This window comes from Rhipicephalus sanguineus, chromosome 4 (assembly GCF_013339695.2).
Source record: "Rhipicephalus sanguineus isolate Rsan-2018 chromosome 4, BIME_Rsan_1.4, whole genome shotgun sequence".
NCBI lineage: Eukaryota > Metazoa > Arthropoda > Arachnida > Ixodida > Ixodidae > Rhipicephalus > Rhipicephalus sanguineus.
In genome coordinates, this window is record NC_051179.1 from 66,444,443 (window position 1) to 66,516,531 (window position 72,089).

A 72,089-nucleotide genomic window follows, 5' to 3' on the forward strand; every position below is an offset into this window, starting at 1 on the left:
GCGGCGGGTATAACGCTAATCCATTCAGCGCAGGTTCATGCCGTCTTGTATGGTATCATGCACAGTTTTTTTTTGTTTGTTTCTTCCCGCAGTCCTTGGTACCAACGCTACTCTTCAGAGACAGCTTGATAAATGCCGAAAGCAAAAGAAACGGGACAACAAAAGTCACGTACGGCGACACCTGTTTTTCATGGAATTCAAGAACATGTTCTGTGATGTTCGTAGTTGACTGTCAATTACCCTCAGAGTCATCATACACTTTAAGAAAAAAAAGAAAGAGAGAGAGAGAGAGAGAATGCCTGTTACATTTTTGGTGAAGCAGCTGATTTGCCACATATATATCTCTCTTTAAGCTAAATGTTAATTCTCTTTTGACGGTAATTATACTCTCTTGGGAGGGTCGTGGGAGGCGTCACCCCCAAAAATGAGCTAACGTGAATCTTTAATATCGAGTTAGTCCTCGTTATTGTATCGATATTCTGTGTGCAATGTGTTGATATGATTATATTGAACGTATGTAATATAGTAGCCTTCTGTCACTTGTCATAGTTAAAACAACGATTATTTTTAATTTTAGTTCACTTAACTCAATTACAGCTGAATAAGTTGGTTGACAATGCTGTTTTCCTTGCTGCAATATTATAACGCCACACTGTTGTATTTACTCTTGTATTAGATGTAAGATATTCGCAATTGCCACAATTTTTAACGAAGCCGGAGCCTCTGCCGCCTTTTACTCTTGCCGCCGTTGATGCAGAAAGAAAGAAAATCTTCTTTTTCTTGCAGAGCCATTACACGCTTCAATAGGTCCAGGCCCCTCCAACTTTCTTAACAAAAAAAAGAAAAAAAGAAGTCGAGGAAAAAAAAAAAGAAGATGTGCACATACTCATTTAGAGACGATTTCACGAGTCACTTCGAAGATTGCACGCTTTCCACGAAGTACCTTAACTGCTTAAGCTGTGGATCTCGATGAATGACCGCCCGCACCGGCTACGCATTTTGCTCAAGTTGTATGCACGTCCAGAGAGAAAAATAACGGGGAATGCGGGATGTCGGCGGGAAGTCAGCAGGTTGTTGGGCAAGCATGCCCACTCGATCGGGACATTACAGAACTCTCGCGCGCGCCGCTTCGTGGTATCGCCGGATATCGCAAGTTTCTCGACGCACGCGCCGATTACCCGCGGGTAAGAGAGCACGCTCTCTCTCTTTCTGTCACTTGCACACTACACAAAGGCGGCATCACGTGCCATGCCAAACTACCGTAAACAATCACGCTTTACACGCCTAAATATATATGCCTTACCATATTTTTATTTTTTTATTTACGGCGTTCGATCATGTGTGTTCTCGTGTGTGCAAAAACGTTAATTAGTATTCTTGCGAGTGTTTTGTCTCATATCATAAGCAACTGCCGTTCACTTCCGACCAGCCCACCGACCCCCCCCCCCCCCCCCCCCCAATCCCCACTCTCTCCCCGGAATATGATGTCCTGAACCATACAATAACGTAAAATGGAAGGACGACAGCCCGAAGTTCAAATAAAAGAAGGCTGTTGAATTCTCTTTTTTTTTTTTTTTTTCAGGCAAGAAGTTGTGTCTGAAGAAGAAAAGTGGAAATAAGTGGCGAGACAGCCTATGTACCTAATATATATGAGAGAATGCGGGGTATCGGTTGTAATGCAGTGGTTTCTTGCAAGACTCGCGAGACAAACAGCTCTCGTGAATGACTCGCCTGGTCTTTCCGCGCGGAGTATCGCGACACGCGCCGTACGCGCGGTGTGTCTAAACACGTGTCCCCTAGTGAATTACCAACAGAAAGAAAATAATTGTGCAGCCGCGGTGACAGAAACAAAACGGGAGGAAGGGGCAGGACATGTGGCAACAATGAAGGACGCCGGCTTCGTGCCTTTTCCTTCTTCGTTATTTATAGTTCTGTGTACTGCGGGGACAGCATTCGGTACTTGAGCATTACGTTGACTAATTGCCAAGTTTCCCAGTGTGTATTCTGAAGTTAATAAACATGCGGATAGCGACAATTGAGATAAGAGTGTTCTACTGTTTATTGAGAAAGGCTTGGAAGCTCGGCATACAAGTTACAGAAACGGATCCCACAGCACGCAAGCATGGTCATAATTACGTGTACCTAAACACCAGTATGAGTGAATGAGAGTGAAATAACTACTAATTAATTAATTAATTAATAATGTGATTTATTCATATGTCCTAGCTACGTTCTTTCGGAGGATATGTGGTCCTGTGGTCGCTTGTCCTGTCGAAATTGTGCTGTTGAAACTGAATCATTACCAATTTGTCCCACATTACAATCCTAATATGTTCTTTATTTATCGTAGACTGTATCCTTGCCCAAATCGGGAAAATGACATGGATGGGTACATATGGAAAACTGACGGAAGATTTGGCGCGTCAGCAAAAATTTTCCTTCGTGCGATCGACGACTCCAGCAACCTGGTAGCCTACCACAAAAGTGTCAGCGCGTTGGCTGTGCGGAAGTGCTACAGCACTCGTAGTTTGTTACTTCGAGAAAGCTCAGCCGAGGTACAGGCGGGAGTTGCTGAAGGAAGCTAGATTGCGAAGGTGCGAGAAGAAAACCACTTTTCCCCCCGGACACAGGGACGCTCCTAGCACACACAACGAAATTACTAAATTCTTTTACTTAGAAGGGTCTTCCCGCCGCCTCATTCCAAGCTATAGCAGGCCGCAGGCGGTCACGCTCAGACTCCTGCAAACTAACTCCTACCCAAATCCGGCGTCCCTTAATAGCATATATCCGGAAATTTACCCGAATAGTTCTTGCGCGGCCTGTGGCGAGGCTGCTACTTTATCTCACATGCTCTGGGAGTGCGGGTCGTTGGGCCCGAAGTTCACCAAGGAAGAGTGGGACGCACTCCTACGAAGTCCCGTCTATGAGGACCAAATCCTGGCCGTCCAGCGCACCCGTGATCGGGCCGGCAGGCTAGACCTGTCGATCCCGTCGTGGTATTAGCCGGGTGCGCGATTAATCGCGCTTTGCTGGACCAAATAAGCGTTTATTCACTCGCTCGCTCACTCACTCACTCACTCACTCACTCACTCACTCACTCACTCACTCACTCACTCACTCACTCACTCACTCACTCACTCACTCACTCACTCACTCACTCACTCACTCACTCACTCACTCACTCACTCACTCACTCACTCACTCACTCACTCACTTTTCATGTGCTCAGATGCGCAAGTACATGCGACCACCAGTGATTAGTAGCATTACCTTCTACAATGCGTATGAGCAAGCCTGTGCTTTAATTTTATCTCGCACATAATCCACGAAAAGTGTTTGTGAATGTAGTCCTCGTCAACTGACATCACGAAAACCACACAAGCGGCCGAAAGGCCGTTTGCGTGGTTTCGGTTTCGGCATGTTTGGCTTTCGATGGATCGCGTACGGCGTACGTTATTCAATCCAAGTCATATCCAAGTGGTGCATCAAATATGGCGTCAACCATGGCGTCGAAAACATGCTCTTTCGTTTCGCGGTGGAAGCATTTATTACGACAGCCGGCTACTAACGCAAAGTCTTGGACGCTTCATGCTAAAAGGACATGCGCAAACACAAGTTGGTTAACATTCTGCTTAACCTAAAGTGCGATCCACAGCGCTAAAAGAAAGCTTTCGCGCTTGCGATCCGAAAACGCAGATCGTGAATGAAACCGTTTGCGTGTCTTCTCTCTCATGCTTTACAGGCGGAACCGATCCTTACAAGTGTGCCGATAAAATAGACATCGAGGCCTTGTTCATCAGCCCTAAAGTGCAGAACTTTCTTCAAAAGCTTGCGGGTTTTGACATCGATAAAGTCTTCGCACCAATTCCTGTGCCGTTGAACACGCCGCGCTACAAGTTCCTCACCGATGAACAACTTGAGCAGGTACGTTCAAGTTCCGCTTCGCACTGTCACGGGTTTCGCTAATTATAGTAGACAGACAGTGAACCTCTTTGAACTGTTGCCGCCGTATCTTGAGCAACGTACTGATTTTTGGACACAGTTGCAAAGGAATGTTACTTTCTGTATTAGTTCTCCGTACGCTACACACTTGTGAACTGTCCTGCGTCTGCACTCTTAATTGAAGAAAGCTTGGAATGAACCACGGCAGTGCGCCTAAATGTATTTTTGAATCATTTAGAGCTGCACTTTTGAGGTAGATAGAGGTCGCATGTTCGATCTTGACTGCTGCGATGAAGGGTCGCGAGAAAAATGACAATACATTGCGTGTTCCTAAATTTAAGTGCATGCGAGAGAAAGCCCAGGATGGTTAGCATTGATCCGGCTTCCCCTACTGCGACGTGCCTCATAAAGTTGTGTTATTGACTCGTTATACATCAGAAACACACTTATTAATATTCTTACCGATTTTTTTTTTTTTCAGCCATCTGTGCCAAAATTGCTCAGCCATATCTTATCGAAATTTACTGTAACTCACGCAGTGCGTCACTCCCGTTTTCAGTTACATTTCACTCTGAACATTATTTGATTAGTGTAGTGTCCTATAGTCTTCCTCATAGCAGTGAGCACTTATACTCGATCACACGACTCATGCTGTCACTCAATTTCAAAGCTCTTTAACAACCTTGTGCGAACATGAAAACATGAAACGACAGTGGTGACATGTGACTTCATGGCTACACGTGGTTGCATACATGTGCAGGGTGTTGGTAGTTAAGATTTAGTGTTAAATAGGATAATGTAGATAATGCATTGTGAAAGTATTCTAATTGCACCTTACACGTGTGCCCACTGTACCTTGTTCCTTCTTCCCTGTGTACCACTCACAGGAACTACAAGATGCCCACCATCGTGCCCGGCAAAAGCTGCAGATGCCACCAGTGCTTCGAGAACGCAAACCGTGCGAGAAAGTACTTTCCAAGGATCCTGAAATTCAGGGCTTCACTAGTAGCTCATACATCTTCACCGACATTTCTTATGGCTACAAAGACCGGGTATGTTTAATGAAACATCTTGCGTTGGTGTCTCAGGCACCCCTTGGCATCCAGGCAGGCATTAACTAAAGCTGTTAATTCAGTAGATCAGGATGCCACTATAATTACAGTAGCAGTCAACAGTGCTGCTAAATCCTGAAGAGCATGCAGTCTTTATACTCAGATGACTTCAAATGTCTCCCGGCCCTTGGTTCACCAATTTCTCTACGGAGCTGTATGGTGCACTAACACAATTTATACTAGCACTTGCATTTAGAGCACCAGTAAAATGGGAGCTGAACAGTAGAGCTTACCCTTTCAGCAGTGGGCTGCACTGTACAGGAGACTTAGCTTTAATTGATAAAGCTCAGCCCTTACCCTTTGCTGTTGCTTTGAACAAAGGGGTACCATATTGGTATCAACACATTCATTTCATTTTTGTTTCTTGCAAGTGCATGTTTTTAAGCTTGTGAATATCTGCTGCCCTTTTACCATATGATGTTTCATCACATCCTCATCTGTGTTAAGCACAGCTGCCTCATTTTTGCGTTATGTTAGTACCTTGCATTCTATCCCTTTGGCACAGAAGCCTCAGCGTAACCTTTTTCTCTGTGAGACAGCTGAGTTTAGAGGCCTTGCAGATTGACTACAGGATTGAAATGTGATACTCTAGCACTCCAGCTGCTATGTTTGTCCTGTTGACATCATCCACGAACATAATGGATTAGAGCGGGACCATGTGTGGCATACATTCGCGTATATTTACAGGAGCGCCTGATTGTCGTACGAGAACCCGAGGGTGTACTACGCACCGCCAACTGGGAGGAGAGGGAACGCATGCTGCAGACCTACTTTACTAATAAGCACAAGTCCTTCTACATGCCCAAGATGTTTGAGCCTGGTTATTTACAGGTGATTGTTCAAGTCCACTTAAAAGCTGTTCTTGTATATCCACATTGATTGTAGTATAACACATTTGGAACTTGTCTCAGGATTCCACTGTGACATGTGGTGTAAACACAAAGGCTTGAGTAGCACGAAGTGAAAAGCTGGTGCACTTGGTCATGGTTTCTGGGAGAGTTGAGGGATGGTAGCAGTGACGACTGTGTACTTTCTTAATGTGATTTGACAGGCTGCTTTTTATTGGTGGAAAATTGCCACCAATTGGAAATTGGTAGAAATTGCCACACCCATTTGCTGGATTTGGCACTTATCTATTATCGAAGCTGTGTTCAGGGTCTGTGTACACCCTAAGAAAAGATAGAGTATTTTGGGAGTATTTCTGCCACACAACTATAATCGTCATCTACCTCGCATACTTTTCTCGCGCTATCACCACGGTCCGGGCACTTCCCGGTCACGAATGGCATGCACATTATCAGCGTGACATAGCATTCTTGATAGAAAAGTGACGAGAGCCGGGTTTTCAAGAAAGGAAACGCGAGCAAGCCAGAGGACGGTTATTGTTTTGTGGCAGGAATACTCCCCAAATACCCGATTCTTTTCTTAGAGTGTTAAAAAATATCAGTAAATTTCTTCTCTGTGAAATGATGCTAGCCAATTAGTATGTGTTGTGTTTATGTCTTCAACGCACATAATTTTGCAATTTCTTGAGTGATTTTAAAAACATTACCACCGTTAATGGAGAAGCCATAGTAACAACTCTGGGTTAGTTGTGCTGTTGTCCTCAGAAATGGTTGCTCTTTGTTGAAGATACTACTGCTTACAGCAGTGAGCAGTATCTATACCAGAAGATACTGCACCTTACCAATTATCCCTACAATATAATTAGTTTTCCCAATTGCAACAAGATTATCAGTTATCTTTCACTATATGACATGAGCTGTTGAAGCCTAATACTACTAGTTAGGTTTGTTCACTTTTCGTGAGAGTGAGCTAGCCCACTCCGTGTGCAGCAATGTAGAAATAACCATTCTCTGCTTTTGCCAGCCACGAGACTGCCTGAAAAGTACATCACCTTCAGAAGTGCCAGCCAATTTGTAAAAACCAACAAAGCTTGCGAGAGTGTCCTGCTCATAAAGATCTTTGTTCGAAATCAGGTTAGAGATTTACTGGATTTAAAGTACAAGTGCAATGAAGGCTTTAGTTAACTCAATTTCCTTCATTCTTTACTTGATTTTGACAATTTCTGTTGGCCTTTACTAAAAAATATGTCTAGGTGAGTTCACAAAACATCGTTCTATTCAGCAGGTTTGAAAGGGGCAGGTGATAGGGTGAAAATTGGAAAAAAGACAGGAACGAAGGGCAATTTCAGTGTGGTGTATTTTGATGAAAATTTTTGAGGCACTAAATTTTGAGTAAACTTGTTTGGTGAGTGCTTGCAGTGTCAACATATATATGATGATATTTCTTCTGTTTGTCTCTTTACTGTTCCTCGCAGGATGTCTTAGACAAGCAGTGGTATCGGTTTGTGTTGGACAGGGCCTGTATTCAGTTTGAGCCCGACGATGCCAATTACATCAGGGTGAGTGTTCTTTTTTTTTTTCGATAGCAATTACATGGGCACTCTCGGCTGGTTTTTGACGTCGTCATCATGTCCCGTGTATCTAAATGTATGTATATTGGCCTCGAGGGCCACCACAGGAGAGACCAGCGCTGCTATCGCTATGACATGTTAAACGACATTGCGTGACTCGCCTTTGCCGTCGAAAGCCACGCCAACACTGCTCGCTGCATCTCACCCCCAAGGTTGAAGTTCTGTTTTTCGCTTCAGAATGGTTTATTGCTCTGTGTCCCGGTGCCGAACGTATTTGACCGAGTCTTGTGTGAGTCTCCATGCATACCCCAAAGCCAAGAAGCAGCGAGATGCATGGTTGATAAAGCTAAGATTGGGCAAGCAACCTACCCTTCATTATCGCGTGTGTAGCGAGCATTTTCGCGAAGATTTTGTGTAGTGTGCTGGAACTAAAATGTTCGGTGAGTACGACGTGGAACTTTCCGGAGCTGTACACATAGGAATTTACGACGTTTATTCGCACCAGGCTGCAAGGCTTATTCCAGCTGTTTGCAGCACAAGGGCGGCGAGAGTGATTCTGTCCTGATGCTGTTCTTTTGCATAGCTATTCGATCGTGGTCACCCACATACCCTGTCTTCCCTTCTGTTGGCAGCCGTGATGTGATATGCTGAGCTGCTAGTCCACGAACTCCAGAGACCGCCAGAGTCACTGAAAACGAGATACGGTAATTCTGATTAATATTTGAGCGACCGATGCATACAGGGATTGCAACGTGCTTGCATGATATCACATAAGTCAATACACCTTGCGTGGAGAAGCACATGTAGTGGAAGTGTGGATTAAGGAGACAAAAATATGCGTGGTTGAAGTTCCACTTATTAAAATGTATCTTTCATAAATCATCGAGCGGAAATAATGCAGGTGAAAGTGGCAAGCCGCACAAACCATGGTTGTTGTGAACAGTACTGTTATTGCGGCAAAAGAGCTCATGCCTAACTTTATGAACGGTCACGTGAACTTAATAAAGAATGTCAAAGCATCGTTTGCACTCGGCGATTCGATTACACGCTGAAAAATAGGGCGAGGTGTTGCCGTGAATCGCGCGCGGCAGTCCACGCAGATCGGAACGTTCCCTCTCGGCCGCGCACCTTCCGCGCAATAGCGAGAGAGAGGTTTGCGAAGTCGCGCTTGCCTCCGTAAAAATAATTTACCCGAGATGTGAGAATGCTTCGAGTTACAGACTACTTGGTGAATTTCATAACAACTCACCTTTTACCGGAGTGCTGTTCGGCATCCATGGTGCCGACGGCAACGATGACCGCACGTTGGCTAGCTAAAAAACCTTTGTTGGCAAACGCTAGGTTGTTTTGCTGCTAATGAAAACACATTCAGCGCTTGCAAAGCAAGAAAAGCCGAGGCTGAACGGCCTGAATCACTAGATACGTTGAACACTTTGCGCAGTCGGTACCATGCGATGTCATTTTACACGTCACAGAGAGGTTCCGGTAGACGGCACCACGGTATGTCCTCGCCGCCAATATATATAAAAGCCACAAATTCAGAAGAAAACTTTTCTGAAGTGTGCAACCGGGGATTCGAGCCTGTGACCCCTCGCTCCGCAGCACGCTGCCTTAGACGATGCCACCAAGCAGTATACATTCTCCAGCATACTAATGGTGAGCTATTTATAGACGCCAGTTACCGCTGGCTGTACCCAGAGATTGGAGGTTTTTCAGTGTGTTCGTTATCACCTGCAAGGTGGCGTGGAGGGCGCGCTTTAAAGGCCATCACTCTGCTAGTAGCTGCATTGGGTAGGCTGCTCTTGTGTTCGGAGGAGCTGCGGCGTTTGAGAGTTGGATCAAATGGAGGTTGCATTGCGCCAAACGCACGGGATGCCACGTGAAAGCGCTCTTTCTGTCTACTCTGTCCTTTTTTCCTATGTTCGCGCGCCGCAAAAGCCTGCCAGTATGCCACACGTAGCCAAATTAAAATTATGTGAGACGCGGGCAATGCTGCATCGTTGCCCGTGCTGCGTTAGCGTTGTCTTCCTGGCGACCCAAGCTAGTTTTCAATTTTTGTGTCTTGGGACAACACGAGCGCAAGAGCCCAAGAGTGGCTTGGGTTCTGCGCTTGCACCCTGGCGGCTCGCAAATTTCTTGGGTCCCCCACCTCCTTAGGTCCCCAATTCTAAAACTCTCTGATGTTTCGCCGAGTTGGGATGTGTGCCTTTGACTTGTACTTTGACATACATGGTGTGGTCGCTCATGTTCTCTTGAGGGAGGAGGTTTGTACGTCTTGTGCTTTCATCGCAAAGTTTTTGTTGAAGCTATAAACCACACGGAGGGCACTCTGATCGCTGCAGTGGTCGCGTTTGCGAAAGGAGTGAGCTGCTAGCTAGAAGAGCCAAAGTAGGGGCCAATTGAAGTAACAACTGTGACAGTTAGTTTGCACTGATCCTGTGCATACCTGTGCATTCTTTTCATGCGTCTTGTTTTGTGTTTGAGCAGCACGCTGCAAGTGTCGAGCTGTGACAGTTGTTCGCTCTCACCCTGTGTGTGTTCTTTTTCGTCCTTTGTGCTTGAGGAGCGCGCAGCAATTTTCGAGCTGCTTGCCATTCTTCCTATGATCTTCCAATTAGTTTCTATTGCATTCATTGCTTCGCCATTGCAGCAAAACTGTGACTTTTTCTCCAAGAAAGATATTATTTCTTAATATGCGTAATAATTTCTTAATAATAAATTATTGCACAATCAGGACGATATACTAGGAGACAAATTGAGGTGGTGCTCTCAACTGGCATCTTTATTGCGCCACATTCTTACTCGTTAACGCTTTAAAGGCTCACTCCAACAGAGATATGTAGTACCAAAATTAATTCAGTCACAATAAATTTCACAGAAAGACCCCCTTTGTGCCAGTACTACCTCACAGACTGATCCTTGCTGCTAGAATGCATGTAACCCGCACCAAAAAACGGAAATATGTGCTTAAAAAGTGGGGGTGCAAGTTATATTCAGCGGTTATATGCATTTTCTTTTTTTCGTTTTGTAGAGTTAAAGTTAGGGATGCAGGGCGGCTTATATGTGAGAAAATATGGTATCTTGCGCATAACAATCAGAACATAGGCCACCTAGTGAGTCATCCTTTGTGGCAACTTTGAAATGGTGCGGGTCATATCCTTTCAATATGGCATATAAGCAACCACTTGAGGAGAACGGTTCATTGTCGAGGAACTTCTGTATGTACTCCAGAAGATTATCTGGCAATATGAGATTGAAAGTCTTGCATGGAACGGCCAAAAATGGAAACCGAGGATCAAGCTGCATCCACTGATGAGCACTCGTAATGTTCGATTCAGAGATGTTCTCATCATCATAAGAACAATTGCTTAATTCAGCATCATCGCTGTCGTCTTCACTCTTGGACACATGACAAACATTGGTATCCGAATCATCTTCACTGAAAGATGATGGAGATCAAATACTTTTTTTTCGGGTTTACGGGCCAGCTATGCATGTGTTGTGGTCACCTAACGCTATGTTTTCACAAAAAATTACACTCTTGACACAGAAGAAACTGAGGTCATCAAGTAAGTACTTCGATGTGGTGGGCAAAACGCAATCTAAGCTGTAGACGAGCGCTTCTTGTCCTGAACACTCAAGAGGAAAACCAATTCTGGTTAGATGAGCTCTGCTCGCTTGTACTTCGCTCGTGAACTACACCTATCCCGCATAAGTGGAACTTTTCATTAACCTTGCCAGCCACTTTTGAAAATGTAAAGCTGCTGCAGTAAGGCTGCATTGGTGTAGTACATACTTTTCTGATTCCTCTGTGGTCTGTATTTGCTAGGGGTGTGCAAATACTGAATAGTAGTAGCTTGCAAATCGAATGCTGAATGGAATTAAGAAAAGAGCTGAATATTGAATATTAAAAATATTATTTTCAGATGCTTCAATTTTCAAAAGTTTTTATGCAAAATAAATTTTCATTGTAGTATGCGGTCGCAGGTATGCTGGTTTTTGTTTGTTTGGTTGACGTGCGATATTAGGGGGGAGGGGGGGGGGGGTAAGAGTTGTGCAAATTACTGTACTGTGTGGTTTTTAGTCTGCCGAACTATTATGCAATCGTAAAAACAGTTTAAATAGATCAGCCATTCGAATGATCGAATTATCAAGCAGCGACAGTAGAACCTCCTTAATATACGTACCTGCTTTAAACATACTGATGGTGAAAAAATAGTTGTGAAAGATCCCCAACCGAGTCCAATGGAGCCTGATGTATTTGCTAACCCCTTAAGCTGTAGTTACTCGTCCAATACCTATGGGTTAGTGCATTATGCGATCACATTTTGTTGCAAAAGTGTTTGCTGCGATTTTTTACTTTCTGTGTGGTCGAAGCCACAATGTGCCGCTAAAGGTCTTCCGCCTTTTCGGTAACTGCAGAGACGAGTTGACCAATGATATGACACATTATATTTCCATCAGTGAGGCTATATCAAGTCATGCTGAAAACATTTGTCTGATCCTTAGTTTGTATAACAAAGCATTTGGTGCCTTGCCAGCTACGGTTTCTCTTGTGATGAAAAACTAATGGCGAAGTGTTCGGAATTGCGGTAATTTAAAGCTCCTCCAGTTTCCCTGCTCTTTAAATGCAGGTTACGCACGCCACTTACGACCACATCGATGCCAAGCGTGGCTTCCAAGAGCTGCGGTCGACGCGGCACTTTGGCCCCATGGCTTTCTACCTGGCCGTCGTCGGCAAGGTGGACAACCTGCTCATCGACCTGTTGCAGAGGGAGATGTGAGTAGTAGTCTGAGCTCTGGCTGCCTCATTAGGATGCGTGCAACTGAGATGAATAGGGATGGTCATATGTACCTGCTGCGGTGGTCTGTGGTTATGGTGCTCGACTGCTGACCCGGAGGTCACAGAATCGAATCCCAGCCGCCGCCGCATTTACGTAGATGGAGGCGATATGCTAGGGGCACGTGTACTTAGATTTCGGTGCACGTTAAAGAACCACAGGTGGTCGAAATTTCTAGTGCCCTGCAGTATGTTGTCCTTCATAATCATCTTGTTGTTATGGGACATAAAGCCCAACAGTTATTAAAGACGGTCATATGTACAAACATACTGTGAAGGCAAAAAAGAACATAGGAGAAATAATTATGTTCGATGGAAATGTGGAAATGGAAAAGGTAATGGAACTTGGAGCGGAAAGAGTGGTAACTTGCTGCAGGGAAGGCTGAATAAAGACTATCTGCTTTACATGTTATATTAGACAGCTTTGGCATTACATGGGCAACACGTGATGCAGCAGCTCCACCATCTCTCTCATGTTGGGGGGCTAGTGGGTAGAACAATAAAAATGCTTTTAAAACTGTGCAGCGCATGGAGCACAAGTACAAAGAAGAAATTGATAGAACGAGTGCAGTTTTGTCTACTGCGATTGTACTGTCTTCTTCTGCGTGTGTTCCTCCTCTGTGCAATTTTACACTAAGAAACACTTGAAATGTCAAAGGAGCCGGAAGAAGCACATTCGAAAACACTTGAAACCTCTTTACATGTTTCTCTTTTACATAACACCTTAGTTTTTTATTGCGGGCGTCATACCTCTCGGTTTTTGGACCGCGAGTGGCTTGACACCGTCAATTACAGGTAATAAGTTTGTCCAGCTGCTTCCCATAACCTCTAATCAGTTTTTGATTTACGTTAACTTGCGCTGAGCTAATCACTTGGAGTTCTTAGCAAGAAGTATCACTTTGTGGTTGCGATGTATCTCTGCTGAGACACAGATGCACATCACTAAGAAAAGGCGCAGACCGGCACATCACACAGGCACAAACTCAAACCTCATTATTACGAAGCCGCATCTGACTCGAAAATAACTTTGTTATACCCGAAAATTTGTTATAAAGTATGTCATAACACTGTATCTATGAGAGTACTATTCTTCATTAACTTCTTTATAACCTATAATTCGTTATATCCATGTTTGCTATATCGAGGTTTATTAAGTGTTGATACAATCACGACATGGCTACACAGAAAGACGCACGGTCGAGCTCGGCCGCGCATTATAACTAGGTGACGTGGCAGAGCACTTGCCGCCGCCCTGCTTGGTGACATGACCAATGTCGGTGCGGCAGCTGTGAAAGTTGCATCTGAGCACTGTGGCTTGAGTGTCACCTGCATTCTTACCAGAGGCAACCATGAGAGGGGCTGGCCACCGTGACAGGAGAACTCCCCTAGCTCGCTTAAAATGTACTTGTGGGCTAGTTGGTTGATCATTACGGTCAGCGCATGTGTTGTCCCTTTCTTTTCGTGTTCGTCAGTTCAATACCATAATCACCTAGCTCCAGATTTTTTGCTTTGTTCACGAAAATAGGTTGAGAATCTTTAATCACGAATATTGGTAGGCCAAAAGGTAAGATTCATAAAAAAAAGGGGGAAATAGATCTAATAGGTTATAGCAAGAATGAATAAATTCTGCTATAATTTTATTTCTTTAGAAACTTCAAATTAAAGTTCTGTTGTGATAATGTGATTTCATCAAAGCACTCTGTCTCGTGTCTTCTTGGTTTCTTGTTACGTTCATGCTGTTATACCTATGAACAATATAGCACAGCTTCGGTTGAAGCTGTCAAACGAAGCATTGAATCAGAACAGCAGTAAACAATGTGACATGGTGGAAAAATGAGCAAAGTATACTCTCACTGCAGGTGGCCATTTGTTAATTGATTAGAGCAGGAACAGGATTGCCACACCGATTCAAGAATGCAAAAAGTTTCTCTGTTGGACATGCGCTTTCGGCAGGAAATCGTGCGTGACAATTTTTTTTTCAACAATCGACTTTGGGAGTAGGATTCGAAGCATGAGGTGTTCGTGCCGCTGGATTTACTTTTTTTGTAAACCAGCAGTTCTTGTGAATGAAATTTAGGTTTCCACGAGTGGCCGAGGTGAACCCAACCCCAACCTCCACTTCAACAGATTTTTACATTACTGTTTGGATATGTAAGAGGGCCACGGCACGCATCCACACTGTCGTAGTCTTCACGAAAGACCATCACAGCAGCAGCAGCACACAAGACCACTTGATTTGTAATCTGGCAGTTGTACTGTGTGTTCTATTTATGCTGGCAGTGCTAAATATCCACAGTCTATTCCCATACTTGACTGTGGATGTTCGCCATGCTGAATGCCACTTTCCAATCTTAACAGCATTGCTTAGAATGACTTGTTGCCGATGTTGTACATTACACTGACCTGTGACAGTCTTGCAAATGGCACATCGTAACGGACTCGTGGGAGATAGTGTGTGTCCATACAGGCCGGTTTACTTCCACATAGTTTTGATTTCTTCTGCATTCAAGAGCTTGACAAAAACCAGTCTGGTGAGGAAGGAACAAGGAACAAATAAAATGAACACTTGCCAAGGAGTAAAATTATAACGAAGTGACAGAAACTTGACCTAAGTATAAGTTCACCAGAATTTTTGTGTTTAACTCCCATCGAAATGCGGCTGCTGCAGCCATGGATCTAGCTCACAACCCTGCGCTTAGCAGTGCAATGTCGTAACCAATAAGGTTGCGTAGTGCAGTTCACTGCTGTTCAGAGTGCACGAATTGCATGTTATAGAGTGTGCTGGGTTTGAGATGCATCAAGGAGCGTGCAAAGCGTAGGGAATTTTCGCATATTGCTTCTCAAGATTGATGACATTGATAAACACATTAATTTAAGGGGACAGACTCACCTTAGACATTTTTTTTACTTATTTCTTCAGTGATCTTGATGAAATTGCACAGGTGTCTGCAGTTTTTAAATGCGAAGCATTTTTCTGCTGATTTCAAATATTTGATTACTTTTCCTGTACCTCATCTTGTTCCTGAGATAATGGAAGTTCACCCCCCTATTGTTAAGGGCTCAATAGAAAAAGTGCTTAATTAAAAGTGACATGTAAATATGGCAACATAGACTAATGACTAAAGATTGAAAGTATGCAAGAAGCTTTTTTTTTTTTGCCTTTCACAGTTATGTTGCAGCAGAATGAACTTTCCATTCTGAAAAGCAGTTGGCAGGTTGTTACAATTTTGATGAGTAATTAATTAAAAAGGTTTGTGCTCTTAACTCCGCTCCCATACTTGTATATTCTACACACATATAGGTTTCCATTGCAAAAAGAATTATTTTCGTACTTGCCCTAGCTGCAGAGATATAGAGGCCTCAAGATTGAACAGTCATGAATTTGCATTTTGAGAAAAATGAAAAAAAATGAATGACACAGTTTATTCAAAAAACAACCATCAGGATGTGCATTATTTGCGATGCGGACGCCAATAGACACCAGAAATATAATTTGACTGCTGCTTAGCATTGCAGTGGCCCTTATTTAGTGCCAGCCGGACACTCTTGGCTGCAGCATGCTTGAGATTAGACTCAGCCGCTTGGTGCCTGTCCTTCTCACTCATTCATCTGATGCTTAGGAGGCTGGGTTTCGGATTGAGTCCCACTAAGATACCTAATGAGGTTCTGAAATTACCACAATTGAACTTCATTACTGCCTCGACATCTGCACTTTCAACAGTAAATAACGAAACATGCTGTTCCTTAGATGCCAAAGCCCAAATAAGTGAATATAGGCTTTTATTTATGCCATTGGAACGTTTATAGAAGCTTTCTTTCTGACAAGGAACTCATAAATTGGTAGCTGAGCGTAAGACACAGGTGCTGGCAACTTGTAAAGATGCCTCAAAGTAGGCTGGCCATTTTTTGCAGCTGCTGAAGTTCGGCGGGAACAAGAATCTGGTCAGTCAGAATGACATTACAAAAAAATTACCGCTGGAGTATGAAAATTTGCAGACAGATAGAAAAATGCTGGCAGAAAAAAAAAGTCATTTCTCAAATATGGATTCTTTTGCCACTTTTCAGTCCCAGAGACTAGTCTGCCCCCTTAATTAACTGGATGTGCATTTGACCATGTAGCACAGCCTGCACGCACTATTTCACTGTCGTACAGCACGATGAGACATCACCCTCAAGCCGTGCGCCGCACACTTGACAATGTGAAAGTGCTTACAGACGTTAGCGCGTGCTTCTTCCTGTGTGTATTATATCAGACCCAGAAGCCACTACCAAGTGTTGGTCTTTGTACTGGGGTAAGCCTCTTGTGCATTCTATGCAGCACTGAACTGCACCGTACAGTGACTACTATAAGAGAACACCTGCTGACACAAGTTTAAAGTAGCCACGTGCAGATGTTTATTTCACTGTGCTTTCTTTTGAGACAGGGTATTTTCGTACACTATGGCTGCAGACAAAACTTCTTTTTCTTTGTCTGCAAATAATTCCAGGATCGAAGACACTGGTCACCTACTGAGGCTGTTCTATCACATACATCCGCCGGCCGATGGCACACAAGTGGATGAAAACACAGAAAACATTGAACTCCTCAAGGTGAGCAAACTAGTTGGTGCATTGTTGACTCTTCGACATCAAGCGTGAGCCATACTTGGCATGCAACTTCATAACAATACAGTATAGCCAAGAGCTAATCCTGTCTGTTCTCACCTATTTGTTCTTTGCTTTGCCCTGCAGCAACAAGTCACGCACATTAGCTTATTCTACTGATGAGTACTTGCTTTGAGCACTCAGCATGTCATTTTAGATTTAGTAAATCGTTTTGCTGCCATGAACGTAGAGAATTTCATCATTGAGTTTTAAATAATACCTGAATAACGTAAACTCTCTGCTGACATTTTACACAACAGCTTCACCGAATAAAAGATAAATGGCGGAATTGTTATTTCTTCTAATGAGAATTCAAAAAAAAAAAGAAAAGGCAAAGTAAGAAGCTAAAAACTTGAGAAGTTCCATGCCCCTACCTGGTGAAGCACATGGGAAAAAAAGTTATTCCATTACTGTTATACAAAAGAAAAATGCCGGCATTCGTTGATAGCGGTGTAACCTTGATCTGTGCAAAGTGGACATATGCATATCTGCCAACTCTCCCGATTTTTCCGGGAGGTTCCCGAATTTTTACCAATCCTCCTGATGGCATGGGCATGGTCACAAACCTTGTGAGAAACGGCCATGGCCCCACTGTGAAAAAAAGGACGAGGACACCTAAGCACTTGTTATGAGTTGTGAATGTGAAAGCAATTTGCCTTTGAAGGCAGTCTGCGGTGCCAATACTGCATGCCACTGGCTTTCGCAGCTAATAGTTTTTTTATACGTCAATTTCATTTCATAGCGACTACTGAGGCGAAGTAAGAATGCAAGCATGAGTACGTGTAGACAAGAAAGATGCGGATAACACAGGCCATGGCTGCACATCACGTCTTCCCTGTAGTCCGGCTGGAATGCACAGGCTTGCGAGAACAAGAGTGACGTGGCGTAGTGGAGATGCGCTCTCCCCTCAAGCAACACCTGGTGTGCCGACAAGTGTTTCCTTCCCCCCCGCCCATCTTCTGGGAAGCACACATGTGATGTGGCGTTGTAGCCAGTGGAATTGTAGGTGCTTTTTTGCAAGGAAAGGCAACGGCTTTTTCACTCCCAGTCAACGAATCTACCGAATTTGGAGGTCCCCAGATTGGCTGATATGGCTATGTAAATAGTACTGTCAACATTCACTGCCTTTGCTTGAAAAATTGGTAGATTTCAATGTCTCTGAAATTTATGCCTACCAGTTTCATGGTTTGATTAACAAGTGGGTCTGGCAAGCCGGGAAACAGTAGCCCAGGCAAGAAGAGGGGGGAAACATTATTAAAAGAAAAAACTGAGTTTGCTTATTCAAATTAAATTGTATCTTTTGTCCCTTTTGCCTGGAATGAAGTCCCAAGGTTGGGAATCTGGGTTTGATGGCACAGCATAAGCGTAGTGCATCGTGTGGAAGTGAAAATGCAATTGTAAAACGCATTTCATTTCTTTTATGTTATCATTCATCACACTGAGTGCCTGATTTCAGCAACAGTGGCCTTGTGACTTCACCAGAGCTAATGATGAGCACCGAAAAAAATAAATAAATGGAATTGTTATAAAAATCAGTGTTCATAAAGAGCTCCTTAATGTTGCGATTGTTCACAAGAGCAAATTTCTGCCAATCCTGTACGCATGTTTAGCAAGAATGGAAAATCATTTGCAAAGAGCACTTCCAATAAGGAAGCATTGTGAATTTCATGCCAGATTATTATGGGCACAATTGTACGGCGTAGCTTACGTCAAGTGCAGTATGCTGTGTCCACAAAAAGCTGGCGGCAATGGTAGAGTGCAACAATAGGCATCAGTGTTAGTGGCCATATGATTGCCAACTTAGTAGCCTTGCCATGTAGCTATTTAGCCAACAGCTTATGAAATTTTCAACATTTTATGGTGATGACATGCGAAGATCTATATTTCAGCCTATTTGTCATTAAATAATTAGTGAATCTTTATTCTGAGCCAAAAGGAAACGTTTCTTATATATATTCGTATGAATTTCTTGCTTCATAAGATGAGATTTCATGTGCAAGTTTGTGTGAGAATAATAATGAGAATGACAATTACTTTATTACATTCATTAGTTCACCGTTTACCTGTTTCATTTGACTGTATCGTAGTAAACTTGAGTTTAGCAGACCTTCAGGTTGTGAGTGTGCTATTTTTTTCCGGCTTTGCACAGTTCTACATAAGGAACAACTCCCAGAAACGAAGCCACATGGAGCTGGCCCTGCAGACCTACCTAGAGATTCGCAGCAGCCGAGAAGAAACAGAGAAGAACCTGGCCTCTGCAAGGGGGCACTCGTAATTAGCCACGCAGAATAAATGTAATTATAGTAGAACCGCTTAATGGTTTTGTGCAAGACTCTTCCTTTTGTTTTTCTGTTTGAACAGAAGTACAGTCATCCCAGCAATTGTTCAGACCTCTCACCACTGCAGTGTCATCTGGGCTATTGAAGCCATAGAGTTTCCTATCGATACACTAGAGGGAACTCCGGCGCTAGTATCTATGGGAGCTAATGCATGGCGCTTCAGCCAGAATGGGAATGATGGGTAGTACACGGATTTGTCTAAACTTCGTTCTTTCGGCTCCGTTTGGCTCCGCGTTGCCTGCATCCACTTTGTCGCAAGACGAAGTTCAGCAAATGTCAGCAGTTCCACTTGACCACAGCAACCTTTTTAGGCTCACCATTTCAAAGCTGGTCACGAAGTTCATAATGTTCCATTCTTTTATCCGAAACGAATGACAAAACACTGCAATAAGCAAGGCCACAAGTGCGTTCAAAGCCGTAAGCACGAAGATTAGGCAAATCCGTGTACTACCCATCATTTCCATGGTGGCTGAATGATCACAGCGCCAGAGTTCCCTCTAGGTAATTTATAGGAAACGCCATGATTGAAGCAATCATGATCAGACATCTTTGTGCCAAGTGGTGCTTCACTCAACTTTTAAATGCTTATGGCAAATTTTTAGCTGCTTACCAGCCGTTTGGGGTATCAACCGCGAGTGACGTCACACACACACAAACGAACAAATAACATTAGCTCAGCTCATATCTATGCCACATAAACGAAAATTAAAATGGTGATAGAAGTGTTACGATGGCAGGATTTGAACTTGGGCCTCTGCTGCCGATGCCGGTGACTCTAAGCACTACACTATGCCATATGCACTTGCCTCAGCAAGTAAAAAAAAAAAACAGCTTTAATAATGTGCCATTAGCAAGCACACACATTGAGGCACATTTTTCTAAACGCTGATGGTTTAAACACTTCCTCCACGTGAGCCATTGCATCAAGACAGTGGGCCTGTTTTTGCAGAGCTGAAGGTGTGTCGTCGAGTTGCTGTTCTTTCGAATGTTGGTGCCACTACATACACTTCATCAGTGACAATGCTACATGCACTGAGTGTGATGATCATTGTCAAGTTTTCAATGTGATTTTCGAGGTGCATGATTCACATGCAAGATTTCAAACATGGGTTGACTAAGCCACCGCTGCTGCTATTAATGCTACGTATCACCAGATCCCTCACTCATGTATGTGAAGCAGTTTCGCAGCGTTCTGACAGCTTACCTGTTAATCTGTGGACTCTGAAATTTGTAAAAACCCAATGGACGTGAGCATGGGGGTCTACAGGGAGCGTTTTCCCCCCTCGTGTATAAGCACTAGCAAGCAGCACCGACCGACAAGTAACAAGTGGCTTTTAGATCACAGTGGCTTTTTTCTGCTCTTGTTGCCGATTTGATCTGCATTAATAACGGACAAAGTTGCATATTGTGGGAATGGTTGCCAGAGGTATGTTGTGGAAGAGAAATACAAGAGGAGATGGTGCATGTGTGGCGCAAGGCGTGTGTGTTGTGGCTGAGGCTTGGACTGGATGCTGCAGGGTGTGGCAGGGTCGGTTGCCCTCGAATGACTGCCAGGATCACATCTCCGGAGATGTGGCCACCTCGCACAACAAATGGCATCTAACACTGCTACAACAGGGTGGCAAAAGTAGCGTCGCCATTTCTTTTTTTCAATTTAGTAGGTTCTGCTGTGCATTTTCTGTTGGCATTTCTTTCAACAGCAGTGGCACCGCTTCCATTGGCAGGCTACTGTATTTTTCCACATTTGCTGCCACACATTCTGTCCACATTCTGGTTAATAAAGGTACAGCATATTGTGTTCAGCTAATGTCTCTTTGAAACAAACACAGGGTCCCACATGCATTCGCCTAAGATGACTCGAAGGTGAAAGACATCCGGTGCAATCACCATCATCATTGAAGGTGGTGATGGTAATGGTCATCACGATGATGATTTTTGGTACCATGATGATTTTTGCTACACCTATGGTCACTTTTCCCATTTGAGGAGGCATATAAGGCTTTTGTCCTTAAGATATGTGTCTACTGCAACAGCATTAATGAGGCCTTGAAACACGTCAAGGAGAGCTTGTGGACACAGACATCACCACAACATGGAAACATAAGTGAACTTTGAGCAACGGGCATGACATTAATCTGCATTAGCATACCAGCGGTTTAAATGTAATGCACAACTTATATTGGCATGCATTTGCTAACTAATCTCCCTGTCTCTCCATACAACTCAAGTATGAACATTGCAAGTTATACTGCAAAAAGAACAAGCTTATTTTTCAGTTTTTTAGTTCTTGCACATGAAGTAAAGGAAAGCATTGCTGGTGCTGTTTATAGTTTTTAATTGACATGTATTGTAAGTATCAAACAAAGGGAAAATGAATTGAGGGGGACAAAAAAATCACAGCATATCCACGTGGAGGGAATCATCGGTAAACCGTGAATCTTCTGTGTAACGCCCCGTCAATCATCATATAAAGAGTGAGAAACACTGTGTGTATATTACAAACATCAAACTTGTATTTTTCTTAATTACATGATGCTTGGCTTGCGTTGTCCCTTCATTATCACGGCTTTATGGTCCGTGAAATGAAGGGATAGCGGTTCCTGTACGGGTTGCAATTGGAAATTTGAAAATACCAGGTCTATACACGTCCCTCGGATGGTTGTTGGTTTCATATGATCAAAGGACGTGCACGTGAGAGCACGTTTGGCTGCCATGTGTTGTATTAACCACTCATTGTTTTTTTTCGGTAATATCGACATTCAGGTCACCAACTAGCAGAAATGGTCTATTCTTGTACTTGTCATAATTACACGATGCCGTGTCAATGAATGTCTTGATATTCCCACTCGACAAATTGGGGCAAGGTGCATGGTCATGATGATGCATCCATCAAAATCGATGGCAGCATATTCACAGTTGCGGCTCTGTGTCGTTGGTAGTATAGTTTCAGATTTTGTGCCTTTTCTGTTTGTTTGACGTATGCGGCCACACCACCTGCAGGACGCTCTGCACCATCGATGCACACGACTGGAACGTATCCTTTGATATAAGGCAGTGATTCCACTCCTGCGCCAACTGCGCCAAAGTGCGCCAAATTGTATTTACTGCGCCATCCTGATAATATCGACGAAATTTGCGCCAAACTGCGCCAAAGTCTCGGTTTTGGGGGCGTCTATCACCGGCAATCGCACCGCCGGCGCGTCAGAACATGTGCAGCTCGATCTTGGGGCTGCCAATAAAGTCGCAATCATGGACCAAGAATTATTCCGCTGAATAAATAGCGCTCGCACGTGCGTTCCGAGTAAGCCACGATGCCATGCACGGTGCCGACGCAGCTTCTGTTCTGCAAGTCGGCTCGACAGCAAAACGCGCTCTCCGCAGAGGCTCGTGACGTCTAGGCCTATCGGTAGCGAGAAAGTGCGACGGCGATTCATCGGCGGACGTCGTCTATTCCAGAAACGCTGCTGATAGCTCGTTTCAAGCGTCGCACGGCACGTAAGGAAAGCAATGTTCAGTAATAACTACATGAGTGCCGCTAAAATGCCTGTCACTTCTGTTTCCGCACATCGCGGAATGAAATCTGGGATCGCTCGCAGTAGATATAGGGTGTATGCACGACAGGCATCGACAGCGACATGCAGGCAAGTCTCGCTGTGCACTCTGGGTAATCCGCCATTTTGAAGCAATAACAAGCAGACCAAAGCAGGCAACGTTTGTGGACTGGTCGTCGATGTGTGGTCGCAGTCGGTCTCCGGGCGTGCGGTTTGGCATCTCTGTGCAAGAATGCAACATTGTTTTGCGGCAAAATGACGCATGATCAAACGGATTATGCAGCGACGCTGTGCGTCAAAGACCAGGCGCGCTACAGTGAGAAAGTTGCCCTGTGTGGTGTGGACCCCTTTGAGCTTCGGGAAAGCGACTGCGTAAGAGACGTCAACCTGTGGCCGTGAATCGACGCCGCAGACATAAGCGAGTTCCTTGTTTTGAGGATCAGCTTCCTTACCCGCCAGCAACTAAAGGCTTAAAAAGGATTAGAAGGCCACAATTTTGTGACCAGCGGTTGGATGCGCGAGCCATCGGTTAAGGAAGTTTCCTCAGACTCCGTGATTCTCAAAACAAAGGTACGTTAAAGTGTTTTATTCTTCTAGCGGAATACAATGTTATCTTTTTGCCCAGGTCAACCACTCGCAGAGCCTCAACAGGCAACCTGTGGATTCATGGGCCCTGTGCAAGTGCGACGGTAAAGTCGTTGCCGCGCACTGTACGTGCATGGCCGGGAACGGCGATGCGTGCTCCGATGTCGCGGCACTGCTTTTTTACGTAGAGTACGGCGTGTGCGTGCGGCAGGAGCGTTCGTGCACGGACAGCGCCAACTCGTGGCTGCCGATGCACATCAGGAAATTGGATGTGAGGCCTAATATCGCTGAAATGGATTTCACGTCGTCGACGATGAAAAAAACGACGATTAGGTGCCGATGCCAGTGCAGCTCGTGAGCCGAAAAGCCCTTGCAGAGCCAGCAGCACCCACTGGAGACTGTGGCCCTGCGAAACAGAGTACACCAACGCTCTGCTCAAAGCAATGCCTGCATCCGCGGTGCCCAAATAACACTTTTACAGTGACAGGAACGGGCAGCGCTTTAAAATAGGTAACGTAGGTGCGAGACTTGCATACGTGATAAATAGTGTCGGCAACACACTTTGTACTTCTGCGGATTATCGGCGACACCCTTCCTATTGAGGCGGGCGATCCACTCGCGCTGCCGGCGTTGCGACAGCTGCCTCGTCTTGCCGCATTCATGAACCCGCACCTTTGGAATCTTGAAAACCGAAAGTTGCTGAGGTTCTGACTGTTCTGCTTAGCCTTCTCTTTCTCGGCTTTGGTGTATGTACGGCTTTTGCAGCCTACAACGGCGCAGTAAACCATGACAGCTATCGACTGGTCATACACGCTGCTTTGCTCGTCTGCTTGTTATTGCTTCAAAATGGCGGATTACCCAGAGTGCACAGCGAGACTTGCCTGCATGTCGCTGTCGATGCCGGTCGTGCATACACCCTATATGGGACAATATCGAATTTTCCTTGCTTCGCGTTTATGGAAGAGCACGCGAGCGGTGGAAACGCGTTGACACTTTTCCTGAGATATACTTTATCCATGGATCTTCATCCAGAACAGCTTTTTTCGTAATTCCTTCCGCCAGCACGTCCGAGTTTGTAATCACTCTGCGGTAAATACCCCAAAAGGCCCTGCCCTTTCGAGCTCACGTGCTAGGGTTCCAATTCGAATTTTAAAGACGATAGTCTTTCTTGGGGAACTTAAACGCAGAAATTTTGGTCTGTCTTTCTGTTTGTCGGCACGTCCCTCGATTCAGCCACTCGGCCAAAGTTGAACCACTTGCCCAAGGGCCAGCCGTCTTGAACTGGTATGGCTGTTCATACTTGTGAACGTTGTCGATCAAAAAGTAAATATCATGCATATCTGAGGTGCAACATCACTAGGTAAGTATTAGGTGGCGTGTTCCTTTAATAGAACATGCATACATACGTAATTTTAAGGATCCTAGTTTCTTAAGCTGCGCTGAAAATGCATAAGAATGGAAGTTTGAGCGAGTTGGTATGCGTTCATCTTTGTTGAAACAGCGCTCACTAGACGACGACGAAGTAAAAGAAGGCACAGGACAGGCGCTGCCTGTCGTGTGCCTTCTTTTACTTCGTCGTCGTCTAGTGAGCCCTGTTTCAACAAAGCTGAAAATGCGACTGCGCTGAAATTTGCCTTCCTCCGTGCCCTTCGCACGAGCTCATTGTTGTGTTTCGGTTTCGGTGCACTGTACGAATGCCATGGGTTGGTGTTGAAAAACTTTAGTTTTGAGAAGGCCAAGAAGGTGAAAAAAATATTTAAAAAATGAAAAAGCAGCGTTGTGGGCGGCCTTCAGGCTGCCGGTTGTGGGCGCCGCTCTGGCGTTCCTGTTTTACCCAGGCGACGTGTAAATAAAAGGGTGTGTGGAGAGTACTCGTTGAGTGCGGACGTTTCTCTGCTTCAGCGCTTCGCGCCAAACCGCGTTTTCGGGCTGGCTGGCGTCCCCGCCGGTCGCGTTGGTCACCGCCGGTCTTCGCCTGCTGCTGCGCCGGGACTACCAGCACGCAACACAGCACTCAGGTTTCCCGACGTATTGCCAGATGGCGTCCATATCTCACACAGCGCCTCTTCTATCGTCTTTACACGACATTTGCAGCGAAGCACGCAGATACGCGGCCAATTTTTTGCTTGCTTTTTTAAAAATGTCATCTCATTAGTAAAATCATATCTCCTGGTCGGAGCAGCCGCAAATGCGCAGCTGTCAGTAGCGGGCCCGTCGCTGACGGCCCACAGTGAAGCGGCTACGCCATCGGGGGCGTAGCCAGAAATTTTTTCGTGGGGGGGGGGGGTTCAGCCATACTTTATGTATGTTCGTGCGTGCGTTTGTATGTATGCGTGTATATATACGCAAGCAAAACTAAAAAATTTCGGGGGGGGGGGTTTGAACCCCCCCCCCCCCCTTGGCTACGCCCCTGTACGCCATGTTACACGTCCGCCCCTCGCTTTCGGGGGTCAAGAGCTAACGGTTAAACAAACTCAGTTTCGCTTAAGAGCGAAGCAATGAATGCGATACCAAAAGATTGTATTGTGAAACGAAGTAAGACTAGCAGCTAACTCTTTTGGATCCGATCTCGCGTAACTCAACAAAACGCTGGTTTAAGGGAATATGGCCGCTCCAGGAACCGAAGCGTTTTCTTGCTCTGAGTTCTCTAAACGCGAAGTAAGCGTTGAGAGCACAGCAAGTTTACGAGCCCTCTCCTGATGCCTCGAGATAGCGCGCGCGCAAGCGACTGCGCCCTTCGAACGATGCGGTTCCCCCCCCCCTTCCGCTCCCCTGGCGTCCCTTCATGCTCCTTACGAAAGACGGGCGGGGCGTTTCTTCTCTGTTTGATGAGCAGTCGACGGCAGGCCCGCACGCGGGAAGATGTTATCTCATGCGCTGTCCGTGCGGCGGAGACAGACGGCCGGCTAGTTTAATCTCCGCTTCAGCCGCGTTCGTCGCCAGCGCTCGCGAGCTTTTACCCGCGGCTAGAATGCGCGTGGTGATGTCATTAATTTGGACTTTATACGGAAAATTACGGCAACGGCGACGGCAAAAAGCCGCCGAGAGTGTCCATATAATTGCTATCGCAAGGGTCAATGTACGGGTAGATTTTGCGCCCCCCCCTCTTAGGTGATTAGCCCCCCCCCCCCCCCCCTGTGCGCATGCCTATGCTCCTGAGATGATGATTTTTTCCATGAGATTTGCAATGAATCGAAATATTTCTAGCCTTCATAAGAGCCCCATAATAATACTCAGGTGCTTGAATGTTAATGCAATATGCTTCTGTATTGCACTCCAGGATATAAAATTCGCTGCTCCGAAGTGCTCCCAGATGCAAAATCATCTGCTCCAAAGTGCTCCAAGATGAAAATTTTGCTGCTCCAAAGTGCTCCAAAACGGAAATTTTGCTGCTCCAAAAATTGCTCCAAATCAGAAGTCCTCGGTAGCATCACTGTATAAGGTCTTTTGGCGTTCCACATCTCGGTATGACAGAGAACGTCCACCGCAGTAAGTATGGGGTCCCGTTCCACATCGTCTACAAGCTTGACATGTTGTCTTCGGGCGTCGTTGAAAACACGAGACGTAGTAAAGAAGAAAGAAAGCCACACAGGCAAACACGCACGAGAGTCTCACTCGTCAACGTCGTCTTCTTCTTCTACTGCATACCAGAACGCGCGCTTCTCACGAACTAGAGGTGGCTACCACAAACGAACAAACAAACAGAGGATGGACAGACCCACGGCATAAGGAGCTTCGCCCCTAAAAACATGCTGCTAGTGGGAACCGAACATACAACCTTTGAATTAGGTATGTGATGCCCTAACAACTAAGCTACGGTAACAGGTGTTCTCTCATACAGATTTTTGGTTAGTCTTGTATGTGTAGTCCTGGTAGTGTTAACCAATGCCACTCGTGACAACAGCAGCAAATGTGGAAAAATACAGTAATCTCCTTGAGGGTAATAGTCATTGTGCTTCTATAGTATTCTGAAGTTTCTGCAATCAATAACTCGGGTTTTCCGTCCATTAAGCGTCATAATTCCTTTTGTAATTTTTTTACAAGGCAAAAAGCAGATACTACACAGACAAAAATTGGTCACCTTATGGATGTATTGCAGGGTCCTTTTACGAGCCTGAAATGGGGATTGCTGTTTCCAACCATTACTTTGTAGTTTTTGGTTAACCGTCACTGATGGCTGTCATTGTCTGCAGCTTTCCATAGGGCAAAAAGAAAAAAAGTACATAAAATTTGCCCATCACCACTTCGATTCAATTTGGTGCCTCCATAGTAACATTAAAAAAATAAACCTTAAACGACTCCTGGGGTGCTATCGCGGAATGATTCTATTTTTTGTTCCAATGCTTTTTGTGCTTTTTGCGCTTGGCCATTGGTCAGAACGACGGTCCGTCCGCGTTATCAACGCGATCAGCCAGCCGCGAGTGGTGGATGATAAGAATAGCATAGAATATGGCATTGGAATCGGGAATAGCATCGTTCCGCGATTGCACCCCTGTGCCAACTTCTTTGATGTGTTTGTATTAGTTAAGCCTTTTTTTTTCTGTTTGTGTGCGTATATATATATATGGCGTACCAACCAGGTACATCTTGTTTCTTGAACGTTTACGTAGGTGTGCAACCAAAAAAATCAATGCAACACAGAGAAGCATGTGTAAAAACAGTGTCGTCTATTTACATAAAAAGAGCAAAACAAAGTGCGGCAATCAGAAGTTCAAGTCATCATCAGGATCATCTTCTTCGTCAAAGTCGTCCTCCCTTTCCATGACATAGGTGATCTCCCCTTTGCTTTTGCTAGAAGATGCCGTCCTGCAGACATTGAATAATGAAAAATTCAATGGCATAAATGAATCAACAAACGTAAAATGTGAACATTTCTAACACCTAAGCCAAATGCTCACACTAAGACATAAACTGAAAATCGCTTTCGATCGTTTCTCACTGAGCATCAAAAAATTAATGGGAAACTTGGATAGTTGCAGTATATGTGCAAAAAAAATGCTGTATTTACTTCACTGTAATGTATACATTTAAAAGAAAAAATAGAATGCCAAGAAGAAGGAATTTATAAACAGTCCAGTGTAGCTCCACTCCAATAATCTGGAATAAGTTGTGTGCACCAATGTGAAAAGCACAAAAAAATCTCAAATGAAGTGACACAGTAATTGCAACAGGCTCTCTCTGCATCCCATTTTTTATCATCCAATGAGCTATTACTGCCAGCATTAGGCCATCATAACCCGAAACAGAAAATCATGAAATACTGCAATGCTCACTTGACATATGGTAGTACGAGGTTATCCTTGGCCACTTTCTCCTCTTCGCTAAGCCGAAGGTTGAAGGTAAGGTTGGCCGTTGGGTCAGGCTGCTGCGTCTATAGACAAAAAACAAGAAGATAAAAAGCACGCTGACGTCTCGTACAAGACAACAACAGAAACCATGGACCTCACAATCGTCACAAGTGGACCTCACCACGGAACCCACAAACAAGGAGAGGCCACACACAGGAAAACATCGTACACTTCAAATTACCAAGCGCTGCAGAGTTTTGAGGAAACGAAGTTGCGTCGAACAGCACTTGTTTCCGGAGAACACATGGTCGGGTAAGTTCATGCAAGATTGCTTGGTCCTCATCCAGCGTGTCTTTATATCAGTTATCATCTTTTTTACAACCATTTATTACAACCATTTGCTTCTACTTGTGCATTGCAACTTTTGAAGGCTAATAAAATAACTGTGATCTTGATAACATTTCTCCCAAGTATAAGCAACCGAACATGAGACATGACCACTTGGACATACATTGGGCATTCAGCTTAGGTCACAGTGGTTAGAAGTATTCTTCAGGCTGCAGGGAAACGTCTTCGTGAACTTTAAAGAACTTGTATTAAATAAATCTCACTGTAGTAGGGTACACATTTGGGCTGGTTGGTTCATGATTACGAGTGAAAAACAGCGCTAAAAAGACGGGACAAAAAAGGACACCAGATCACGACGCTGACTAACAACCAAATGTGTTTGGTTTGTTAACATTTGCTTTTGGTCGCGTTTGGTTTGTAAACATTTTTACATTAAGTTAACAACCAAATGTAAAACACATTTGGTTGTTAGTCAGCACCGTGGTCTCGTGTCCTTTCTTGTCCCGTCTTTTTAGCGCTGTTTTTCACTCGTAGATCTCACTGGCATACATACACTGATGGTGTCACCAGAATCCACCAAGGACTCAATGCTGCGTAAAAGCGACCAAATTTAGTGAATGACGGAATCTGAAACACATTTCCAGCAATTGTTTACATGACATAATGACGCATAATCTCATCCATGTGCCAAACACACAGCCACAGTCGTAGAGTTTTTCTTTGTCACGAATGCTCATAAACAGGAACACGTTCACTAATCATCGACTGCTGGGACGATCGTTGAGCCCCTCACCAGGTCTGACCACTTTCAGCTGACAAGCGCAATGCATACAACGGACGCTCACGATCACGCCTGCCATAATTTGCAATGCTACACATCATAGAAAGAGGTCAAATTTCAAACTGAACGCCGCTTGCCCTTTGTCTCGCGGGCCCGTGCCCCAAGATGGAGGGGATGATGTGCAACAAGAAATGGCCCTATGTAGTTATCTGTGCTCTGACGTCGCTCCTCTACGTAGACATCGGTGCTCTGACATCACCCACAGTAGCACGTGACACTGCGAGAATTATTTGACGCGTCATGTGTAGTTTGCGTAATTTGTTGCTAGAGTAGATGAATGAAACTGGACAGAAATAATAAACGATACAAACAGAACGTGTGCGTGTGTTTTTTATTCTTACTCTGAATCGCAGTGAGATCCAGGATTAATCTGCCTTTATTTTGTATGCATTCATGTTCTTGTGGTTTGCGCTTTATGAAGACGCCCTCCCTGACAACGAAACTAATTTTATACCGCGTTCCAGCGCTCATTAGGCTCATTTATCCTCCTGCGTCTAACTAAATGTTCATGTGGCACTGGCTGATGACACCGCTGGTCTCGTGCCCGTACAGAGGTCGCAGCTTTGATGCTCAGTAATAGGTTGAAAGCCTAGTGATCGGCGAGGGCGCATTCGGCATGGCTTGCCAAGAGGTGAAGCACAGAGAACATCGACACAACACCGCTCGCGTGCTCGGGGGCTCGGGCACGTCATGCGCACGTGACCTTGCGTGTGCATGACGTGTTGATGTGTATACGTCATGTGATCCTCTGGCTACATTGCTGAAGTGGGCAGGGAAGGGATTGTACTTGCAAAGACTACACGGGGCGAGTGGCAAGGGTTTCAAGCTCACCTCCTCGCATCATGGTTTCGTGCCACTTCAAAATATTTGTTTTCTCAGCTCGTACTGAACCACGTTGAAAAATTCTTGTGGCATAATGTTCTTCATTGGGCGCGCAACAACTTTCAGTGTCTAAGTACGATTCGTTATGTGACCTGATGAGGGGCCCTTTAAGAGCATTTGCTTCAACCTTTGTGCAATGATTCCTCTGTGTCCTCTAGCTGCTTGTTGGTTTTCTCTGAAGAATTCAGGAGTTAACATATTTTTACATTGTTGTTCACGTGAGTTACAATGTCTTTGTTTCCCAAGTGTGCTACAATTGGTAGTAGAAGACAACCTTCAAGAAGACAAGACTGCTTGTCGAAACGTTGGCTCGTGTTTTCATCCCTTCAAGCTTTTTTGAACATCTGCTTTAATTGTTAGCAGAGTTACACTAATTTGACCTTGACATTCCTTCTACATCGACGGAAAACTGGCACTTTCAGAGGGAGATGCGTGTCCGATGTGTTCAATGTACCGTAGCGCAACCTAGCGAGACGCTGCGGCCAATTAGTCAGGAGCATGTGGGCAAATTAATGAAGCTTTAATTACCCAGCAAAAGCCAATATTAGGATCAAGATAATGAAAGTTCTGGCTCGTCAAAATACACAGCCTCTAGGTGTAACCTTTGGGTGGGTTTGAATGAACCAAGAGATAAATCCAACTGCACTTAACAGAAGTCTACTCTACACACAAAACGCAGTAGTACACCACCTAACTATTGCCACTACAACTGCTGAATGGTGTTTGTTACAATCGCAGCACAAGTAACAAACCGGCAAATGCAATGCTCCCGAATACACGCTTACCACGGGCTTAGCATCTTGTTTTTGAGCAACCTTCTTGATGTCAGTAATGGAAAGATCTGGCTTGAGAACAAACTCTTCATCCTGAAGAAAAGTAAGTGAACAGCTATAGTGTAACAATTACAATTACCCAATCAGAAACAGCATTTTTTCATGCGCAACAGCTATAAATTGTTCTTTAACATTTCATTTAACTATTTGTTGAATGTATTGGAGCAGTTTTGCTGGTCAAACTTGTTTCTGAGTCGCTGACCGCTTTTTTGGGCACCAGGAAAAGAAGTGTTAAACTAGTTGTTGTTTTCACTTTGCAATGCAGTACATGAAAAAATAAAGGGACCACATGACACTTTGGTGTCAAACTGGTCAATCCCATAACCTAATACTGTACGTGATACAAAGCCTTCATTCAGTGAGGTGACCATTGAGTTAATTTGCCACTTGCCCGTTCTTAGCTTTAAATAACTACATCATGCTTGTGCTTGAATGGGCGTTCTACAGCTGCCACCATGATAGTAAATGTCAGACTAAAACTCTGAGGACCAGATCTCGTACAAATACACAAATGACTGAGACAGGAACTGGCAGAATAGCAACAGTCACAGCTCATTTGGTACGTGTACTATAGTGAAAAAAATGCGAGTTCAGCTCTCACCCACAAAAAGTTGTGTTTTTACACTCTTTCATTTGCCCAGTATTATTGTTACGCTTGTTTAACAAAAAAAGTTAGTAACTTCCCGTATGATTTTTCTGGCATCATCGGCTTTGTACAATTGTAACTAAGTTTTTCTAGGTCTTGAAAAGAGAACCTAGGATGTTTTTAGATATGACGATAATGTTTTTCGGATGCATTTGATGGTTGCATTTACCAATGGGAAGGGGGGAAAATCATAATTATTAAACCTGTACAAGCAAATGAAGTTGGCACTCTTAATGAGAGCCACAGTTACCAGTCCTGCTTCTTGAACTTGTAGTTGGTTTAAACATGGCTTTCTAGAGGCCTCAGGTTTCTTGCAAAAACATGAAAGAAATGTAAATAATAAAAAAAAGAAACTATCTGAACACTGGCACTGGTGAAGAAAAGCATTGCATTTCAGAGCAAGAAAGTGCAGGTGGCAGGAAGTGCTCTCTGCAAAAGCACGACAAGATAAAAAAAAACATCACAATGTAGTTATTTTATGCCTGCACAAGGAATTGCATAACCCAAACAAAGAAAAATATTGCATCACTATTTCAACATTCACAATGAAAAGTGTTTATTCTTTTTTTTTTTGTTCAGAAAGAGCTGCCAGAATTTCAGCCAAAAGGTTAAATAGCAAAAAAACAAGCATTTCACACATTTGTTGAATGTATTGGAGCAGTTTTGCTGGTCAAATTTGTTTCTGAGTTACTGACCGCATTTTTGGGCACCATTATAACGTGCCCACAGTTCATGGAGGGCAGGCTTAGTAGCTGCAAACTTAGCTTCTCATAATGTAAGCCTGTTTTGTATGTTCTACATGAATACAAGGTAGCTCAAATGTTCGCTCTGCACACTGTCAGACATAAGTTATATGTAATCTAACGGTTCCTTTGAAAGATTTCAAGGCTGACTTTGTGTTGTAACATTTTCTATTGTGTTTGCAATTGTATGGATAGAGCAGCAGCACACATACCTCCCTCACGACACGTCCTCCAGGTTTCCTGTGAACAGTCTTGCATCCCAGTACGCTGGCACCGTCACACACGTATGGCGTCAGAGTGGTGGTGGCGAGGTGGCACAACTTATCGACCTCGTGTTCCTCGTGCACATCAGTATGGAGTAGAGCCACAATCATCTGCAAAGCTAGTAAGGCAGTGGACGTGTCAGAAACAACTGTAAAGTAGTGCACACATCGAATTTCTAACGGTGTTAACGGGGGTTGGTTGGTATTTCTAAAGAAAGATACGGGGTGTTCAAAATTAAGCTTTATGGTTTTCTTAAAATTCAGCACTGGGAGATACGTATAAAGCACCTTTGCAGATAAGTTTTCTATCCAGGGGTACACACAGTGAAACGATAATTATCCCTGTCAGCCACCCAATAATTAAGATTGAATAATGAACTTTTAAATGAGTGCAGCAAGCGGGCATGTTTGTATTGAAAAGTTGGAGACAGTTGTGCTTCCACACAGTTTCACTTGGAAGAATTGTTCTAGCATATCTGCGTCCCGAGATATCCCGCTGCAAAGTTTAATTGTGGTTTGCATGATTATGCATGCAAGACAGCACTGGCACAAAGCTCCTCCCCGATGTGCCGTGGCAGTTGCGTGCGGCGTTTAATCTGACAACTGGTAGAAGGCATAGGCAAAGATGATAATGGTTACCCTTTTGCTACCGGCTGGCGATAGCAAGCGATGACTACTCGTCACATCAGGGAGGAACATTGCGCCCATCCTCACCATCTTGCATGCGTAGTAATCACGTAAACCGCAATTAATCTTTGCAGAGGGATATCTCGGGGCACAGACATGCTAGAAGAGTTCTTCTAAGTGCAACTGTGTAGATACGCGACTGCTCCATCTTTTCAATACAAACATGCCCGTTTGCTGCACTCATTAAAAAGTTCATTATTCAATCTTGGGTAATTGGGCAGGTCGCAGCGATAATTACTGTCTCACTTTGTGTCCCCCTGGATACATGACTTATCTGCAAAGGTGGTTTGCACGTTCTTCCCAGTGCTCAATTGAAGCTTAACTTTGACCATGAAGCTTCACTTTGAACACCCGGTGTAAAACAAAGCTTCACAGGATGAGAATAGGAGCACAGGACACTTCTGCATGCATTCTACATACATAAGCAGAATGTATAGTGTACCTCAACAAAAAGAACAGCAAAGATGTAACAGGAGCCTACACAAAAGTGCTATTCGAATGAGTGAAGATTTAACTCTTATTTAATGTTGTTCTCTGTGCCTTCCTCATCCTGTGTCGACCTGTTTTAGATTTATGAATACTTTAAGTAAAAGTAAGCAAAAGTGTGTGCATATGGTCTGGTTGGTTTGTGAGTTGATCAGGAAATATTGCTAAAGAAGGGGACATAAGGAGGAGAGAGACAACCTTTGAGAACAATTAAATCTATATTACATATGATGCTTCAACACCATCATCACTATCCCCAGCTGAGTCTATGTACACTGCAGGACGAAGGCCTCTCTTTCAAAGATCTCCAATTTGCCCCATCTTGTGCAAGCTGATATGCTGCTTACATAACCACAATGGACGCAAACTAGCTACAGTTTGGTTACTACTTGGTTTCTTGCATTGTTATTTGAATGATGTAAGTAAGCAAATTGGGGATGGCCAGTGGTACTTTAATAAGTAGCGCTGTGCTTGTTGCAATGAGCGAGTAGGTTGTGAAGTTTTGAATAAAATAAGAAGGCAAACTGACGGATTCATGTATTAACCATCTGTTTGAAATAGTGAAATGTTAAGGTGGACTTAACTGGGAGATTAATCTCAACAAGCAAGGAGTTATAACAACAACGAAAAGGCAATTATCGTTCCTCGGTATAAGGCCGTGTTGCTATCTGAAAAAGTTGTTTTTTTCGTAGTTTTGCCTCTACATACTATTCAATCGAATGATACATCTACAAGAAAGCCCATGAATGTGCGCTGCATAAAGCACATCATATGTTAACCGAGCCATAGTTTAAGCCAGATTGCCGGAAATATATTGCTTGCCTTGAACGGCTTTTGTACAATCCATGCTACTTACTTCTGGTTGCTTCTTGAGGCCTGACTGGCTTCAGATGATCTGAGCCCACTGTCCCATTCCCATTGCCTTGCAACACTTATGAATTAAACGCAGTCACTAAGCCACTTATAGCTCATGTTAAAAAGAAAGGGCATGCAAGCATGGAAAGAAAGGAGAAGTCAAGACACTACAAACGTTCACTAACAACTGAAAAGGCGCACAGTGGTGGGAAAAAAGGTAGACACAAAAACTTATCTGTGCATGCCCAAGCAAGAGGCCATACCTATCAATCTAGCACGCATGGTGGTCTACATGAAAGATAACTGTTCAGGCATTTGATTTTCCTCCTTATGCAGGTTAACCGACCGAGAGCCAACCTTCCATTAACTTGCATAAAAAAGAAATCAAGTGCCTGAAGAGTTATCTCTCATGTAGACCACCATGCGTGCCGGATTGATAGGTATGGCCTCTTGCCTGGGTATGTACAGATAAGTTTTTGTGTCTACCTTCTTTCCCGCCACTGTGCGTCTTTTCAGTTGTTAGTCTGTGTTCATGGTGTCTTGACTTCTCTTTTCTTTCCATGTTTGCATGCCCTGTCTTTATAACACGAATACCTAACAACTTGCTCAGCTCTCTAATATTTTACAGCTCGTTAAAGTGCGCCAGCATGTTTTGTTTTCCCATTTCCCATGATACGGCCGTCGCAGCGGCACGGCAGCCACGAGCCAAAGCTAAGACAAACATACTCGGTTGCTGAATGCGTTTGTCCCTGAGCCATCGCAATGGGTACACACAATTTCAAAGTTGGTCTCCATGTGTCTCTCGAATAAAAGGAAGCTAGCTAAATAAGACTTTTTCGGCATATGGGACCATGGGCATAGGGATGTGCAATCTGCTTAGGAACCATTTGACAATGATAATTAAAAAATTACAAAGTTACGAGCGCTGTACTTTTGGCGAGATTGCTTCAGCATATAACTACACCTGTTCATGACCAATTAAACAAAAGAGCCAAAATTTCATCGAGGTCGACCTCTGAAGAATAGACATGAGCTATCTGGAAGAAAGCAAGCAGACTCACATTTAATATTTCGCAGCAGGCACAAGAGGCCCATGTAGATGTCGTCAAACGAGTGATAAACAAGGGCTGTCGAAAGAGAGTCGATGACCATTGTAAACGGTTCCGTCTCCTTGCCGAAACGTTCCATCCACGTTGAAGGACTGCATTTCTCTGGTGTGCAGAAGGTGTCATGAATGGCAATCCTAAAAAAAAATGTTTGAAAGTGCTGTTTCTAAGAGGACGTGCTTTTCATTACGTAAGCAAGAAATCTAGCATCGACGTAACTATTGGTTCGTGGCAATGAAACAAGACCATCAATTTCTCCTGATTGCAATGAGGCTCATCGCAAAAACAGAAAAGGAAATGGCCTCAAGAGACAAGCTCTATTTGCGAATGATTAACTACATTTTGTTTATCATGGATATATTATATATCATTCTGTTTCCTGTACTGCACTTTCTACAGAAAACAAAATAAACGAAACATCATTGCCTGTTTCACTGACTTTGTCCCTCATGTAAAAGTAGAGTGCAGAAAAAAGAGTGATTATGAATATGATTTTCCAGTTCTCAATTAAACTGCTTCACTAATTCAACGGCACACTTTCATGGTGTCATGGCACCACAATCTTAAAATTTTAAGACATGTTTGTGCAATACCTAAAAAGCGTTTGGTCAGCATGTGTAAAATGAAGTTATGTGTTTACAGGTATCTTACAAAAGCAAAGAGGCATTTTCCATTTTTTTCTTTTCGTGGCAAAGCAAAGCAGGTGACTGCAAGAGCAACCATAGGCCTGTGCCGTTGCAGGCATGGAAGTTAGAGCAACCAATCCACTGACTAGCAATTTGGCAAACACAAAATTTACCAAATTTCTAGTCATAACACAACAGCAAAACTGAGTTATTTTCATCTGCAAATAGGGCCGATACTTGAAGGCTCAATACTATCCTTAAGAAGCACACATACCTTGTGAAAGTGACACCTCTAGTGGCTTAAAGCATTTTTATATGTGTGAGTTGATTTCCAGCCATATTAATTTTACTATGTTTTCATGAACATATGGCACTTTGATGAAACAACAAAAGCATATATAGAAAACAAAGTTTTGGTGATATGTTTCAGGCAGATTAAAGGCTTTAGAAATACAAGACGTATAAATCCTTGTCTTCAAACTATTGAAGCTTCGAACAGAAGCCGTGCGTCAACATACCTGTCAATTGTGCTAGGTGGAAAGCACTTTCTGACTATGCCTTCTTCCCTGTCATAGCTCAAGATGTGCACGTTGTGACCCCTGAAACAAACAAACTGCGAAATAAAAAAAAAAAGGCATTTATGCAACACAACTAGAAATAAAGAAATCAAAACAGCTGGGAAAAGGAGGGCCCTAGAGCAGTGGTTCTGAGCCGTCGATGCGTCGGGGAACCCTTGTGGACTGGTCGAAGTGATGGCGGACCTCTTGGTGTCCTTGGTGTGACGAACCAAGAAAAGGGGGTGGGGGGGACACGCTCGCTATCGTATTATAAGGAAGACAGAACAGGAGAAGGAAATGCAGTGCTATTGCGGCTGATGTAGCAGGCTTAGTTTTTAATTGAGCCATTGGGGCAGCCGAGGTGATCTTGTTCAGAATGCTGCTGCAGTTCCTGGAGCAGTACCTGGAAATGGGAATAGGTCAGAACTCGCCTCCAAAAACATTATTTTTTTTTTGCAGGTGATGATGTCGCGGAACCCCTAAGATGGCTCTGCGGAACCCCATTTGAGAACCACTGCACCAGAGATTGAGACAATGTATGATCAAATCAGGAGCTGTAAGCTGGGATAGATTTGTTATTCCACATGTGTTACACTGAGCTAAGATGGCAAGCAACTGCAATTAATAAGATTGACAAAAATTTTCACACCTTGACATGCAGGTATTTTGCTGAATGGCTCAATCGTCACATAGCTGACAACAGTGTGCTAAGTTAGGTCACGTTTGGTAGCTGTTAAGGGGTGATGGGTAAATGTAACTGTCTTCTGCCTGACCTCGCCAATGTATCTGTCAGTTGAACAGGAGACAATGTCATGCTTTCAAATGGCAGTAGATGCGGCGTCCCAGGGATGCTCCACGGTGAATCCAGTGGCTAGGAGTAGATTAAGGTGCTCGTAAATGCCAGAGCAGATGTTATGGCATTGATGCCAACTACCTGATCATAACATAAAAGCACAGGAGTCAGAGATGAGCACTATGGCAATGGGTTATTGAATATGCTTTGTTTGTGCATACAACCAGTGTAGCCATGCAAAGCAACACAACTGAACAACATGTTTTCTGTGCCTCTCGATTGACCGGATTGCTCGATTGACAAGATAGGACTCCTGTCTTCTTGTAGTTTTTCCTTGGTTCTCAGTTTGTGCCACAAATCAATTGTAAAGCTGCCATGGTGTGGGCAACAACAAAGCTAACTAAAGGCGATAGATGAAGTGTTTTGCAGAACGATAGCAAGCGTACACTTTTAGTGATGAAAGTCGAACAACAGTCTTGCATGGAGCAGTAGTGAGTAGAGTTGAGAAGAAATGAAGTGGAAGAAAACCTGTGTTGGGCACCTCAATTCATGCTGGCAGCACCAATGAAAGCTGCATCTTCAAAGTTTAACAAATGTAACGTGCTCAGGACACGTAATGCTCTCAAGGTTTCTTCAAATAATTTAATGTAGTCACAGTTATGACCATTCTTCATTGTTCTAGGATGGCAAGTGTGATACCGAATGGTCAGTTTTTGGAGAAATTATATTGCCTGCCATTTCAGTGCAGCTATTTCAATGCTTAGCTGACTTTCTTGTTGTTTTTTTGTTTGTGTTAGTTCAGTAGTACCTCCTGACGTTGCTTTCAAAATTTCATTAGGTAGTATTTACTGTTGGATACTAAATGCCCTTAGGAAGCAATATGCGCGCATTTTACTTCCGCCTTGCTTTCGAAACTACTACGATTATTTAAAGCGCAATGGCTAAAACTGAGGCTAATTAACGTACGTCGTACGCTTTTGACTGCAAACACTACTAGGTACGTTTTGTCATGCCTGTTTCATGCTAGAATTAAGTAACGCCATATGTGACATACATGTCTGTTGAAAACTGCATTCTAACTGTAACCCATTAGTACAGGGAAAATGACGAGTTACTCCGTTCAATATGTTATACCACGTACTGCCAACTTTTAAACGTGTTTCATGTGACAGCTGGTTAGGAGACTTAAATAGCGAGCAGTAACTTAGTCAGCACTGTTTCGTTACTTTACGCAAGTGTGAAAACTTGGAACTAATAAGGACACTTAAAAGACACCACCACCAATCACCGCAAGAACAAAACGCAGGAGCGCGGTCAGCAACACAACAAGTGGCATGCGTCACGTCGTAACATTTAAATAACTGGAACATGTGTAACTGGATCTTGAGAGACCTTCTCTTATCGGACAAACCTGTTCGCCCATGTGTTTGTGAAAGAATCCATGATCAAGTGCGCTCGCTGCTCCAATGTGTCTGGAAACAAACAAGCTACCGTCAACAACTTGAAATAAATGAAATGATCGCGACTCTGGTGTCAAGTGGCACGGTACCGTTTATTAGCACCAGTCCAGAAGTGCCTCGTTGGGAAAGCAAGCTTTGTAACATGGCTAGAAGTGAATGATCCTTACTGCGAAACTGAAAACGCGCATTCAAAACACGACTACACAGCTCGCACTGCACAACTCATGGGCAGCGCCATGTTGTGACAAGGTAATGAACACAGCTTCATAAAAGTCGCCAAAATTGACAAAGTTTGAAAAAGCAAGGAAAACAAACCTAAAAACTACTATAGTTAAAAGTAACGTGGAAATATAGCGCAGGTATAAAATTATTATATGCGGCCAAAATGAAGGAATAGTTTTTAGAGACGCGAGAAACGAAACCAACCAGTCTCAAAGGCTTACCGCACGCATGACGCATTGCGAACTCGGGAAGAATAAACAGCGCGACTTCTTGAACTGTACGAGCTCAAGTAAGTGAATGATTAACTCACACTGTTTACTGTGACAATGTACAACCAGTGTTGTTAGAGACGTTACCGTGCACACTGTGGTGTACTCAACTAAATTTAAGAACTTTTGGCCTGATGTGTCAAAAGTTCCATGGTGCGCGTGCACGTTGTTGCTCTTGTTGCACATTCTTGTAGAACCATAGTGGTCGCCAGCATTTTATTTCGGGAGGAGGCCTACCATATATATGTGCGTCATTACTTGTATGTGAGCGTGTATGATAGTGTAGTACACCTTTCTCGAGTAGGCATTCATGCAGACGGGATATATGAATATACGATGCCTTGTCCTTCCTTTTAGAGAATTGACCATAAGCGTGCGCAGGGTTCCGCGTTAGAGGGAGCAAAGTTTCACCCTCCCCCCTGCCACTACTGGATGAGACCGAAAGAAAACAAGTTTCACAAGGGAGGCAAGAATGCTAATCAATTAAGCGAGTAACGGCTGCTCACTACGGCACGCCTTTGGTCCCTGGCCTTCCGGGCAGTGGCGTAGCCAGGGGGTGGCACACCGGGCCCATGCACCCCCCCCCCCCCCGGCCCCATTTTTTTTATCCCTTGGGCTACAGAGGCACTCAACCACACTTACCTGTCTGGACCCCATGTCGGATCAAGGGGGTGCCCCCCGCCCGAAACAAATTTCTGCCTACGCCACTGTTCCGGGGGTAAAGGGGGCAAGTAAACACGCAGTTCCTGGAATCATAGGCGTGCGCAGGGTTCCCCATGAGGGGATCAAAGTTTCATCGCAGCGCCCCCCAAGTCAATGTATGGGGCAGATTTCGCGCCCCCCCTCTTAGATGATTAGGGGGTGGGGGCGGCCGCCCCCCTCTGCCCCCCCCCTCCTGTGCGCACGCCTATGCCTGGAATGCAACATATCAGAGGGGTCCACGGCTGCCATTATCGTCAAAAACCCGCATAACAGCTCTGCACATTGAACAATGACGGAACAGGGAGGACTCGGTAAAAGATATATGAGGCTGACTTGATCCACACTTAGATGGTCCGGGCCGCCCCCCCCCCCCCTTCTCCCTGTCGTGTCCCCGCGAAATGCCCGGGGACTATAAGCAAAGAAAGTTTCACTCAGAAAAAAATAAACGGAATAATAAGCACGGCACTGCTATCGCCACCACTGGAAGCCTGAAAAATCCGAATTTTTGAGGAATAATGGAAATAGCAAGCTCGCACTATTTATATCTCTGCACACACAAGGTCACCTTCACAAATTAAAGCGCCTCATAAAAAAAAAAGAAAGAAGTGTTTGCTATCTAAGAGGGCCCGTTCTGAAAATTCAGCATTGCCACTCGGGACTCGCACTACTTTAGAACGAGGATAAATGAAAACACACAAACATGCAAATTATGAATATATAAATAAATAAATTTGAAAGGCGTTGCAGATTTTCCAGCGTGTCGCTCACGCTTCAAGAAATTGGTTTTCCGTGTCGCTTTAACATAAGGATATCGCTTGGCTCAGTAAGCAACGGGCAGATCGATGAATACATTACTTTGTATTTGTAATCTCAAAATACTACAACTTCTGTTTCCTTTATCTTCTTTGAAGAGTGGCACCCTCGAAGTTGACGACAAGATGAAGACAGCGCGGCCAGGTTCGGCGCTGTGTTAAGGTTAGTTAAGGCAACAGAAGACGGCGAATGTACCATTTAATTCCTGGTCGATCCTCCTCCAGAGAAGTTATGTGCCAAATATGCAGAGAAACATGTGAGAGACAAGGAGCGGCGTCCGCTTACTCAGGAAACACCCTAAAAATAATTTAATCGAATTAGATTCGATTTCACCAGAAATATTCTATCCTTGGGAGCACTCTCATTAGGCCATTGTCACAGCTGTGCCTGCTCTGCTGTTGAAAAGTATCTACTTGAATCATGGTATTCTCGACTCAAAATTCGTAAATTAAAGTTATTAACTTATAATCATTATTCTAAAATTTCTCAGTAGCCGTACATTTTATGTGTCCATTTTTCTAGAAATTTATTCGTTTCTTAACCAATTGCCCAGGATGGGTGTAAGCCAATGATGTAGGTCATCACCATCATCATCATCAAGGTATGAATTATTCGGAGTTCGTACCGGCACTCCAGAACGCGTCTTTCACGGGACATTCGCAATCAACATGACGCTCTACGCCCAAGCACGAAGTCGAAGGATCCGACTCGACGCATCGTGCACTTAAATGACTGCTCGCCCCGGCGTGTTGCCCTCACATGATTGGCCAAATACCTTTTGTAAGGCGGCTATACGCCCTCCATTGGCGCCACTATTTTATGCCTTTAATATGTAACCATTGTGCCGGTGAGTGATCAATTGATTCTTGATTAACGGTTCCTTCCTGCCACTCTGGCATGCAACGGCGGTAGATATATATCTTCTGGCCCATGCCGTTCCAGAACACAACGCCCCGGCGGAAGGGCTCCTGATGGACTTGGTTCCTAGGTTGTACTCGATAGTACGTTAGTGCATTACTGTCAACTAGGTTCCCGTTATCGCTAACTGCTCACGAATTCAGTATGGAGCTGGCTCGCAGATCGCTGGGCCAGCTCCACCACTAGATCTACGATCTGCTCTGTCAGACTTGGAGCACAAGTCTTACAACTTGCCTATGCGATAGCGCAGTAAAGAACTGCATCGTGAGGTCCTAAACTACTACGCGGTGATATTACCTGCTTTCTAGGTACTATACCTCAGCCCAAAGTGCAGACGCAGCATGATTCAGTAGGTATATAACGTCCCAATATGCTATGGCAAGCACCAACATCGTGTTCGAGTGGCTAAGACACTTGGATTCGGTGGTGGGACATCCGTGGATTCTGACACAGAATCGCGGGTGGAATTGTGGGATCAGTGCCCGGGTTGGCCTGTTCCGTCAGGCCAGGGACGGAACCCGGCCCGGCTGTGTCTGGCTCCTCACCTCAGAGCCGGCAGTCGGGTGCGGTGGGGGCTTTCAATAGCTGCGGGGGTAAGCTCTGAGGAGCTGTGAGGGGTTGACCCCCGTAGCTGAAGGCGATTGGAAGGTGAGGGTTCCCCACAATTTTGCATTTTTTTTCTTTTCCGCTTGCTTGTATGCCGACCAAGACTTGAGAACGTGCTATCATGTGAGCCCTGCTGAGCGATGATGATAACGACGGGAACCTTCAATACAACGGATCACCCACTACCCGCTTTTCTCCCAATCGGCCGTTGTTGGTTTTGTAAAACTGTGGATGTCTTGGGGTAATAATCACCATCATTATCCTCTTCTGAGATCGCTAGGGGCTTTTGACGGCTGTGGCGTTTAACCTCTGAGGAGCTAGCTTTGAGGGTTTGACCCCCGGGGCTCAAGACTACTGGCGTGAGGGCTCCGCTAAATTTTTGCTGTTTTTTTTTCATTTCCTCTATCTAATTTGCCTGCTTGCTGACAAAGAGTGGAATGCGCTGGCATGCGAGCGGACGGCGACGACCTTCAATACAAAGGACCACCTTCAGGGTCGTCAGCCTCTAGGATAGCTGGGGCTTTCAGCGGCTACGGTAGGTTATCTTTGCGTATCGATGACGTTGGGGGCTTTCAGTGGCTGCGGTGGTTTATCTCCGAGGATCGGCGAGATGTGCCTGTCAGCATCGTCATCCTTCTAGGGTCGCTGGGTGCTTTAAGTGGCTTCGGTGGGTTATCTCTGAAGGTCGATGAGGGGTGTCTAGTTGTGTGGGTGTCATCATCGACATCCTCTAGAGTCGCTGGGTGCTTTCTGTGGCTGCGGTGGGTTATCTCTGAGGATCCATGAGTGATGGGTGTGTGGGTGTCATCATCGTCATCCTCTAGAGTCACTGGGTGGTTTCAGAGGCTGCGGTGGTTTAACTATGAGGAGCGATGAGAGGTGGGTGTGTGGGTGTCATCATCATGATTCAGCTTCTAGGGTCACTAGGTGCTTTCAGTGGCTGCGGCGGGTTATCTCTGAGAGTCGATGAGGGGTGGGTGTGTGTGTGGATGTCATCATCGTCATCCTCAAGGGTCGCTGGGTGGTTTCAGTGGCTGCGGTGGCCCCAGCTATCCTATCTCTGAGGATCAACGAGGTGTGGGTGTCATCATCATCATCTTCTAGGGTCACTGGGTGCTTACAGTGGCTGCGGTGGGGTTATCTCTGAACATCGGCGAAGTGTCCGTGTCATCATCGTCATGCTCTAGGGTCGCGGGGTGCTTTCTAGTGTCTGCGGTGGGTTATCTCTGAGGATCAATTGCGTGTTGATCCCTGTGGCTGAAGAGAACTGGAAGGGGAGGGTGCCCCATTATTTTGCAGTTTTTTCGCCAATTTGCTTTTTTGCTGAGAGAGTTCAGAAGGCGCCTGCAGGTGAACCAGCTGCTGCTGCTGACGATGATTATGGTACCGATACAGTTGTACATGCCCACAACCGAGGAACGGCCATGAAGCGGCCAACGTGTGGGCCACTGAATTCAGGTTCTCGCCACTGTCATCATCATCGTCATCATCACCATCGTTTTCATTGTCATCCTTCATAGTACTCCGTGGGCAAGAGTAATATGCCCGTAGCGTCATCATCATCACCCATCATCATCATCATTTTCCCGCCCCCGCGCCGCACCGCGCCTCTCATGCCGAGAGCCGAGGCGCGAATCAGTAAGAACGAGCTCAGGATCCCGGCCGGGCTGGACGCCGCCGCCGCCGCTCCGCTTTGGCTGTTCGCCTTCACGTGGCGAGAACGGCACGGCCACGTCGTTTCTCTCTATCACTACAGTGGTGACCCGTAGAGCACGCCTTTCGCCGATAGGCTCGCTGCCATGCTTCCGCGACCATTCCCGCCAATGAAGCCGTTCAACCCGGGCTATAGCCGAGCGTGGTTCACGCATCTCGATGCCATTCTCGCGCTGAATGTCGTCACCGCACATCCGGTGATGCACGCCGTCCTGCTGAACGCCCTCCCGGTTGAACTTCCTCTCACTGCCGCGTCGACCTCGAGCCCGCAGCCATTCGACGACCTCTGCGCTGCGGTGCCGGCGTGCTACGGCGAAACGTACCACCCGCCTCTGTGTAGCCGCCGCGAGTTCCCGGCTTCCGTTCAGTCGCAGCGAGCGGTACCAATCGGCCTGCAGCCCTCACTTGACCAAGACCTGACTCCCCCAACTACGAGTCGTTCTACCTCGCGTCCGACCACAGCCGCATCCCCTCCAGCGCTCGACGATCAAGACGAGGTAGAACACGTTCCACCCTCACTCGACCAGTTTCACACGCTCCATCAAGCGTGCCCGCCATCCGCATGTCTTCCCCGACCTTGAGGGCTAACGATACTACGGAGACGTCGCTCCGCGACGGCTATCTTGCCGCACGACTTCCGAGGACAACGTCTGACCCGCTGTTCGCCCTTCCATTACGGAGGCTTCGCAGTCCCCGCCCATCGACCAGCACATCACCTTTGAATAACCTCGACACTATGTGCGTCTTGCCAGCAGCGACCAGCATCGCCACCGAAGTCTGCCGCAGCAGAAGTTCAAGCACCTAACCAACTACGGCTGAACTAGCGGGATGCTGCAACCGTGACGGAAACTCCTGAGGACCACCCGCCTGGCTCGCCACAGGTTTGAGCAGACCGTGTATGCCGGCCACGCACGCAGACAACCAGCCTGCCGTCCCGTATACTCCGTGGGCCACTGAACTCCTTTGCTGTAGCTCTGCTCTCCGCGGCATCCTGCGTCCTCTTGCATCCTCGGACCCGTAGAAGACCCAGTAGGAGACTGCTGCACGCCAGCGAAAGCATGTATAGCGTCAGAATCAGAATAATCTCGGAGTCAGAGAGGTGAAGCCTCCTGTCACAACTATTTGAAATCATTGCATCGCCGCTCGGCCCTGAAAATCAGCCGGGAGCTCCATCTCCATGAGACGGCCTGTCGCGACAGGTACGAATAGTTTCAAGTGCTTTCATTCTACAGATGACACTCGAATGTTTAGAAGCGATGGCGGACTCTAAATAGTATGGAAGTTCACTAGCCACTATAAGCGCCCCACTTTCTCTTCATTAAGTTGCAATAATCTCAGAGCACGCCAACCGTACTATTTCTTTGCTTCTGTCAAAGCACTTTATTAGGTTGCAGTAACTCAGACCACGACGATTGTACTGTTTAATTGAATATTTTATGCACGGTCTATGAAACGCAACTCTCACTGTAGGCGCTTCAATCGATGCAGCGCATATGTTCCACATCAACTTTCAATGACACACCATTGTCTACTTGATTCACAGAACAAGTGCGCACACCATCCCCAGCAACTCCAAGCGGGCGCTCGGCATTCACCCTCACAAGCATGAACTTATGATCTGTAAAGTAGCATGAAACATACTGTATCGCTTTTACGCATTACCGGTTGCGAAATGGCAAATCAATAAACGTTCATCTATTAGTAGTTGCCGTTCATCATAAAGTTTAGCACATGATCAGAAAGTTAAACAGCAGATCAACAGAAGCTCCGACCTACAACTCCACGACAGCCAATGTGAGAAAATTGCAAGCATCCTGCGAATTTTTATTTTTTTTACTCACGCGAACGGCGCAAGGATTAAGTGTACGAAGAACACGCGTAGCTGGCGCGCTTACTACTTTTTCCTTGGTCCATTCCTTCTGGAATGCCCGCAACCTTGAAACATAGACATTTAAGGCCTTAAAAACAGTTGCCAGCAACTTGTGCGAGCACTTCGCTTCTCTGTAGGTGCTTCAAGTCGGACGTCTGACTCCACCGTCGACGATGTATTTATTTTACTATTTAGATTCCGAGGTATGGCGAGACAAAAAGAACAAGCTGTGCCTACCTACGTCGAAATCTTTCGCGATGGGCCTCGAACTAGGCTAAGTATGTATTGCATTAATGCCTCCATAGGTCCTCGCTTTTTGGCCAATCCCACTTAGTAAGAGTCACTCTTTGGGAACATACAACAAGTTTAACATTTTTAAACAAAAGCATAGTGACCATGAACAAATAAAACATATTTATAAATTACGCTGTCGTGTAAATGTAGTATGTATACAGTATGCAGAACCACAGTGTATTGCGGGAGAAACAACTCACCCGTGCGCGACAATATCTAACTTGTTATGGAACTATTGTAGAAATGCCAAAAGACCGTGCGAAGTAGGGAGAGAAAGAGAGTAGAAGGATGCTTGAAGTTGTGCAGCGGATCGTTTTTTACTGCTTCGGAAAACGACGCAAAGAATGAAAAAAAAAAAATAACCATTGAATTCCTAAGTGCCACATCGACTACGTGTTGTCAGTTAAGATAGCCAGAAAAAAAATCAGTCGGAAGGACGGCCACGTCTCTTGAAAGACGTACAAAGTGTGCATTTGGGTAAGTGAACGCCATCACATTTGGGTAAATGAACACATGTTTATAGAGTAATCTTCTGACACAATAAGAGCGGCAACCTTTCTCGAGTAGGCATTCATGCAGACGGGATATGAATATACGATGCCTTGTCCTTCCTTTTAGAGCCTTGACCATAAGCGTGCGCATGGTTCCGCGTTAAAGGGTTAGAAAGTTTCACCCTCCCCCCTACCACTACTGGATCAGTCCGAAAGAAAAGTTTCACAAGGCAGGCAAAAATGCTAATGAATATCTCACACAGCGCCTCTTCTATCGTCTTTACACGACATTTGCAGCGAAGCACGCAGATACGCGGCCAATTTTTATCCCGTGGAGTACAGACACTCAACCGCACTTACCTGTCTGGACCCCATGTCGGATCAGGGGGGTGCCCCCCGCCCAAAACAAAATATCTGCCTACGCCACTGTTCCGGGGATAACGGTGGCAAGTGGACCATTCTTGGAATGCAACATATCAGGGTTCCTCGGCCGCCATTATCGTCAAAAACCTGCATAACAGCTCTGCACATCGAACAATGACTGAACAGGGAGGACTTAGTATGAAATACATGAGGCTGACACTTACATGGTCCAGGCAGCGCCCCCCCCCCCCTTTCTTTTAGCGCACGCCTATGTATGTCGTGTCCCCGTGAAATGCCCGGGGATTCTAAGCAAAGAGTTTCACTCAAGGAAAAAAATAAACGGAATGATAAGCATGGCACTGCTATCGCTGCCACTGAAAGCCTTAAAAACCCGAATTTTTGAGGAATAATGGAAATAGCAAACTCGCACTATTTATATCTCTGCACACACAAGGTCACCTTGAGAAATTCAAGCGCCTCATAAGAAAAAAAAAAAAATGTTTGCTATCTAAGAGGGCCCGTTCTGAACATTTAGCCTTGCCATTCGGGACTCGCACTACTTTAGAACGAGGATAAATGAAAAGATAACACACAAACATGCAGATTATGAATATATAAATAAATAAATTTGGAAGGCGTTGCAATTTTTCCAACGTGTCACTGACGCTTCAAGAAAATAGTTTTCCGTGTCGCTTTAACATAAGGATATCGCTTGGCTCAGTAAGCAACGGGCAGATCGATGAATACATTGCTTTGTATTTCTAATCTCAAGATACTACACGTTCTGTTAACTTTATCTTCTTTGAAACAGTGGCACCCTCAAAGGTGACGACAAGATGAAGAAGACAGCGCGGCCAGGTTCGGCGCTGTGTTAAGGTTAGTTTAGGCAACAGAAGACTGCGAATGTTCCATTTAATTCCTGCTCGATCCTCCAGAGTGGTTATGTGCCAAATGTGCAGAGAAACATGTGAGCGACAAGGAGTGGCTTCCGTTTACTCAGGAAACACTCTAAAAAATAATTTAATCGAATTAGATTCGATTTCACTAGGAATATTCTGTACTTGGGAGCCCCCTCTTTAGGCCAATTGTCACAGCTGTGTCTGCTCTGCTGTTGAAAAGTATTTGCTTGAATCAGGGTATTCTCGACTGGAAATTCGTAAATTAAAATTATTAATTTATAATCATTATTCTAAAATTTCTCAGTAGCCGTAAATTTTATGTGTGTCCATTTTACTAGAAATTTATTCCTTTCCTAACCAATCGTCCAGGATGGGTGTGAGCCAGTGATGTAGGTCGTCACTATCATCATCATCAAGGTATGAATTATTAGGAGTTCGCACCGGCACTCCAGAACGCGTCTTTCACGGGACATTGGCTATCAACATGACGCTCTACGCCCAAGAACGAAGCCGAAGGATCGGACTCGACGCACCGTGCACTTACACGGCTGCTCACCCCGGCGATTTGCCCCTACACGATTAGCAAAATACCTCTTGTAAGGCGGCGATACGCCCTGCATTGGCGCCACTATTTTACGCATTTAATATGTAACCATTGTGCCGGTGAGTGATGAATTGATTCTTGATTAACGGTTCCTTCCTGCCACTCTGGCATGCAACGGCGGTAGATATATATCCTCTGGCCCATGCTGTTCCAGAAGACAACGCACTGGCGGAAGGGCTCCGGTGGACTCTGTTCCGAGGCTGTACTCGATAGTACGTTAGTGCATTACTGTCAAGTAGGTTCCCGTTATCGCTAACTGCTCACGGATTCAGTATGGAGCTGGCTCGCAGATCGCTGGGCTAGCTCCACCGGCTACATCTACGATCTGCTCTGTCAGACTTGGAGCACAAGTCTTACAACTCGCTTATGCGATAGAGCAATAAATAACTGCATCGTGAGGTTCTAAACTACTTCACGGTGATATTACCTGCTTTCTAGATACTATACCTGAGCCCAAAGTGCAGACGCAGCAAGATTCAGTAGGTATATAACGTCCCAATATCCTATGGCAAGCACCAACATCGTGTTCGAGTGGCTAAGACACTTGGATTCGGTGGTGGGACATCCGTTGATTCTGACACAGAATCGCGGGTGGAATTGTGGGATCAGTGCCCGGGTTGGCCTGTTCCGTCAGGCCAGGGACGGAACCCGGCCCGGCTGTGTCTGGCTCCTCACCTCAGAGCCGGCAGTCGGGTGCGGTGGGGGCTTTCAATAGCTGCGGGGGTAAGCTCTGAGGAGCTGTGAGGGGTTGACCCCCGTAGCTGAAGGCGATTGGAAGGTGAGGGTTCCCCACAATTTTGCATTTTTTTCTTTTCCGCTAGCTTGTATGCCGACCAAGACTTGAGAACGTGCTATTATGTGAGCCCTGCTGAGCGATGATAACGACGGGAACCTTCAATACAACGGATCACCCACTACCTGTTTTCTCGCAATCGGCCGTTGTTGGTTTTGTAAAACTGTGGATGTCTTGGTAATAATCACCATCATTGGTGATTATTACCAGTCTGAGATCACTAGGGGCTTTTGACGGCTGTGGCAGTTAACCTCTGAGGAGCTATAGCTTTGAGGGTTTGACCCGCGAAGCTCAAGGCGACTGGGACGTGAGGGCTCCACTAAATTTTTGCTGTTTTTTTCTTTTCTTCCATCTAATTTGTCTGCTTGCTGACAAATAGTTTAGAAGGCGCTGGCATGCGAGCGGATGATGATGGCGACGACCTTCAATACAAAGGACCACCTTCAGGGTCGTCAGCCTCTTGGATAGCTGGGGGTTTCAGCGGCTACGGTGGGTTATCTTTGCGTATGGATGAGGTATGGGTGTCATTATCGTTATCCTCTAAGGTCGCTGGGGGCTTTCAGTGGCTGCGGTGGTTTATCTCCTAGGATCGGCGAGGTCTGCCTGTCAGCATCGTCATCCTCTAGGTCGCTGGGTGCTTTAAGTGGCTGCGGTGGGTTATCTCTGAAGGTCGATGAGGGGTGTCTAGGTGTGTGGGTGTCATCATCGACATCTTCTAGGGTAGCTGGGTGCTTTCTGTGGCTGCGGTGGGTTATCTCTGAAAGTCGATGAGGGGTGTCTAGGTGTGTGGGTGTCATTCATCGACATCCTCTAGGTTAGCTGGGTGCTTACTGTGGCTGCGGTGGGTTATCTCTGAGGATACAAGAGTGATGGGTGTGTGGGTGTCATCATCGTCATCCTGTAGAGTCGCTGGGTGGTTTCAGTGGTTGCGGTGGTTTAATTCTGAGGAGCAATGAGAGGTGTATGTGTGGGTGTCATCATCATGATCTTCTAGGGTCACTGGGTGCTTTCAGTGGCTGCGGCGGGTTATCTCTGAGAGTCGATGAGGGGTGTGTGGGTGTGTGGATGTCATCATCGTCATCCTCAAAGGTCGCTGTGTGGTTTCAGTGGCTGCGGTGGTTTATCTCTGAGGATCGACGAGGTGTGGGTGTCATCATCATCATCTTCTAGGGTCACTGGGTGCTTACAGTGGCTGCGGTGGGTTATCTCTGAGGATCGATGGCGTGTTGGTCCCTGTGGCTGAAGAGAACTGGAAGGGGAGGGTGCCCCATTACTTAGCAACTTTTTTTCGCCAACTTGCTTTTTCGCTGAAAGAGTTCGGAAGGCGCCTGCAGGTGAACCAGCTGCTGCTGACGATGGTGATTGTGGTGCCGATGCAGTTGTACATGCCCACAACCGAGGAACGGCCATGAAGCGGCCAACGTGTGGGCCACTGAAGGCTCCACTGTCATCAGCATCGTCATCGTCATCATCATTTTTATTGTCATCGCGGGCAAGAATAACATGCCCGTAGCGTCATCACCATCGCCCATCATCATCATCATCATCATTTTCCCGCCACCGCGCCGCGCCTCTCAAGCCGAGAGCCGAGGCGCGAACCAGTAAGAACGAGCTCACGATCCCAGCCGGGCTGGACGCCGCCGCCGCCGCCGCCGCTCCGCTCCGCTTCGGCTGTTCGCCTTCACGTGGCGAGAACGGCACGGCCACGTCGGCCGGTGTCACGTTTCTCTTTATCACTACAGTGGTGACCCGTAGAGCACGCCTTTCCCCGAGAGGCTCGCTACCATGCTTCCGCGATCATTCCCGCCAGTGAAGCCGTTCAACCCGGGCTATAGCCGAGCGTGGTTCACGCAGCTCGATGCCATTCTCACGCTGAATGTCGTCACCGCACACCCGGTGATGATCTGCTGAACGCCCTCCCGGTTGAACTTCATCTCACTGCCGCGTCGACCTCGATCCCGCAGCCATTCGACGGCCTCTGCGCTGCGGTGCCGGCGTGCTACGGCGAAACTTACCACCCGCCTCTGTGTAGCCGCCGCGAGTTCCCGGCTTCCCTTCCGTCACAGCGAGCGGTACTAATCGGCCTGCAGCCCTCACTTGACCAAGACCTGACTCCCCCAACTACTAGTCGTTCTACCTCGCGTCCGACCACAGCCGCATCCCCTCCAGCGCTTGACTATCAGGACGAGGTAGAACACGTTCCACCCTCACTCGACCAGTTCCACACGCTCCATCAAGCTTGCCCGCCATCCTCATGTCTTCCCCGACCTTGACTGCTAACGATACTACGGAGACGTCACTCCACGACGGCTATCTTGCCGCGCGACCTGGAGACTTCCGAGGACAACGTGTCGCGCGCTGTTCGCCCTTCCATTACGGAGGCTTCGCTGTCCCCGCCCATCGACCAGCACATCACCTTTGAATAACCTCGACACTATGTGCGTCTTGCCAGCAGCGACCAGCTTTGCCTCCGAAGTCTGCCGCAGCAGAAGTTCAAGCACTTAACCAACTACGGCTGAACTTGCGGGATGCTGCAGCCATGACGGAAACTCCCGAGGACCGCCCGTCTGGCTCGCCGCAGGTATGTGCAGATCGCGTATGCCGGCCACGCAGGCAGACAACCAGCCTGCCGTCCCCGCATACATACTGTCCTACACCGGCTACGCAAGGTTTTTGTGCGAATACAGTTGATGCGCCTTTCTGTCCCTCTATAGTGTCCAGTGCGCTTCTAGTGGTCCGCAACGTACGTCCTTACGAGCAACTGGCGCTCAAAGCGAGTGCGATAGCTACGGCGACAGCTGTGATACCAAAGACCCGACGCCGGATCACGCGTCACACGACGTCGGCTTTGACTCGAACACCTTGTCGCGTGACTGGCACACTCCGCTTCGGCTGTTCGCCTTCTGAATAAAGTGCTGAGAGTGGCACGGCCACGTATAGGCCACCGTCACCTCTTTCTACCACGCTACAGTGCCCACAATGGGTGCGACAATATGGGTAGGGCTCTGTTGCGGAGCGGCAAACAGAAATAGTTGGTTGGAGCACAACCGGCGTAAGCATAACCGACCATAATCGCCTTTAGAATTGTGGTCTTGGGTATTGGCGGCACTGGATGTTTCACTCGTCCCAATTAAGTGGCGCCAAGCCTACTCCGTGGGCCACTGAACTCCTTTGCTGTAGCTCTGCTCTCTGCGGCATCCTGCGTCCTCTTGCATTCTCGGACCCTTAGAAGACCCAGTAGGAGACTGCTGCACGCCAGCGAAAACATGTGTAGCGTCAGAATCAGAATAATCTCGGAGTCAGAGAGGTGAAGCCTCCTGTCACAACTATTTGAAATCATCGCATCGCCGCTCGGCCCTGAAAGTCAGCCGGGAGCTCCATCTCCATGAGACGGCCTGTCGCGACAGGTACGAATAGTTTCAAGTGCTTTCAGTCTACAGATGGCACTCGAATGTTTTGAAGCGATGGCGGACTCTACATAGTATGGAACTTCACTAGCCACGATTAAGTTGCAATAATCTCAGAGCACGCCAACTGTACTATTTCTTTGCTTCTGCCAAAACACTTTATTAGGTTGCAGTGAACTCAGACCACGACTATTGTACTGTTTATACTGTTTAATTGAATATTTTGTGCACGCTCTATGAAATGCAACTCTCACTGTAGACGCTTCAATCGATACAACACATATCTTCCACATCAACTTTCAATGACACACCATTGTCTACTTGATTCACAGAACAAGTGTGCACACCATCCCCAGCAACTCCAAGCGGGCGCTCGGTATCCACCCTCACAAGCATGAACTTATGATCTGTAAAGTAGCATGAAGCATACTGTATCGCTTTTACACATTACCGGTTGTGAAATGGCAAATCAATAAACGTTCATCTATTAGTAGTTGCTGTTCATCATAAAGTTCAGCACATGATCAGAAAGTTAAATAGCAGATCAACAGAAGCTCCGACCTACAACTCCACGGCAGTCAATGTGAGAAAATTGTAAGCATCCTGCGAATTTTTATTTTTTATTACTCACGCGAACGGCACAATGATGAAGTGTACGAAGAACACGCGTAGCTGGCGCACTTACTTTTTCCTTGGTCCATTCCATCTGACTGCCCACGGCCTTGAAACATAGACATTTAAGGCCTTAAAAACAGTTGCGAGCAACTTGTGCGAGCACTTCGCTTCTCTGTGCCTGCTCCAAGTCGGAGGCTGGACTCCATTGTCCACGATGAATTTATTTTACTATTTAGGTTCCGAGGTATGGCGAGACAAAAAGAAAAAGCTGTACCTACCTACGTCGAAATCTTTCGCGATGGGCCTCGAACTAGGCTAAGTATGTATTGCATAATGCCTCCATAGGTCCTCGCTTTTTGGCCAATCCCACTTAGTAAGAGTCACTCTTTGGGAATATACGATAGGTTTAACATTTTTAAACAAAAGCATAGTGACCATGGACAAATAAAACATATTTGTAAATTACGCTGTCGTGTAAATGTAGTATGTATACAGTATGCAGAACCACAGTGTATTGCGGGAGAAACAACGCACCCGTACTAGCCAATACCTAACTTGTTACGGAACTGTTGTAGAAATGCCAAGAGACAGTGCGGAGTAGGGAGAGAAAGTGAGAGGAACAGAGGGAGAGGGAGAGAGAGAAGGTGCTTACTGAAGATGTGCAGCGGATCGTTTTTTACAGCTAAGGAAAACGGCGCAAAGAATAATAAAAAAAGCCTTGAATTCATAAGTGCCACATGTACTATGTGTTGTCAGTTCAGAAGATAGTCAGAGAAAAAAAGTCGGCAGGACGGCCACGTCTCTTGAAATACGTGCAAAATATGCGCCTTGGTAAATGAACACAAGTTTTTAGAGTAATCTCTATAAGGTTATAAGAGTTTATAGAGTTTATAGAGAGTTTATAGAGATTGGCGCACGTGCAATCAGAAGTCCCACGAATCTCGTATATCTATATGCATGAATTGTGCCGTGGCACATCTCCACGGCGAAACGAATTGGTGGTGGTCCGAGCTGGTGCAGCGTCCATTGGCCTGGGGCAAAGTAAAGATGGCGGTCTAAGCCCGCAGTGCGTGCTGGGCGACTGCCAGGGATTGGTTATGGCGGTGCGTGGGAATTTCGCTCCACCTGAAGAAGTAAGTGCCTGTTGTGTTGACGGACAGCAACACCATCGTCAACAAGATGGACTTCCCGGCCAGGCCTACAAGTGCCTAGGAGACAAGACATACATTGAGGGTATATCGTGGTACAATTTTTGCAAAACAGACTAGTTATAACAGTAAGCAAACATCTTTGGTGTATTGGGAGTTTTTAGTTTGGCAGATTAAAGCAACACATGGAATATTAGAAATCCAAGTGTCTTCACACACGAGGAAGAATCAAAGGTTAGTTGTGCGCAGACGTCGATAATGAGGACCGCTACGAGTAGGGATCATCGCACCATTACTGCGTTAACGCTACCTTTACTGCAGGGGCGTAGCCAGAAATTTTTTTCGGGGGGGGGTTCAACCATACTTTATTTATGTTCGTGCGTGCGTTTGTATGTGTGCGTGCCTATATACGCAAGCAAAATTGAAAAAATTTCGGGGGGAGGGGGGTTTGAACCCCCCCAACCCCCCCCCCCCCCTTGGCTACGCCCCTGCTTTACTGCAGCCACCACGTAGTGTCACCCTCGTGTGTTCTTTTTAAAAGCACATTGATACAGGTAACTAAGGTGTATCGATACGTATATCCCATTTAAGTCCCGGTGAGTAAAACACCCCACAATCGTGCAACGGCAACTGCAGGACCGCAACTAGGACAAGTATTGAGACACACGTGCTGTCGATTGATAGCACTGTTACGTCCGAAAGTTTATGTGGAGAGCGCGAGGTGGACAACCTCCCTCTCTCACGACCACTCAACAATTCCAGAAATAGAAAAAAGAGGCTATACAATGGCTTCAGTAATGAGAGGCCGTAGCACTGAACTAGCATGGACAATAAAGACGACAGAACGGGAGGTTTCGGATCAAGTCAAGCCTGACTTGCGGAGGGTGAAGGCAAGCTATTCTTCGGCGTTGTTCCTTACTTTGATAACTGTGTCACACGTCCTGTCGTTTTCTTGTTCCCGTCAATTTAACGCTATGACCCCAGTTTGTGCAACGAACTAACTAAACAAAATATAGGTGGCAGAGATTCTCACGAACAGCGGTGAAGCAACGACGGCAGACACGAGGCGAAGCGCCCTCGCGACCTTACCAGCTGCAGCACGGACACATTCCGAGCACAGTGCAGCAAGGCGAGAGGCAGCGTCACCGGGCTGATCATGTTGGTGGATAGCGCCACCGACACCGGAACGAGGTAGTACAGCAGGCGCGTGCTAGTCTCCGAGGCCTGTGATTATGCAGACCATGCAGTTTGTACAGAGGGAGAGAGAGAAAGCAAGCAAAGAGAGGAAAGCAAAGAGGTAAACCGGACGAGCGTCCGGTAGCTACCCTACGCTGGAAGTAAGATAACGGGAAACAGAAAGGGTAAGAGGATACAAATTTATACATATTAGCTACACCGACATCACTTGTGCGTGCGTCACTGATACGAATGTTTCTCTGATGAACGCTACTGCAGCGATCTGGTATTCGGCTGGGAAATCGCGGCCCTTCTGAGTTAAATCTGTAAAGAGGGCCGTGGGCAAGCCATGGTGAGCACGCGGCAGTGCAGCTTACTCAAAAGCATGCGCACAGTATTAGGAAATCTGACACCTTTAATTGTGCACATTTAGCTATTCCGAAACTATACACACTCGAACGCGGTGATAAAGGACAGGTTTACGTGCTAAAAACAATTCGCTGTAATAATCACTTCGATGTATAAACCACAGCTCCCCTATAGCGAACACAAACGTACTTTTGTGATCCATGTTATATACCACCTCCAAGAGGAAAAACAAGCAACGAAAGATGACTTATGCAAAACGAAACAACGTGCTGTAGGCTGTAATTTCTGACGCTGCCTTAAACAATTCTTGAGCATTGTCCGCCGCGGTGGTGTAGCGGTTACGGTGCTCGGCTGCTGACCCGAAGGTCGGGGGTTTGATCCCAGCTGCGGTGCTCTGTGTACTGTGCGATGTCAGAGCACGTTAAAGAACACCAGATGGCCGAAACTTCCGGAGCACCCCACTACGGCGTCCCTCATGGTCATATCGTGATTTTCGGATGTTAAGCCCCAGATATCAAATAAAAAACGTTTTTGAGCATGGCTATACAGAACGCCGTCCTCGGTGCGTGCGATCGTGAAAACCTTCTCGAATCCACTCCAAAAGGAAATTATTGACAAATAGAATACGACAGCACAATTATGGGGCACTTAGGCAGTTCCTATGATCTGCAAGTGCGAGACCACTAAGAGTAGCTCAGTGGCTCCTGAAGCGTGTTGCGTCCCCGAAAATGCGAAAGCTGACCAAGCAGCTGCGAACCGAGCAATGAGAGCTGCAGCGGCTTAAACCCGAAGTCGCACGGGATTTCAGATATCCATAGAGTTCGTCTAGAAGCCTATACGGCAGGCGCCTTACGGTCACAGCCGCTTTGCAGAGAATGTGCGTAGTGTAAATAAAAAAGAAAGAGAAGCACTCGGCATATTGCTGTGGTACTTTCACAAAGACAACGACAAACGAAGGCGAACTTCTCCTTGGCCTAGTTGGTATTTATTGCTTACTGTATGCTATTTTTCCGCCGGTAAAGAGAGCACACACAAGATCCGCCCTTGTCGTCGTGTTCGTGTCTTTTTTGTGTGTTGTCCTTGCTAGCGGCAAAATGTCACACGACAAACGAAGGCATTTCTACGTACAGTAATAAGGTTGTTAAACGTACGATGGAGATGATTATGGGCCTCAGGAGTCGACACAGTGGCGCAACGCCCACGGCCTCGGTGAGCAGGCACGAGAGACCGGTGAGCAGCACCTGATTGGTGACGCGCGAGTTGGTGCGCCAGAAGCTCGGGCTCACCAGTTCGAACAGGCTTTCCACCAGGTGGCCCTCCTGCACGCGGAAACGAGACTAACAAATAAACATGCGCGTTTCGATGTTTGTTTCGACGATCGCAAGATGGTATGCGATCTATACGCGAGTGACGAAAGTGGCGAAAGGCTGGCGCTTCCGGGGCGTGGATGAAAGGCAAGAGGCTTGCAGGACAATATTGAAAAGTAGTCGTAAATACACGAAATGTAAGAGGATCACGAGAGTGATATGCATATGATATGATTATCACATTACATTTTCACAAAGTTGCGACACGCATGCGTAGAAATATGTGCGCCGGTTTCAAATCAAGACACGTGAAGCCATGCTCGTGTGCGTGTCTATACCTCATGTTAAATCGAGTCACGAAAGGTCAACCCGATGGTTTCAGTTTAGAGGGTGTTTCTTACCACGGTAAGGTGTGTGATGAGTTGCGTGCCTCCGAGAACGCAGATGACACTCCAGGGCATAGTTTCAAGCAGATGGCGTCGCCCGAAGGCGTCGTAGTCGCCTAGTTGTTGCGACACACTCGACGCCACCACGACCAGCGTCGCCCAGGTCCACACTTGCCTTTGTAAGTGACAAAAGCAGGGCGTTATGGTGGCAACAAGAAAATCAATCAATCAATCAATCAATCAATCAATCAATCAATCAATCAATCAATCAATCAATCAATCAATCAATCAATCAATCAATCAATCAATCAATCAATCAATCAATCAATTGAAGTAGGCAACAAGAACAGTGAGCGTTGTGGAGTGGCGGTGCTATACGGTCATAGTCTCCGAACAAGTTCTTTCAACGTCAGAAATTGCGGCTCCAGACAATAAAGATGAATGTCACGTTCGATCCCAAGAATTAGAACGCCATCTTTCTCTACTTCCAAGCGTGACTACATTTTCTTTGAGCTTCCAGGCGAACAGTTGAGCTATTACCTTGTTTGGAAATAAAAGCAGGCTACGTCGTCATTGATCGTCATTGACTTGGACGTATTCGTCTTTGCAAAAACTGTCTAGCTCAGCAGCTTTGTGAGAGTCGGAAGCGAAGTATAGCATAGGCCACTTTCCTCTATGCCGTATATTTATCCGTCCAAGGAGAGTTAAATACTCCTTATATGGCATTTCAGACCTTACTCTATAAAAAAGCCTATTTACAAACGTTCGCCACCTGTGGCCGCCGATTTTCTATGCAGTCTTTCAAGGGCAACTAAAATTGTGCTTTGTCCCATATATTGTTGATTGTTACCGTTGCTATAGTAAAGAAAAAGAAAAGAAAGAATAAAAAGAAAAGGAGACAGCATCAGGCCTTGCATACTCGAGAAGGTATGCACACTCACGTTAGATGTGTGTTGATGATGATTATGTAGGCGATGATGACGTTGTACGTGGCGAGGTAGAGAAGGAACAGGTGATTGCCCTTCCTGTGGTCCCATGACAGAGAAAAATAGAGGAGGGGAAAAGCACATGAATGCGAAATGGCGCATAGCATTGGATGGCGCGTCATTACGAGATCGTTTGAGAGGTGCACTAGATGCGTTTGGACCGGTAAATTATTTCAAAAGAATATTTGCGTGAATTTTGTGGTTATAGCTTGATTGCTTGGAGCGAAAGCAAATGTAAAATTGACTTTTTTAAAATTTCTTGCCGCAGTCTCATCGCCCTTACGCCAATGTCTCGTCAGGTATTTTCAAGTGGACTGTTTTGTATTTGTAGCTATAACGACTCAATAGGTAACTGAATAACTTTTACACTGAATAATGTTTACAAGTCATTGCTGAATATTTTTACAGATAAGTTATAAGCCCGACGAAGCGCCTTCGTCTTTGAAGGTGCCCTGCAACACTTACTGAACATGGCCAGAAAACGCTGCCGATCGGTAGTCGAGGCTTCTGTGAACATGCGAGCCAAATGTCATAGCACTGCACGAGGCAGGGAACTTGCGATTACGCTTGAAAGACAACTAGAAATCGCTCGCTCTTCCCTGGGAAAATTACGTCATCGACGAGCCGAACTCAGAAGGGAGGATGCCGCCTTTGGCTGATTTGAGCATTCTTGTACTGCATAGTTACCGCGATCGCCACGGGGTGCCGCCACGTACCGGCGCCGCGCTCTGTAGTGTACTGGAATTATAGCGAAACTATCTCGCTCGCGATCATATTAAAATCGAGCCGACGCGTTCAAAGAAAAAAAAAAGAAAAGAAAGTGCTTAAGGTCATGACGCGCCGCTGACGCAGCTTCTCGCCCCTACGTCATAGCACCCTGCCTAGACTTCAGCGCGCTCGTCTGACCAAAACGAGAGAAAAAGTTGTTAGCTTTTTTAGGACCAGCGATTACAATTGAAATCATCATACTTGTAGGTCAGTAAGCAACCACCTCGAATAAAAAACAAAACAAAGGTTGTTCTTCCCAAGGAGGTTTAAAAAAAAATCTGGAGTGGAAGCTCTCGAAACGCCTTGCCAGCGAAAGTGAAGCCAGCTTTTGCCCACCAAAGAGCTCGGAAACATGCTCTTTCCTGGTGGTGCCTACTTAGAGATCAAATGGCTTTGATCTGTTGGTGTAAATGCTACGTTAATTACAAAATAAAAGATCGTTGTTGCCGACAAAAGTAACCCGTCGAGAGGAGTATTGACGATTGATGTCCAATAAAATTTGCCATGACTTTGAAGCTTACTTACGAAAACTAGTAACACAAAGACACACTTGCAGCAGTATCTGACCCCTAAAAGTTGCCATATTAAACTTCTCTGGCGTGCGTGGAAAACGCTTGCTCTCCTTCGCCAAACGCCGATGGTTTATCGTGCCCCTATACTCGGCGACAACTTTCCTTGACAGCACTGTGGAAGCTACAGAACCGAAGTGCATGCCTGCTACCGCGCCAAGAAATAGTACTTACGTTTACTGATAATTTTCTCGTTTTTCTTGCTGAAATAAATGTTGCTTTATTTATTATGAGACTGAAACAGTTGCGGGAAGTCGTAGGTAATATACAGTTATTGTTCGCCTCGCAAGAATGCTTTCCTTTTCTTTCCATTTCTTAGACAGCACCACCTTTTCAGCATGCCCGTTTTCCAAAGTAAACATGGCGTCCGTGACGTAGTGGGTCAGTGTGCGGCCGCAAACGCGCCGTTTAGTTCTCCAAAAAAAAAAAAAAAATGTACTCGTAATATGACACTAAAATGTACTCTGAACAATCGAAATGTCTCTCCCGTTCACATTCCCTTCACATTTTTCGTGAATATGTTTTCTAAACGCGTTAACGATGCGAGCGAGCAAAACCGAAATAAGCCGCAAGCTGCCGTACTACTTGCGGAGCAACACGAATGTGCGGAAGCCCCGCCTCCGTAGCCTTCGCTCCAATGTCAAGATAAGTTGTCGTCGAGTATAGTAAGATGGCAGGCGCAGCCGCCATCCTTTGGTGGGCACGGCTTCACTATTGCGCAATAATCGCCACTCCAGCAATTTTTTTTAACCTCCTTGGTGCTTCCGTACAACTCATATTTAGCATCTCTACGTATGCTGCCAACCTGGCAGGCTTAAGAAAGTGAGGTCAACTATAATCGGGGACAACTTTCTGTGGCAATGAAGGGAAAGCTACAGAGCCACAATGCACGTATCCCACCGCTAATGAATGTAGTCCCACAATTGCGTCCGTATTTTCTGCGTGAGATATATAAAATACTCCTTCATTTTCTACATGTAGCTTTTTGAGACGGAACGCAGTGCACACAAGCGAGATATTTGTATTTCTTTTACTTTATACGTTGTCACTTTGCGTTTTTGCGTGCTTGAAAAAGTCGCGCCTTTTATTCGTACCTTAGACGCTAAGTAGCGTTTGCGTCGAAATGCAACACTAGCCATCACTTTCCACGGCGTTACGAGACGCGCGCCAAACCGGACTACTTCGCGTAGCAGTACATGTGCAGACGTTCCGACCCCGTAGCCTTCCCTTCATTGCCACAGAAAGTTGCCCTCGAGTATAACGCTCGCGGTGTTACCGCAATTCACTCTGGCAGCTTCTTTCACCCTGCAGAGGTAAACCATTTATTTTACTTTTGTACCGAAAATATTAATTTTGCCTATTATAAACAATTCTAAATCACCGAAATGATTTTTAGTGATATATTAGTAATTTAATTGAATATTAATAAATAAACTAATTAATTTTGATTGATAACTGTGAGTGCAGATTTTTTAATTTTTTGGACTGTCATGATCATACGCACGTCATGTTGTAAAAACAAGTTGCTTACATTCAGCATAATTAATTGGGTCTGAAAGGGTTAAAGCGTGCGACAAATCTGTAACTGCGCTTGTACTTGATGGATTAAAAAAGAAAGTGGCAATCGATTTGTGCTGCAAGAAACTCCGATAGCGAGGTCATTGGTTGATTACTTGGAAAAGTGTTGAAGAGCTCCCATTTGACGTCACGGCGAGGCGATGCGGCTACTTCAAGGAGACAACGCACCCACCCCTCCCCCCGTTCCCTCCCCTTTTGTCTTGTTCTTTGCGTGGTCTCCGCGATTAGCTACAGCAGCGTAGCACGCTGTCGCAGCTCATCCCAGAGGCTACGTTCTTCGATTTGTACTTACTCGGGAAGACGTGCGACGGCGCGATGGTCATGTGGCACGTGGCCGATGGCGTGGTCCTCGGGCGTGTGCCACCCGTCTTCGCTGAAACGCGAATAAACGAATGATTACGACAGCGTATTTCACTCAACTGCTGGCACTTGAAGCAACAATAGCCAATAAGGATTCTGGATATGAGAGACGATTGACTCGCTCGTTATCGTTGGGAAATGTGGGCCTAGGCTTGATATCGGAAGGTATGGGTCAAAGGAAAGTTCGGGCTTCTGGGGCATGCATACGATGCACGTGCTTCTATGGCTACTTTCTGATATAATAAACAAGACAAATCAGCCTTATTTTTAGAGGAAGTAGTGCAAAAGTCGGTAAAGAACACTGACTTAAAATCACTCGACTTACATGTCTCTAATCCTTTGTAGGTTTTGTCCAACACGTCATATCCAGCAGCTATCGCCAGGCATCCAAAAATTTAATTTTAAGCCGGCCGTTGTATTAACTACTGAACAATGGGACTACATTGGTACTATTTAACACTTGTATTACATTACATTGTGCTGTGGCATGCATGAAAGTCTGCCCAAGGAGACTTTCGGTGCGCCACTTCCGGTAATACTTTTTCAACGGTCCCAGCGGTGTTTTCCTGGTGTGTTTGAGTTTGTTGCTCTATTATTTCTGGCGCATTCTTTCAGATGTGTTTGGAGCGATGTCTAGGGAGTATACATGAAGGGGCTCGACAACGTCGCACGGGGGCGGTATAAGAAGAAACTGCAGTGGAGAGAAGAATTTGCCTGATACGCTGGATAGGGAAGTTTTGCAATTCAGCTTTTCTACTGGAGCTAGAAACCTGTCTCCCGTCACAGCCTCGGACATAGTGTAGTTTGTCTAGACACACAAGGTCACGATAAAGTTATTATTGCGCTTGTGTCACAACGGGCACTCTTGATAGAGATTGGCGCCGATCGGAATCGATCGTGATCCAAAATGTTCGGTGTGACTGAGAAAACATAAAACGTACTCATTATGTGATGACATCAGGTGAGGCTGAGTCACGCGAACTACTATGGTTTACTCACGAGCACGGTATTCATGTATTAAGCTTTCAAGTTAACCTGCCTACGTCTGCAGTTCACGCTCCAACCAAAAGATAAATTAGCTAGAGTACAACGAGGTCCATTGGTGGCAACACGACAGTCGATGAGTCATTTGCTCGCGCCGATGAAAACCTACTCGCAGCCGGCGGTCACATAAAAAGCATATGCAACGGCGTCACTGCAATTGGCAACAAAACGTGGGCACCGCGACGTACACTGTGTATTCATGTTGAGCACGGCTGCTTTGGTGTCTAGAGTGTTGCTTCGAACAGCACACAACACTGATGAGGCTCCAACTAGAAGAAACACCTTTACGATGGATTTTCGGTGTTAGCCAGCTTTCACATTTTGCTATCCACTTCAGGCGTCACTGCAGCTGTCTGTCATGGGTGGCAGACGATGGCGTCCGACGTGTTCCTTCTAATTGGGGACCTTCGACTAACGTCTGAGCATTGTCTGAGTATGCATTGAACTTTACTTGGCTTAAATTTGATGAAGTGGGCAGAACCGATCTGTGCGCTCTTTGTGGGAATTCAGTTTTTGTCGCCTGATTGCTGCAATCCAGGCGCTCTCTCTGCCTTCATCTGTCGGGAAACAGAACGTTTTGACTTGCAATAGCAAATTAGTTGTGGATCGCAGACTGCATCCTGGCACTACACATCTGTCCCCTAGTTGCGAGTGCTTCATCGGAATAATTTTATCCGCAGAAAACATCGAAACACAAGCAGTCACGACCAGCAACGCAGGCTAAAACCACGCTAAAACAAGGTAAACAGGAAGTTTTCTAGGGAGCATTTCCGGTGAACACACAATGTTGCCAGAGAACGGTAAGCGCTGGCGAAACCGTCTATACATAAAGCGCACACGAGGTTGCCAGGGAAAAAAACTGACAAAAAAAGGAGACACGAGTGGAGCGGTTCACTTGTGTGTTTCCTGTTTTTGTCTACAGCTTTTGTGAAGTACCACAGATAGGCCAATTTAAATTTGTGCTTTTATTAATTTTCAGTATTGTGGCTGCCAGGGCTGCGAACTAAGGGGGAGATAAATAGATAGATAGATAGATAGATAGATAGATAGATAGATAGATAGATAGATAGATAGATAGATAGATAGATAGATAGATAGATAGACAGACAGACAGACAGACAGACAGACAGACAGACAGACAGACAGACAGACAGACAGACAGACAGACAGACAGACAGACAGACAGACAGACAGACAGATAGATAGATAGATAGATAGATAGATAGATAGATAGATAGATAGATAGATAGATAGATGCGGATGATACGCTCCCGGATTTACCTTTCCAGTCTGCAGTCCTCAACATGTTCATATTTTACGGCGTGTTAGGCGTTTAGCTTAAACTCTGCACCCTCGTGTTTACTTGAAAAATTAGTCTTTAAGGGCGTTAGTACGATCAATTGACAACGGAAATAAGGAATGATGATGGTGACAGAAGTTTAGAGATTGTCGAATCAATATCGCACTGGCACTCACTGGCGTTGCAGGTTTGCCACGTAGAGGTATCCGCAGCAAAATAGTACCGCGCCGACCACTCCAGGGAACGTCAGTAGTGCCCACAGCCATAGGTTTATTTCGTCCGCGTACTCCTCTTGGCCACTGGAAGGGAAGTGAGTGACGCCTTACTTTGACGAGGTGTCTCTGGGACCACTGCTTCAAGCATAAGCACTGGGATATGCATTATCAGAAGATGGCAGATCCGAATCGTATACCCTCTGCGGCCGCGTTAACATGGCCGGGTGAATGCTAAACGTTGCTACACTTAGACTACAGCACACAATGCATTGCAGTATATTTGGGCAAAAGTGCACTAAATCGTGCAGGATACTCATTCGACAGGATCCTTCTATCTCCCACGGCATCAGCCTGTTACAATATTTCAATGATCGTAGACGTTCGCATAGTTTATATGTTTTGACGGGTTCAGATTCAATAGAAGTCTCTCACACGTGTTGTTACACAAGCAGCGGTGATATTGAAGCTGCCCATCTGTCGCATTATTACAAATCCGCCAACAATCATAGTGTACTACATGTAAATAAGCCCGCACACGACATCACGAGACATTCGACTTGTATTAGCACATTCGCAAGAAAACTCTTATAACTCTGCAGCATTTTGTAACCGAGATTAATAACGTAATTGGGCTTCTCCGCAAGAGCACTCGAATGGATAATTGAGATTTCACGGATATTCGTTAGCGATGAGGACGACTTCTGGTTGATGCGTATGCGGGCGTGATAAATCGAGCTTTGGGAAAAAAAAAGGAATAAGTCGTCTTAGCACGAGGATTGAAATTGTCCCCGATTGTACACCCAGAGGCGAGACAAACACAACAAACAACGCTTTCAGAAGCTGTGAAATCGAAATCGGCGCCCTGTACTGCGAGACAAGAAGGCGATCGGGCGCGTGTATAATTAACGCGTACTACAGAAAGCACCATAAAAGTGCCTCTTTCATGCTTATTGATGCTTCACTACGCGACAATTGTGCTTCACTGTAAGACATTGTTTTGTATTGCGATAGCAATGATATGGACTCTCGAGGCGCATTTTCGTCGCCGCCATCTTGTTCCGTATAAATTCCAAATCGATACATCGCCTCGCGCTTGGTATGTTGTATGTGCGAGCGAAAGCTTGCCAAGGCTGCAGACGGGCGCGGGCAGCAACTGCGAACTTTGATCAAAAGGATGCGGTCGTGCACACTATCCCTACTGACATCAGTAGACGGCTCATACCTTTGTACATGCTGTGCTCTCACTGCCGACTTCGTGTTGAATAGAGAGACAGCACGAAAGCCGCTTCGCCCCTGGAGCGGCCGTACTCTCTTATGCGAGCGTTTGGATAGTTGCGTCAGATCGGATCGCATCGGAGTTTTGGTAGCCGGACTTCGTATAACATTCCAATTTGTCGCTATCGCAATTCATTGCTTCGCCATTGCGGTGAAAGTGTGACCTGTTTTTTTTCCCACCACAAAACAGCATTGAAGTGCGGCGCATCTATCCTTAAAACTACATCAATGCGTGGAAGGCATGTGAGACGCCTGGATGCATTTGATGTACGAAAAAAAATGCGAAGATCAAGCTGTGACGTTGTTCACTCACTGTTCCGCCTCGTGAAGTGGCATTTCGGCACGCGACGGCAATGTCCAGAAGCCGATCACGTTGCCCACCACGGCCATGATGACTGGTCCCACGAGGAAAGCTGTGCGTATCTCTCGGAACTTTCTGCGTTCAGAACGACACAGGCAGTGAGCGCTGGAGTACTGCGCCAATTTCTCGGTCGCCGAAGAACGAGTTCGAATGACACATAAGCCAAGATGTTCAACAGCCAAGAGAGCTTGGCGGATGAACGGCTCCCTTCTTGGAATGCGAATCTTCGTTGACAGGAAGGAACACGCGATATCTGTATCCGAATGTTATGAGCCCAGGGAAAGTGAATCCTTCCTACCACAGATAGGCGGGAATCAATTCTTCATTATTTTTGCTTGATCTCATCACCCGTATTCGTTCAGAGTGTATTGAAACATCCGCTCATTTGGTGTTTGTCTTGCGCTAAAGGTTAACAACAACAACAACAAAAAAAATGTTAGTGTCCCCTAATTTTCCTGACGTGAAAGTTTCACCTTCCAGACCCGGCGGTCTTATGGCTCTTTCATAATGGCTTGCTGCTGCTCGGCGAACGAGAAAGACGCGGGTTCTATTGCAGAGCGCGGCCGTCCCATTTCGACGGAAGCGGAATCAAAAAATAAAAGAAAAGAGAAGGAAAGAAGACGCTCGTGTGCCGTAATTTAGGCAGGCATATAAATCCTCAGGTTTTCACTATTACCCGGAGCCCACCACTACAGCCTTCATTCTTGCCAGCTATGAATGAAGTTCCGAATTCTTCAGCTTCATACTTCAAGCTTAAATTTGTGTAATCAGCGGGCGGAATTGACGAAAATGAAGTTGTGGGCCTATCCAGCGTGCTTGCGTGTTCCTCCTGTTCCTGGCGAGGTTTCATTGTGCAACGTCAAGCAACCTTCGTGAAACCCGGCTGCGAAATATTGGGTATGAGTTAAATTGGCAGCCAGCATAAGCGGTATAGGCAGCATAGACGAACGCACGTGTGAAAAACCGCGAAGAACAAGCGGTGCATTAACCTGTGCTTTTAATGCGAAGAATATTTGACACGAATAATTTTATGCGAAGTATTGGCAGCAGCAGGCATTAACAAGTTAAGTCAAGACCGGCAGTTTACCGCCATTCTCAAACGGTGCATCCCTGCGTCCTCCCGAAGTTACCGTCATCAGCCTGACAACTCCCACTGCAGGTTAAAGGCCTCTCCCACGTTTCTTCAATTGAACTAACCCGGTCGTGCGCTTGCTGCGCCCACGTTATCCCCACAAAGGTCTCAGTCTTATCTACACATCTAACTCTCCGCCTCCCCCTGGCACGCTTGCTTTCTCTTGGAATACATTCTGTTACTCTTAATGACCAGCGGTTACCTTCACTTCTCGCTACATGCCCTGGCCGTGCAAATTTATTGTCCTTGATTTCAACAAAGATGTCATTAACATTCGTTTTTCCCTAACTATCTCTGCTCTCTTCTTGCACTTTAACTTTACGCCTATGATTTTCGATTCGATAGTTTGCCACGTAGTCCTCAATTTCAACTAAGCCATTTTCGGTAGCCTCGAGGTTTCCGCCCTGTAGGTAAGTACCGGCATGATGCAGCTGTTGTGCACTTTCATCTTGAGTGATACTGGTGAACTGCCATACATGATTAACATGTGGTGTAGAAACGGGAATGTGCACGTTAAAGAACCCCAGGTGGTCAAAGTTTCCGGAGCCCTCCACTACGGCGTCTCTCATAATCATATGGTGGTTTTGGGACATCAAACCCCAACAATTATTATTACTAATTATTATTATTAGAAGCGGGAATGTTAAAGAGTACAATCATTACACCTTCCAAATGCTCAGATATACATTAAATTCTTAAAGGGCCCCTCACCAGGCCACATGGCAAATTTTAGTTAGACGCTGGAAGTTGTTGTGTGCCGAATGAAGAGCAGTAGGCCGCAAGAATTGTTCAAATCGGTTCATTACGAGCTGAGAAAAACAATAATTTGTAGCGGCGCGAAACCATGATGCGAGGAGGCGAGTTTCAAACCCTTGCCACTCGCCCCGTGTAGCCTTCGCAAGCCAAATCCCTTCCCTGCCCTCTTCACTTGACACATACGCATGAACACGTCATGCGCATGCACGGTCACGTGCGCATGACGTGCCCGAGCCAGCCGGAGCACGCGAGCGGCGTTGCACGGCCGCTACCTTTTTTTTTATGTAGCCGCCATGGTAGCGGCCATGGGCGTTTTGTCGGCGTTCTCTGTGGTGTACTGCCTGTTTCTGCGGGACGGGCATGAAAGTTGAGACATTTGTACGGGCACAAGAGTGGCGGTATCATGAGCCAGTAACGCATTAACGTTTACTTGGACGCGGTAGAATAAATGAGCATAATGAGTGCTCGAACGCGCTGGAACATTACTTTCGTTTCCAGGGCTGGCGTCTGCTCGATGCGCTAACCGCGGGGACACGAACGCATGGGAAAGAGAGGCACATTAGCGCCGCATGTCGCTGCAATTCACGAAAAAAAAATGAAAAAGACGCACACATTCCTTGTGTCTCATTATTTCTCTCAAGTTTCATTAATCTATTCAAGCAACAAATTACACAAACTACACATGTCGTGTCAAATAATTATCGCAGCATCACGTGCTACTGTTGGCGACGTCAGAGCACAGTCGCCTACGTAGAGGAGCGACGTCACAGCACTACCATCTACGTAGGGCCATTTTCTCATGTACGTCATCCCCTCATTCTCTAAATCGCGCGCCCGCGAGAAGAAGGGCAAGCAGCGTTCACCTTGAAATTTGACCCATTTCCGCGGCGCGTAGCGTTGCAAATTTGGCAGACGTGATCGTGAACGCCCAGTGTATGCATTGCGCTCGTTCGCTCAAAATTGTCAAACCTGGTGAGGGGCCCTTTAAGAGCAAAGCTTGATAAGAGCGTACAGCGAGTGATTGGTCAAAAATGTGAGGCGTAACGAGAAACATGCAGACAGCAAGTTTTATTACAGAGGAAACGGGGTTCATTGTACATAGAAGGATGAAAAATGAAACTTTTGCGAATAGGCAGGTCAGTTTAGAGCTTCCTGCTAGTTGCAGTAGTGGTGCCTAGAGAAGAAGCGTGTACTCGGGGAAGGCAGTGGCCTGTACATGTCGTGATAAATCTTGAAATGTTACAAACGTTACGGTGCAGCTATCGCAACTAGGGTTCGATCGAGGATCATCGTTGCGGAGAGTGGGGAAACAGGGTATACAGGCAATGGGCTGCTGTATGCTGCTGCTGCTGCTGCTGATGATGATGATTTGCGATGCAATATTTAAGAGGAAAAAGAACATATCGTAATGCTGAAAAATTACCATTTCCTCTTCTAGCTCATTCGAGCAATACTGCGAGAGAGCGCGCGACTTCTCATAATGAAGAGTTCACTACGCAAGAAATGACTGTTTTCTTACTTGTGCCTCAGTTCTGCGTCGGCGGTGGGGTCGTTCACATCGTAGGCCTGGCCTGCGTGTTGTAATTAGAAAGAAACGCGCGTGACATGCTTTTAACATTTGCGCTTGGCGTTTTTGTTGCATCATAATGAATGATTTTATAGAGGACTGCAGTGTACAGTACTCACGGATTGAAATATGACAAATTAGGGCTAAGTTGCACATGTTTTCGTTTCTACCGTCTTATGTTCGGGCCATACTGGCACACTTTTCAACTCGAGCGCGTAAATCAGAGCCAACATTAACTTTAGAGACCAGATTCATCGCGACATGGCATGGTTATCTCGAGCAATTGCGCATACCAGTGGTTATACTAAAAAATTAATGTCGCATTTGAATCCGTGTGTACTGTACCTGCTACTGCCATGCACTCATGTCAACGGCGTTCTGCTTTCTGAAGACCTACTGGAGCTGTTGGTCCTTTGGTCCTCGCCTGAAGCCTTAATTTTAAGCGTGAACAGATTTTAAGAAGGCATTGTGGAGAAGTGAACTGTTTGTGTAGCTCTCAGCACGCTTTCCGCTGAAAAAGATATAACTAAGGAGAGGAATCACCATCTCACGCTCACCAGCGCAGGCGAGCGGTGACAAACGCTTATTACGAGGAAGAAGGTTTCGAGCACGGCGCGGTAGATGGCGCCTTTGAAATGAACGGTATCTGAATAGAGCATTCAAAGCTTGGCGTGCGCAAGCGCTTGCGATGACGTGTTCTTTTCTTCCTCCATTGCGCTGCACTGATGTGTCCAAGTGTAAGCAGCAGTTTGTTCAACAGCGCGTTCTTCTGCAGTATAAGTCGCTGCGTGCACATTTTAAATATCGTAAAAGCAGCAGTGAAAAAGACACGACATCTACGACACCGGAGGCGAACATGCGCCTTTCCCAGTGGCGTACCAACTTGTTCACGAGTGGGGGGCCCCTCGAAGCACACACACAGATTATATATATATATATATATATATATGCAGACGCCAGCAACATGATAAAACAGGACAATACATTTCACATGCCATGCATGCCCCAAAACAAGCATACACATCCGTGTCATACAAGTAAGCAGTATATTTTAGAGAAATTTTCGTTGGGCCAGTTGGTCTGCGTTCATATTTGCTTTTAAGGCACGAAGGAGCACAATCACAAGAAAGGACACAGGAGGCGCTCTGTCTCGTGTCATTTGCTGTGATTACGTTCCTTCGCGCCTTAAAAGCAAATATAAGCAGTATTTGCAGCCACGACTGTTTATACGTTAACTATTCAGCATTTTGAAAAAGCGATAAATACATGGAGAGCGGCGCAGGAAAAGACTAGCACGGGAGATGAGGCAATAAGTGAACGTGACCGTGTGGCGTCCTCTCTCCTCCTTGTATTTTGATGCGCCGCTTTCC

At 45.8% G+C, this 72,089-nt stretch overlaps 2 protein-coding genes and 1 long non-coding RNA gene across 3 annotated transcripts; 1 reads left to right on the top strand and 2 right to left on the bottom strand.

The window, feature by feature from the left end:
- Nucleotides 1-3,481: 3,481 nt before the first annotated feature.
- On the top strand, nt 3,482-19,264 carry LOC119390162 (28S ribosomal protein S22, mitochondrial). Its single transcript, XM_037657727.2, has 8 exons — nt 3,482-3,615; nt 3,743-3,924; nt 4,830-4,994; nt 5,742-5,885; nt 7,375-7,458; nt 12,105-12,250; nt 16,798-16,900; nt 19,104-19,264. Exons 1-8 carry the CDS (start codon nt 3,492-3,494, stop codon nt 19,227-19,229), a joined length of 1,074 nt encoding a protein of 357 aa, XP_037513655.1. The 5' UTR covers nt 3,482-3,491; the 3' UTR covers nt 19,230-19,264.
- Nucleotides 19,265-28,082: 8,818 nt separating this feature from the next.
- On the bottom strand, nt 28,083-40,099 carry LOC119390163 (elongator complex protein 5). Its single transcript, XM_037657728.2, has 8 exons — nt 39,933-40,099; nt 39,795-39,855; nt 37,552-37,632; nt 36,363-36,544; nt 33,223-33,392; nt 31,574-31,654; nt 28,703-28,800; nt 28,083-28,235 (listed from the first exon to the last, which is right to left on the bottom strand). Exons 1-8 carry the CDS (start codon nt 39,985-39,987, stop codon nt 28,133-28,135), a joined length of 831 nt encoding a protein of 276 aa, XP_037513656.1. The 5' UTR covers nt 39,988-40,099; the 3' UTR covers nt 28,083-28,132.
- A 25,496-nt stretch (nt 40,100-65,595) lies between these two features.
- Nucleotides 65,596-70,697, bottom strand: LOC125758390 (uncharacterized). The gene is made up of 3 exons (XR_007416010.1): nt 70,672-70,697; nt 67,217-67,339; nt 65,596-65,712 (listed from the first exon to the last, which is right to left on the bottom strand). It is a non-coding gene; the product is annotated as an uncharacterized LOC125758390 (long non-coding RNA).
- Nucleotides 70,698-72,089: the final 1,392 nt, after the last annotated feature.

Bases quoted from the DNA above. Each gene is read 5' to 3' on its own strand.
- LOC119390162 (XM_037657727.2), top strand. From the start codon at position 3,492: ATGGCGTCAACCATGGCGTCGAAAACATGCTCTTTCGTTTCGCGGTGG. The intron at 3,925-4,829 runs GTACGTTCAAGT...TACCACTCACAG, and splicing joins CCGATGAACAACTTGAGCAG to GAACTACAAGATGCCCACCA. The intron at 4,995-5,741 runs GTATGTTTAATG...GTATATTTACAG, and splicing joins CTTATGGCTACAAAGACCGG to GAGCGCCTGATTGTCGTACG.
- LOC119390163 (XM_037657728.2), bottom strand. From the start codon at position 39,987: ATGTTACAAAGCTTGCTTTCCCAACGAGGCACTTCTGGACTGGTGCTA. The intron at 36,545-37,551 runs GTATGTTGACGC...ATTTTTTTTTAG, and splicing joins CCACCTAGCACAATTGACAG to GATTGCCATTCATGACACCT. The intron at 31,655-33,222 runs GTATGTGTGCTG...ACTTTTCTTCAG, and splicing joins GAGGACGTGTCGTGAGGGAG to GATGAAGAGTTTGTTCTCAA.